Source organism: Coregonus clupeaformis, unplaced genomic scaffold, assembly GCF_020615455.1.
Source record: "Coregonus clupeaformis isolate EN_2021a unplaced genomic scaffold, ASM2061545v1 scaf1889, whole genome shotgun sequence".
NCBI classification, from domain to species: Eukaryota; Metazoa; Chordata; class Actinopteri; order Salmoniformes; family Salmonidae; genus Coregonus; species Coregonus clupeaformis.
Genome location: NW_025535343.1, coordinates 31523 through 103611, shown reverse-complemented (window position 1 = coordinate 103611; position 72089 = coordinate 31523). Strand labels below are relative to the sequence as shown.

General features: G+C 44.4%; 1 protein-coding gene and 2 long non-coding RNA genes across 3 annotated transcripts; 2 read left to right on the top strand and 1 right to left on the bottom strand.

Annotated features, from left to right (window-relative positions):
- Nucleotides 1-22221: 22221 nt before the first annotated feature.
- LOC123487917 lies at nucleotides 22222-27318 on the top strand. The gene is made up of 3 exons (XR_006659907.1): nucleotides 22222-22259; nucleotides 26740-26827; nucleotides 27246-27318. It is a non-coding gene; the product is annotated as an uncharacterized LOC123487917 (long non-coding RNA).
- Nucleotides 27319-27346: 28 nt separating this feature from the next.
- LOC123487916 lies at nucleotides 27347-44511 on the top strand. Its single transcript, XM_045218898.1, has 9 exons — nucleotides 27347-27388; nucleotides 34192-34274; nucleotides 36356-36443; nucleotides 37009-37133; nucleotides 39340-39511; nucleotides 40613-43010; nucleotides 43296-43504; nucleotides 43847-43934; nucleotides 44327-44511. The coding sequence occupies exons 1-9, from the start codon at nucleotides 27347-27349 to the stop codon at nucleotides 44509-44511; spliced, it is 3390 nt and encodes a 1129-aa protein (XP_045074833.1).
- Nucleotides 44512-47110: 2599 nt separating this feature from the next.
- On the bottom strand, nucleotides 47111-50920 carry LOC121563403. Its single transcript, XR_006659906.1, has 3 exons — nucleotides 50881-50920; nucleotides 47234-47391; nucleotides 47111-47126 (listed from the first exon to the last, which is right to left on the bottom strand). It is a non-coding gene; the product is annotated as an uncharacterized LOC121563403 (long non-coding RNA).
- Between the last annotated feature and the right edge of the window lie 21169 nt (nucleotides 50921-72089).

Below are 72089 nucleotides of genomic sequence, written 5' to 3'. Positions count from 1 at the left end.
CAGCAGTTTGCCCAAGAGATGCTAAGCAGGGCGACTTCAAGATGTATTCCCATGTCATAGAGCATATGCGCCAGAGTCTCCCCTTGAGTTAGAGGCCATCTTTGGTCCTCTGGCTGGACAGGTCATAGTCACCATCATAGATAGCATCATCAAGGCTAAAACCAACGGAGGAAATGAGGGGAGAGACGTCCAGCCCCTTGACCTATTTTCTAACTGCCATTTCGGCAGAAATACAAAGCCTAGTGGTTCACAGATCGGCTAGCAGACCATCCACCAGACTGTCCAACAACGACCCACTGCTGAACATTTCCAAGTCGAAGGTCTTAAGATCAGTTCTGCTCAAAATGGCAGAGCTCTTTGGCCAAGGTCCAAGTGAAACCTGTCTAGTTCCACTAGTCCAGAGTCAGTCCAACAACTCCATTTGCGACTGGACTGTAAATGCAGGCACCATTCATCCAAGTACATTTCTGTCCGACAACAGAATGACAGAAGTATCATCCGATGTTGTGGATCTTGTACTTGAGGTTTTTTGGATAACAGGATTTTTGGATAACAGGAACCCGTCAAGTCCACAGAGTGCCTGCTCCCACAACTCAGCTAGTGGAGCAATAGATATGAGAGCTCTTGCTGGGGACTTGGTCAGACAGGTGTCTGTCAAACTCAGCCCGTTTGTCTCTGAGAGTCAACTCTCCACCATGTCCATGACAGATCTGTCATCATCTTTTTCTGACTCCACCTTGAAACAGTTGTGTTCTCGCTCTGCTGTTGCTCTGGCAACTGCCTGTCAAGCAATCAAAACAGAGCTCTAGTACCAGAGACCTACCAACCTGGCAGCCAGAGACCTACTATCGTCTCTGGTAGAGACCATTGAGGACATGGATATCTCTGACATCCTCCAGGGCCCGTCGGGCATTTTGGAGGAGGCTGCTGTGATAAAGCACCCAGAGATGTCCACCTCGACAATATACAGATCTCTTGCTTCTCGACTCATCTCTCGCCTCCCTCTAAGATGGTCACTGAGAGCATTATCTTCAACAACCCATGTCCATCAGAGGAGAATGTGAGTATTCAGAAGGAGCTCCCTGCCTGATAAAGTTGACAAACTCCATGGTCAACCAGTGGAGGAGTATATTGTCAAAGCTGAGCAATGCATCATTCAGGTCATTCAGGATGCAGCTGTGACATATACTGCTGCGCTGGATAGAACCGACTCTTGTGGGAAACTGTCGGAAATCCTATCTGTCCATGTTTCCTCAGAGAATATTGAGGAGGCATCCTCTGATCTCTTTGGTGGAATTATTTCCGACCTGCATGAGGTATCTGAGGTCAATAAGGCCTCCATGCGTACGAAATCAGGTCGCAAAATGTTTTGGGTGGAAGTGAGTTCAGGTTCCCAGATGATTTATACCAAAACCCTGGACAAACTAAGGAAGCTGTTCACATCCCACCATCTCACTGAGGGAAAAAATACTCCTGTGCAAATGGAGCTCTCTGCAACTGGACTACTTGTAACTGAGGCCACTGTGGAGGAATCTCCTGTACAGAAGACAGACAGTAAGAGCCCCTCTAAGTTCTTAGCCTCAGCCCACCAGCTCACCCTCGACACCTGCACTAAAGGGGTAATCAAACAGGTGATCTCGGTGCTGAGGGTGGACACTTCAAAGGAAGACTGCTCCGCTTCCGTTGGGGAGAGCACGTCAAATTCATCCTTCGACTTCAACCAGAAGTTGGACTCAATAATTTCGAAATTGGAGGACCTCACCATTTCGACTGATGTGACGTCAGCCGAGATTGCCACACTCACGCGATCTCTTAGTGCAGCCAGCAGAACCTCTAACATTTCCATCCAGAGATTTCACAGATTTCACAGAGCTAAGGCCAAACACATTGTGAGTGAGACCATTCTCAGAGCTGCTAGCAAAGCCAGCCATTCTTTGCTACAGAGCATGCCTAGCACCACCTTCTCACACCATGCGGTTTCTACAGCCGAAGATATAGTAAATATTATCATGCAAGACCTTGAAAGTGTATCCCAGTACACTGTGGATGACACAGACTCCTTCCCACTAGAAGAGAAAAGGCTGGAGTCCCAGCCTAAACCCAGAGTTGTCTTTGACAACTTATTGGATGCTGCTCAAACCATGTACCACAGAGTAAAGGATAGACTGAACATCTTTTTCTCTTTTCCACCAGTGTCAGTCACCACAGCCAAATATGTGCTGGACTCCACCCCTGTAGAGACACTCAGACGCTCTAAGTCCGCTGACACTGCTCTTGTTGTGGACAGGAGCCGCCCTCCGTCTGTGAGAAGTGAGAAGCCTTTGTCAAAAGTATGTTTGGCTAAAAGGTCTAAAGCCCTTGTGTCTTCGAGTGGCTCTTCAACAGACCACCATGTAATTGACACATGCAGTGAGGATGTCACTCTGCCCACCAGGAGTATGTCAGTTGTGAGCAACAACATTTTGAAGAGAGCCTCTCCTCTCCACGGCAGTGGATTGAGTGAAAGTTGCAAACCTCTTGTGGCTCTAAAAGACGTAACAGTGGCAGTCAGCCAAGAAGGCTTTAGCAAAACTGCAAAGAAGACGCTTAGCTTGATCCTAAATGTGATCAAGTGTAGAGTGGCCAACTCTGAGAGTTCATCTGTTGGGCAGATTGCAAGTGAGGAGTGTCTGATAGCCACTAACATGTTAGACTCTGTACTGGAGAGCCTTGACCAGTTGCCTGACATGAGCGCTGCCGATGAGATCACAAGGACAGAATCCCATACCTCTATCGCAATGGATGAGACAGGTTCACGGTCAACGCTTGTGAGCCAACAAGAAATACACATATCTGACACCAATATCATAGTGAAAACTATAATGGACACAATGAAGACGGACGACCCAGAGATGACTTCAGCAGAAGAAAATCTGGATAGGCTCCTGTCAGTTGAAGCCCTTCAAGGTGCGTCTGGCAACCTGATTGCAAAGGTCCATGGTCTCATTCAGGAGATAACCATAAACCGCCAGCTTCAATCCATGGTTGGCCACAGAAGCCTCTCTCAACCAGCGCTGCCTAAACCAGCCCTGAGGAAGCTGTCAAAGGACGATGCCTCAGAGCTCATTTACAACTTTGCCCAGACTTCTGTTAGGAGACTCCTGGGGCAGTGTATGGGAAGGCCTATGCCACCATCGGCTGAAATGGTTTTGGATCAGGTCATCAAGTTGATGACAGACGTGGTGATGGACAGCCTGACTTATGTGTCCAAGTCTACAATGGAGGATGGTAAGTGAAAGTACCTATTTTCATCTGCATAGGACTTAATTGTAACATGATGCTCAATACATTGCGTTTTATGATGTGAAATTCACTGGGTGTGTCCAAAATGGCACCTTCTTCCATATTTAGTGCACTACTTTTGACCAGACCCTATGGGGCCTGGCAAACCTATAAAGTGAAGAATGCCTTGGGTGGTGACTGACTTCAATGGCTCTCCTCTTCTTTGTGTTCAGACACCAGTCCTCATGGTGTTTGACCTTAATGCTACTGAGGAATTCCCTGCCAGGAGCCTTAGCCCGGCTGATGTAAAGGCTGACGGCATGGCCCTTCTTCCCTCTGCCAGAGGGGAAGAGACTAAGAAGAACAGGAAGTGGCGTTTCTTACCGAAAATGCATAAGTTTCCAAAGAACATGATTAAGGTAGGGTGCTCTGTGTTTCGAGATTACATCTGTAAGGCAGGGCTGACATTTACCCTACAGATTCACTACACCCCTATTGTCTCTCAGCATTAGAACAAAACTGTTGTCATTGTCTTTAGGAGGTTGAGTGAGGACGCTGTAATGCAATCCTAATACACATGGGAGAGAGTCAATGGCTATTTCCCAAATGGCACCCTATTCCCTATATAGTGCACTACTTTTTACCAGAGCTCTCTGGGCCCTTGTCAAAAGTAGTGCCTTACGTAGCGAATAGGGTGCCTTTTGGGATGCACACTCTGTATTTTACACAGGCTCAGTTGTCATGATGTGTTTTGTCAACAGCTATTCAAGACAAAAGGGGAACCGAAGAGACACCCTGAACTGGATGCGCTGCCTACCAAACGTCTCAGAGAGACTCATATTTCACAGGGTAAGCGATAAGCATCGATAATGTCATATTGATGTATCACCCTATGACAAGCTTGTTAAAACAGTGACAACAGATACAGGCAGACCGACGGACAGACATGCAGACAGACAGGCAGACTGACAGGCAGACTGACAGACAGACTGACGGGCAGACTGACGGGCAGACAGACAGACAGACAGACAGACAGACAGACAGGCAGACGGACAGGCAGGCAGACAGACAGACAGACAGGCAGACAGACGGACAGACAGACAGACAGACAGACAGGCAGACGGACAGACAGGCAGACGGACAGGCAGACGGACAGGCAGACGGACAGGCAGACGGACAGACACAAACACACACATTCATTTTCTGATTATGAAATGTTCTTATTACAGATGCTGAGTGTGAGGTTCCAGAGGTTCCATCCACTCCCACTCCCAAGGAGGACCTGACAACCACACTAGCCCCTGCTCCCCAGGAGTCCCAGTCCCGTAAACGCCCACTCATAGTCAGGGTGTTACACGCTCTCTCCAGAGCCATCTCCAAACCATTCAGAGGAGCTTCTGGGAAGAAGAATTAGCCAAATGCCTGATTTTATTAATATGATATTTTAATCAGAACCTTTATTTAATAAAACATTACTGCATTGATTTCTGTCTATAGCAGTCTTCATGTATGTGCAAGATAACGATAAAGTAATTCAAACCACATAGTCAAAAGTATTCATAGTGAAGTACCGTTTATGATTATTGAATGTGGAAATACATATAATACAGAAAAGTTGTTGTCACATATAAAGACAGACATAAAGGAGAACTCCGTAGACCAGTCACATTCTCAAGCCATAACTAAATCCATGAATGGATCTCCTATAAGATGACAGGAGAACATTTGTAACACTTTCTATGAAGCCTATATCTATAATGCATACACTCAATTCATTTACATTTTACATTTTAGTCATTTAGCAGAAGCTCTTATCCAGAGCGACTTACAGTTAGTGAGTGCATACATTTTTTTTTCATACTGTCATACACTCATAATGACTTAATTGAGTTAAGTGTTAAGTAAAGTGCATTTATAAACACATAATGAGGGCTTATTATGTATTTCTTGCAATAAAAAAATAAAAATGCTACTAGTTTATTAAATATTCATGACTGCTATTGCACGGCTCATGTCCACACTTCTGTACAATAGGGGGCAGTAATGCACCATAACGTTGGATGCCAACTGCCTATAAACCCCACTGAAGAAGAAAAAGCTACTCATGTAATGCATGTTGGAAAGCAGACAAAAACTAATGATTTGCAAGAGATCTAAACACGATTTATAAACTACTGAACAACAAGTCCAAGAAATCATTGCTAACCACTTTTGCACTTTGAACAGATTTCTCGACAATAATAATGGAAGATGTGACTGGGGCTCAGCTCATTGCAGAGGCACTAAAAGCTCAGGTGAAGTGTGTGCAATATATATAAAACAGTGTTATACTGTGTAACCGTGTTGCTAATAATATATTAGTCGCTGATCATGTCCTTGGCAGTGAGAATGTAGCACTACGAGTTGTGAAAGTGTGCCATAGGTCATTGCACTGGTATAGCTAACTATTAATATTGTTGTAGAAAAACATTTAGATGTTTATGTGGAATAGTATATGTTAACACCCTTGTTGATGCATGCCAATGTGTGTGTCAATGCAAAGAAAATCTAAACTACATTGTAACAATTCATATACAATTCAGTATGAAAATGTATGCACTCACTAACTGTAAGTCGCTCTGGATAAGAGCGTCTGCTAAATGACTAAAAATGTAAAATAAAAATGATATCCAGTACATACAGTGGGGAGAACAAGTATTTGATACACTGCCGATTTTGCAGGTTTTCCTACTTACAAAGCATGTAGAGGTCTGTAATTTTTATCATACGTACACTTCAACTGTGAGAGACGGAATGTAAAACAAAAATCCAGAAAATCACATTGTATGATTTTTAAGTAATTAATTTGCATTTTATTGCATGACATAAGTATTTGATACATCAGAAAAGCAGAACTTATTATTTGGTACAGAAACCTTTCTTTGCAATTACAGAGATCATATGTTTCCTGTAGGTCTTGACCAGGTTTGCACACACTGCAGCAGGGATTTTGGCCCGCTCCTCCATACAGACCTTCTCCAGATTCTTCAGGTTTCGGGGCTGAGATCCCCAAAGCCTACAAGAATTCTGATAGTGAAACTCCACTCAGCTGGGATGGTGCTGTGCCTGATGTTGTTAACTTGGTTGAAGATGCTTTGTCAGTCTGGTCTGTGACAATCTACCAGGATTCTGATCAGTCGTCTGACACTACTAGTGTTGAGTCGGAAATTGAAAGTGTGCTGGCTCCGGATATGCTGATCTGTAGTACTCCCCAACCTGAGGTTAGACCTTTGAGCACGGATGGTGCTGTCCGTGACATTCCTGCTAGGTTTTTGGGTGAGGGTGTTCGGACTAGACTAAGTAGATTTATTAATCCAGTGAATAGGCTAATCCAAACTATGTCTACACAGGAAATGAAACAATTCTTGGTTTCTCAGTGATGGTAGGATATAGCCTACCTTTTCTTTGTTGTGTGTATGTGGTAATCTAAGTGGGTCTTAGAGTGATTTGTGGGTTTGTCTAATATTTTTGACAATTCATGTAACTTTGTGTGTAGTTCATCAGCATAAAATGTATTTGGCATTTTTTGTATAGGGTTGAATAAGGGATTAGCTACCTCTTATTTTTCCTAATCCTTCACGGGATAGCTTTCCAGCTGATCGGCCATTTGTGGGTCTAGAATTAAGGGACTACACTGGGTTACTCTGTCGCCCTGTGGGTGTGAAATGTTTTTTTTCTCTCTTTGCTTTGTTACCTTCGAGGTAATGTGTTTTGTTTTGTGTTTATAATCTAGTGTAAAACAGTAGGGGTGAATGTAGTAGTGTGATGTTGTTCCCCTAGATTATGCACCAAGTTGCACACAAGGACAGTTCAACTAGGCCAGGTCAAGAGGGGATGTTAATAAGTTAATAATAATAATAATAATAATAATTCAATGTGGTTTTTATTTAATTACAGCTGCATAGCTAATGTAATTTTTTGGTGTACAAACATTTTTATATATCTATATTGTAAATACACCTAATTGTAAAAGTTTTGTATATTTTGGTTTGGTCCATCGCGGGTTATCTGTATTTATGTACCCTCTTATTGTTCTCTTTTGCCTGTCCTTCAACTAGCAAGGTATGTTGTCCTTGGTGCCGTAATTTGTCAATATAAAACTGTGGTAAAATTACACAAAGTGCTGTTACGCAACTATAGGTTTTGTTACAATGTGGACAATATAAAGATTTATGTTAACAACTTTCACCAAGCTCGCTAATTTGGGTACCTATTGTAACTCGGGAGTATTTGGGTCAGTGTTTGAGTGAGTTTCTATGTGCTCACGCAGGTGCCCGAGAGCTGTGGCTGCACCAAGGGCTAACCTATTGTGTGTTGTCTCTTCGTGTACAGGTATGTCTTTTATTTTGTCAGAATTATGTTGTATATCATTTTACTTGTATTGTATAGTGTGTTGTTAGGCACTGAATGTGTGCATGCAGCACCTGTTCTCTTTTGCCTGACCTTCAACTAGCAAGGTGCCCGAGAGCTGTGGCTGCACCAAGGGCTAACATCATTTTTTTGTCTCTTCGTGTGCAGGTCGAATAAAAATTATCCAACCATCAGAATTCCAGTTGTGGCAGTGTCCTAATTAAAAGTACACAACGCAGAACGAACCACGCTACATATGCATAATGATGTAGTAAACAACATCGCTCTCGTGGGAACTTTTGTGGGGGGAAGTAGCCTTTACAAGTCTCCATGGTGGGTAAAGACCATCACTTCGTTGTCTTGTTGGGAATAGTAATAATTTGTGACAGTACGCATTGTATTAGTCTAACGATTGTTTTTAATTTAGTTTCTCACATTAAACAGACATTTGAGAAGGATTTGAGAAGTGAATTGCTTGCAGTTGTACCTATGACACACAGACACACTAAAGCTGTACAGTGTAGTTAGAAAAGTCAATTTACATTATTTGCAGATGTGTTCCCTTTTATTTACAAATCGAAAAATGTAACATTTGAAATGAATGTGGCAGAACAGTTAAGCATAGAGTTCCTGTGGAAGTCTTCTCCTTCAGTCTTTTTGCCTCCTATGCCTCGTTTCCTATTAGATGGGATTTTCCCAATGCCAAGTTCACCTGAGACAGCCGCTATCCAGTGTCATGTGTTGCTGAATTACAGATCTCGCTATCCCAATGTCGCTGCTGTCCATGGTGCTGAAATATCCAATCTCGGCTATTTGCATACATAGGACCATCCACACTTGACACCACACACACAAGTTAATGCTAATATCACACACACTTTTGAACATTGCACAACCTGCAACAAGACACTGAAACAGCAAGTTTGTTTGTTTCTGAATAAAGATGCGAAGAATGAAATCAATGTGTGGAAGGAGATTGGACAATGTATAGGCATTCCCTATAGCTGTATTTGACTGGAGCATGATCAGATTGCTTTGTTTCAGCCAGAATGGAAATTTGGTCTGAGAAACTATGCCCATTATAGCATGACTATTTCAGACAGAATTCACTTAATATTGTCTGTAAAAATATAAATAAGGCAATGTTTATATGACCCCTTTCAAACATTCACATATTTATCATTTTCTTGCAGATATACAGTGCATTCAGAAAGTATTCATACCCCTTAACTTATTCCACATGTTGTTTTCTTACAGCCTGAATTCAAAATGGATTCAATTATAATATTTTCTCTCACACAGCTACATACAATACCCCATAATGACAAAGTGAAAACACGTTTTTGAAATTTTGCAAATGTATTGGAAATGAAATACAGAAATATCTCATTTACATAAGTATTCACACCCTTGAGTCGATTAAAGCTGTGTCTTTCTGGGTAAGTCTCCAAGAGCTTTGCACAACTGGATTGTAAAATATATGCAATATACATTATATAGACAGCCATTTTTTTTTTTTGCCATAAGTTGTCAAGCCGAATTAAGTCAAATCTGTAACTAAGCCACTCAGGAACATTCAATGTCATCTTGGTAAGCAACTCCAGTGAATATTTGGCCTTGTGTTTTAGAGAGTGTGCGGAAAAAGTGTGACACCACTCCGGCCCCCAAGGACAGGAATTGTCCATCCCTGATCTATATGGTAGGAACAGTACCAGACCTGAATGAATCAATCAATCAATTTTATTTTATATAGCCCTTCGTACATCAGCTAATATCTCGAAGTGCTGTACAGAAACCCAGCCTAAAACCCCAAACAGCTAGTAATGCAGGTGTAGAAGCACGGTGGCTAGGAAAAACTCCCTAGAAAGGCCAAAACCTAGGAAGAAACCTAGAGAGGAACCAGGCTATGAGGGGTGGCCAGTCCTCTTCTGGCTGTGCCGGGTGGAGATTATAACAGAACCATGCCAAGATGTTCAAAAAATGTTCATAAGTGACAAGCATGGTCAAATAATAATCAGGAATAAATCTCAGTTGGCTTTTCATAGCCGATCATTAAGAGTTGAAAACAGCAGGTCTGAGACAGGTAGGGGTTCCATAACCGCAGGCAGAACAGTTGAAACTGGAATAGCAGCAAGGCCAGGCGGACTGGGGACAGCAAGGAGTCACCACGGCCGGTAGTCCCGACGTATGGTCCTAGGGCTCAGGTCTCTCAGTTGGCTTTTCATAGCCGATCATTAAGAGTTGAAAACAGCAGGTCTGGGACAGGTAGGGGTTTCGTGAATCGCAGGCAGAACAGTTGAAACTGGAATAGCAGCAAGGCCAGGCGGACTGGGGACAGCAAGGTGTCAGCATGCCCGGTAGTCCTGACGTATGGTCCTAGGGGCTCAGGTTCTCAGAGAGAAAGAGAGAACGAGAGAATTAGAGAGAGCATACTTAAATTCACACAGGACACTGGATAAGACAGGAGAAGTACTCCAGGTATAACCAACTAACCCCAGCCCCCGACACATAAACTACTGCAGCATAAATACTGGAGGCTGAGACAGGAGCGGTCCGGGAGACACTGTGGCCCCATCCGAAGAAACCCGGACAGGGCCAAACAGGAAGGATATAACCCCACCCACTCTGCCAAAGCACAGCCCCCGCACCACTAGAGGGATATCCTCAACCACCAACTTACAATCCTGAGACAAGGCCGAGTATAGCCCACAGAGGTCTCCACCACAGCACAAACCAAGGGGGGCGCCAACCCAGACAGGAAGATCACGTCAGTAACTCAACCCACTCAAGTGACGCACCCCTCCTAGGGACGGCATGAAAGAGCACCAGCAAGCCAGTGACTCAGCCCCTGTAACAGGGTTAGAGGCAGAGAACCCCAGTGGAGAGAGGGGAACCGGCCTGGCAGAGACAGCAAGGGCTGTTCGTTGCTCCAGAGCCTTTCCGTTCACCTTCACACTCCTGGGCCAGACTACACTCAATCATATGACCTACTGAAGAGATAAGTCTTCAGTAAAGACTTAAAGGTTGAGACCGAGTCTGCGTCTCTCACATGGGTAGGCAGACTGTTCCATAAAAATGGAGATCTATAGGAGAAAGCCCTGCCTCCCGCTGTTTGCTTAGAAATTCTAGGGACAATTAGGAGGCCCTGCGTCTTGTGACCGTAGCGACGCGTATTGGTATGTACGGCAGAGACCAACTCGGAAAGATAGGTAGGAGCAAGCCCATGTAACGCTTTATAGGTTAACAGTAAAACCTTGAAATCAGCCCTTGCCTTAACAGGAAGCCAGTGTAGGGAAGCTAGCACTGGAGTAATATGATCAAATTTCTTGGTTCTAGTCAGGATTCTAGCAGCCGTATTTAGCACTAACTGAAGTTTATTTAGTGCTTTATCCGGTAGCCGGAAAGTAGAGCATTGCAGTAGTCTAACCTAGAAGTAACAAATGCATGGATAAATTTTTTCTGCATCATTTTTGGACAGAAAATTTCTGATATTTGCAATGTTACGTAGATGGAAAAAAGCTGTCCTTGAAACAGTCTTGATATGTTCGTCAAAAGAGAGATCAGGGGTCAAGAGTAACGCCGAGGTCCTTCACAGTTTTATTTGAGACGACTTTACAACCATCAAGATGAATTGTCAGATTTAACAGAAGATCTCTTTGTTTCTTGGGACCTAGAACAAGCATCTCTGTTTTGTCCGAGTTTAAAAGTAGAAAGTTTTCAGCCATCCACTTCCTTATGTTTGAAACACAGGCTTCTAGCGAGGGCAATTTTGGGGCTTCACCATGTTTCATTGAAATGTACAGCTGTGTGTCATCTGCATAGCAGTGAAAGTTAACATTATGTTTTCGAATAACATCCCCAAGAGGTAAAATATATAGTGAAAACAATAGTGGTCCCTAAAACGGAACCTTGAGGAACACCCGAAATGTACAGTTGATTTGTCGGAGGACAGACCATTCACAGAGACAAACTGATATCTTTCCGACAGGTAAGATCTAAACCAGGCCAGAACTTGTCCGTGTAGACCAATTTGGGTTTCCAGTCTCTCCAAAAGAATGTGGTGATCGATGGTGTCAAAGGCAGCACTAAGGTCTAGTAGCACGAGGACAGATGCAGAGCCTCGGTCTGACGCCATTAAAAGGTCATTTACCACCTTCACAAGTGCAGTCTCAGTGCTATGATGGGGTCTCAAACCAGACTGAAGCATTTCGTATACATTGTTTGTCTTCAGAAAGGCAGTGAGTTGCTGCGCAACAGCTTTTTCTAAAAATTTTTGAGAGGAATGGAAGATTCGATATAGGCCGATAGTTTTTTATATTTTCCCGGGTCAAGGTTTGGCTTTTTCAAGAGAGGCTTTATCACTGCCACTTTTAGTGAGTTTGGTACACATCCGGTGGATAGAGAGCTGTTTATTATGTTCAACATAGGAGGGCCAAGCACAGGGAAGCAGCTCCTTCAGCAGTTTAGTAGGAATAGGATCCAGTATGCAGCTTGAAGGTTTAGAGGCCATGATTATTTTCATCATTGTGTCAAGAGATATAGTACTAAAAACACTTAAGTGTCTCTCTCGATCCCAGGCCCTCGCAGAGCTGTGCAGATCCAGGACAGCTAAGCCCTGGAGGAATACGCAGATTCAAAGAGGAGTCCGTAATTTGCTTTCTAATGGTCATGATCTTTTCCTCAAAGAAGTTCATGAATTTATTACTGCTGAAGTGAAAGCCATCCTCTCTTGGGAATGCTGCTTTTAGTTAGCTTTGCAACAGTATCAAAAAGAAATTTTGGATTGTTCTTATTTTCCTCGATTAAGTTGGAAAAGTAGGATGATCGAGCAGCAGTGAGGGCTCTTCTGGTACTGCACGGTACTGTCTTTCCAAGCTAGTCGGAAGACTTCCAGTTTGGTGTGGCGCCATTTCCGTTCCAATTTCCTGGAAGCTTGCTTCAAAGCTCGGGTATTTTCTGTATACCAGGGAGCTAGTTTCTTATGACAAATGTTTTTCGTTTTTAGGGTGCAACTGCATCTAGGGTATTGCGCAAGGTTAAATTGAGTTCCTCAGTTAAGTGGTTAACTGATTTTTGTCCTCTGACGTCCTTGGGTAGGCAGAAGGAGTCTGGAAGGGCATCAAGGAATTTTTGTGTTGTCTGAGAATTTATAGCACGACTTTTGATGCTCCTTGGTTGGGGTCTGAGCAGATTATTTGTTGCGATTGCAAACGTAATAAAATGGTGGTCCGATAGTCCAGGATTTTGTGGAAAACATTAAGATCTACAACATTTATTCCATGGGACAAAACTAGGTCCAGAGTATGACTGTGGCAGTGAGTAGGTCCAGAGACATGTTGGACAAAACCCACTGAGTCGATGATGGCTCCGAAAGACTTTTGGAGTGGGTCTGTGGACTTCTCCATGTGAATATTAAAATCACCAAAAATTAGAATATGATCTGCTATGACTACAAGGTCTGATAGGAATTCAGGAAACTCAGAGAGGAACGCTGTATATGGCCCAGGAGGCCTGTAAACAGTAGCTATAAAAAGTGATTGAGTAGGCTGCATAGATTTCATGACTAGAAGCTCAAAAGACGAAAAACGCCATATTTTTTTTTGTAAATTGAAATTTGCTATCGTAAATGTTAGCAACACCTCCGCCTTTGCGGGATGCACGGGAATATGGTCACTAGTGTAACCAGGAGGTGAGGCCTCATTTAACACAGCAAATTCATCAGGCTTAAGCCATGTTTCAGTCAGGCCAATCACATCAAGATTATGATCAGTGATTAGTTCATTGACTATGACTGCCTTTGAAGTGAGGGATCTAACATTAAGTAACCCTATTTTGAGATGTGAGGTATCACGATCTCTTTCAATAATGGCAGGAATGGAGGAGGTCTTTATCCTAATAAGATTGCTAAGGCGAACACCGCCATGTTTAGTTTTGCCCAACCTAGGTCGAGGCACAGACACATTCTCAATGGGTATGGCTGAGCTGACTACACTGACTGTGCTATTGGCAGACTCCACTAAGCTGGCAGGTTGGCTAACAGCCTGCTGCCTGGCCTCACCCTATTTCACTGTGGGGCTAGAGGAGTTAGAGCCCTATCTATGTTGGTAGATAAGATGAGAGCACCCCTCCAGCTAGGATGGAGTCCGTCACTCCTCAGCAGGTCAGGCTTGGTCCTGTTTGTGGGTGAGTCCCAGAAAGAGGGCCAATTATCTACAAATTCTATCTTTTGGGAGGGGCAGAAAACAGTTTCAACCAGCGATTGAGTGCTGAGACTCTGCTGTAGAGCTGTCACTCCCCCTAACTGGGAGGGGGCCAGAGACAATTACTCGATGCCGACACATCTTTCTAGCTGATTTACACGCTGAAGCTATGTTGCACTTGGTGACCTCTGACTGTTTCATCCTAACATCGTTGGTGCCGACGTGGATAACAATATCTCTATACTCTCTACACTCGCCAGTTTTAGCTTTAGCCAGCACCATCTTTAGATTAGCCTTAACGTCGGTAGCCCTGCCCCTGGTAAACAGTGTATGATCGCTGGGTGATTCGTTTTAAGTCTAATACTGCGGGTAATGGAGTCGCCAATGACTAGGGTTTTCAATTTGTCAGAGCTAATGGTGGGAGCCTTCGGCGTCTCAGACCCCGTAACGGGAGGAGTAGAGACAAGAGAAGACTCAGACTCAGACTCCGACTCGCCACATAATGGGGAAAACCAGTTGAAAGTTTCTGTCGGCTGAATGAGCGACACCGGTTGAGCATTCCAACAGTATTTCCCCTCCAGAAGCCATGAGAAAGTTGTCCGGCTGCGGGGACTGTGCGGGGGGATTTATACTAACGTTACTATCTGTACTTACTGGTGGCACAGACGCTGTTTCTTCCTTTCCTACACTGAAATTACCCTTGCCTAACGATTACGTCTGAAGCTGGGCTTGTAGCACAGCTATTCTCGCCGTAAGGCGATCGTTCTCCTGTATATTATGAGTACAGCGACTGCAATTAGAAGACATCATGTTAATGTTACTACTTAGCTTCGGCTGTTGAAGATGTTGACGAACCATGTCCAGATAAAGCGTCCGGAGTGAAAAAGTTGAATGAGGGAAAAAAGTTGCGATGGAAAAAAGGAAAATAAAGTAAAGTTGGCAGCAAAAACGCACAGGAAAATGACTCTTCTGTCTCGGGACATTCACTCCATTCACTCCATTCATGAATGTGTCTGTTTTGAATATTCACGGAGACAGAATGATGTGGTTGATAGCAGAGACGTCATGCCCAAAGGGGGCACAGGGTCACCTGCCCCCTCAGATTTGTGATGTTTAAATTTGTCTTGTTATTTTTTCTCTGTCATACTACTAACCATGAATTTGGCTTTAGCTAGCCCAGATAGGATCCCATTCTCCCAACCTAATAACTACACTGAACAAAAATATTAACGCAATATGTAAAGTGTTGGTCCCATGTTTCATGAGCTGAAATAAAAGCGTGAAATATTTCGTTCGCACAAAAAGCTTATTTTTCTCAAATTGTGTGCACAAATTTGTTTACATCCCTGTAAGCGAGCATTTCTCCTTTGCCAAGATAATCCATCCACCTGACAAATATGGCATATCAAGAAGCTGATTAAACAGCATGATAATTACACAGGTGCACCTTGTGCTGAGGACAATAAAATGCCACTCTAAAATGTGCAGTTTTGTCACACAACACAATGCACAGATGTTTCAAGTTTTGAGGCAGCGTGCAATTGGCTTACGGACTGCAGGAATGTCCACCAGAGCTGTTAACAGATACGTTTATGTTAGTTTCTCAACCATAAGCCAAGGCGGCTTTAGAGAATTTGGCAGTACTTCTAACTGGCCTCACGACTTCAGACCACTTGTAAAGCAGCGTATGGGCGAGCTGTTGGCTGATGTCAACGTTGTGAATGCTCCATGGTGGCAGTGGGGTTATGGTATGGGCAGGCATAAGCTACAGACAATGAACACAATTGCATTTATCGATGACAATTTGAATGCACAGATATACCGTGGGATAGTGTACGTGCACAAAATGTATATCATTCTTACTTGTTGTTCTTTATATTTACTACCATTGCCTATTGTAAGTTGCCTCTCTGTGTTTTACTGTGTTGTGTAATACTCCGCAGGTAGCATTATGCCATTAATACAGCCCTTCCTTTGTTAATAGCGTTGTTGCTCTACTTGTGCTATCAGTTATTGTGCATATTCATTAGCCCTGTTATCTGTCCATTACAGGACCACTATCATTCTACTACCTTTCCATGTCCATTTCATCCGTGTGTGTCAATAAAGTATCCTTGAATGTAACTCTGAGGTTGCCTTATTCCCCTCTTACCGGGGGAGGTGAAAGCGCAACCTGGTCTCAGAACATTTCGTATTATTCTGTATGTACAAAGCTGTGATCAAGCAAAGGGTGGCTACTTTGAAGAATCTCAAATCTGAAATATATTTTGATATGTGTAACACGTTTTTGGTTACTACATGATGCCATATGTGTTATTTAATAGTTTTGATGTCTTCACTATTATTCTACAATGTAGAAAATACACAAGACACAGAGGAGGAGAAACTATCCAACACCCTGGGAGAGAGAACGAGTGACCTCAGTCGAACTCACAGCCAGAAAGATGGGTTAGATACAGGAGAGGAGGAGGTTACCCCGGATGCCATCACCCCTGCTCCTGTGAACAAGGAATGAGAGGGGAAGCCTTCTAATCAGGCCAATGGGCAGGCGGAGCGAGAGGTCATAGTGATAGTGATTCACACCCAGAGAGAGACAGACAACCCATACAACCTCTTGGCTGAGATTAACCACACAGAGGTAGAGGCAGAGGGCCTTCAGGGCAAGCCAGTCAGCCTGCCTGCTCTGATCCTCAAGTCAATTGTATTTAAATTCATATTCATTAAAGGTTTTTAGTCAAGACTTGAAAAGTGCCATTTATTTGAAATGATAATTATTCAGTGTCTGCAACCCTCAAGAACCAGGGTGAGTCTGGGTCCCCCTTTAACTGGGCAAACACAACTTGCATATTGTCATAGACTAGGCCGAAACGTTAATCTTTTAACCTTGCTTAAATAAAACAATGCATTTTTAATAGTGAGCAAGAGTTTTCTATGATGATTAAAGTTTTTTTGTCGCGCCCTCCACTTTTTTGTCAAATAATACATCTAAAAAAAATGTAATAAGTTAATTATTAAAAGCATTAAAATTGGGATTGGGATGTTTCCCACCTGTCTATACAACATACTCCACAAAGTTTAGAGAAATGTTCTGAAATTAATTAAGAATTAAACAGAAGAAAATCAGAATTGAAGGCAACTATAATGCAAAGAATTTAATAGTATATGGTTCAATCCTGTTTCTGGTCTAATGAATAATTAATATTGTTCCTCCTCTTCCTTGTGGCAAGCGCAGCAGCACACTGCCCTCCAAAGCCTGCAAAAAAAACGCTGGACTGCCCCTTTCCTCGCCCTGCATGGAACCTCCAGGGTCACGTCCTTGGTGACGTGTGGGGTGACGTCCAGGGTGACCACAGCAACATCCTCTGGAAAGGGACAAAAGCGGGACAGAATGTAAATAAATGCAAACCGTAGGTTCTAAACACTGGCCAGTTGAATGGGATCTTTTATTTCAGCTCATGAAACATGGGACCAACACTTTACATGTTATCATGATGAACGGCACCTGTCAGAGTGCTTTCTATAAGTCTTACTCACCTGCTTGGATGTCAGATGGCAGAGTGGCGTAGACGGCCACCATGAGAGGCTTTTCTTCAGGTGTGACGTCCACAATCTCCAAGAGTGAAGAAGCAGGGTATGCATCTGTGTTAGGGGTGAGGTCCACAAGCTCCAGGTGGGAAGAAGCAGGATGTGCCTCTGTGTTTGGGGTGATGTCCACAACCTCTAGGTGGAAGAAGCCGTCTGCTCTTGTTACCACTCCAGGTGGGAAGAAGCAGGATCTGCCTCTGTGTTTGGGGTGATGTCCACAAGCTCCAGGTGGGAAGAAGCCGGGTCTGCCTCTGTTTTAGGGGTGATGTTCACAACCTCCAGGTAGGAAGATGCTGGGTCTGCCTCTGTGTTAGTGATGATGTCCACAACCTCCATGTGGGAAGAAGCTGGCTCTGCCTCTGTGTTAGGGTTGATGTCCACAACCTTCAGGTGGGAAGAAGCCGGGTCTGCCTCTTTGTTAGGGGTGATGTTCACAACCTCCAGGTGGGAAGAATCCAGGTGTGCCTCTTTGTTAGAATTGATGTCCGCAATCTCTAGGTGGGAAGAAGCCGGGTCTGCCTCTGTGTTTGGGGTGATGTCCACAAGCTCCAGGTGGGAAGAAGCCGGGTCTGTCTCTGTGTTAGGGTGGTTTCCACAACCTCCTGATAGGAAGAAGCCGGGTCTAACTCTGTGTTAGGGGTGATGACCACAAACTTCAGGTGGGTAGAAGCCGTCTCAGCCTCTGTGTTAGGGGTGATGTCCACAAGCTCCTTGTGGGAAGAAGCCAGGTGTGCCTCTTTGTTAGGGGTGATGTCCACAACCTCCAGGTGGGAAGAAGCAAGGTGTGCCTCTTTGTTAGGGGTGATGTCCACAACCTCCAGGTGAGAAGAAGCCGGGTCTGCCTCTGTGTTAGGGGTGATGTCCACAACCTCCAGGTGGGAAGATGCTGGGTCTGCCTCTGGTTTCCCCTCGTAAAAGCAGGTCTGACTCTGTTTATAGCCAACTCCAGGTGGGAAGATGCTGGGTCTGCCTCTGAGTTATGGGTGATGTCAACAACCATACGGTGGGAAGAAGCAGGGTCTGACTCTGTGTTAGGGGTGATGTAAACAAACTTAAGGTGGGTAGAAGCCGTCTCAGCCTCTGTGTTAGGGGTGACGTTCACAATCTCCAGGTGGGAAGAAGCCAGGTGTGCCTCTTTGTTAGGGTTGATGACCGCAATCTCTAGGTGGGAAGAAGCCGGGTCTGCCTCTGTGTTTGGGGTGATGTCCACAAGCTCCTGATGGGAAGAAGCCAGGTGTGCCTCTGTGTTAGGGGTGATGTCCTCAACTTCCAGGTGGGAAGATACCGGGTCTGCCTCTGTGCTACGGGTTTTGTCAGCAACCTCCAGGTGGAAAGAAGCCAGGTGTGCCTCTGTGTTAGGGGTGATGTCCAAAACCACTATGTGGGAAGAAGCCGGGTCTTCCTCTCTGCTACGGGTGATGTCAACAACATCTAGGTGGGGAGAAGCTGGGTCAAACTCTGTGTTAGGGGTGAATCCCTCAACCTCCAGGTGGGCAGAAGCCGGGTCTTTCTCTGTGTTAGGGGTGATGTCCACAACCTCCGGGTGGGAAGAAGCTGGGTCTGCCTCTGTGTTATGGGGGATTTCCACAACCTCCAGGTGGGAAGAAGCCTGGTCTGCATCTGTGTTAGGGGTGACAATTAAAATCCTGATTGGCTCTACTACTACAAGGCACCAGGATGTCATGACAAAAGGCATCTGTCAGAGTGCTTTCTATGAGTGCTACTCACCTGCTTGGATATCAGCTGGTAGTGTGGCGGAGAAGGCCACCACTAGGACAGGGGGAACTCGCAGGGTGTCTGCAGTAGGCTGGAAGTAGCTTTTCACCTCGGTCCGCCACAAAGGCACAGACAGAGCTCATAAAAAAGGGGGTCTTGAGGTCATCCAGGGAGAAGGACTGGCTGATTCTCCCGAGGATCGACCTCACAGAGTCAAAAGCAGCAGCCCGGGAGAAAGGGGTGTGAGGAGAAGAGGCCTTCAACGTGTTGGAGAGCTTCTCCCCTACGGCCACCACCATACTCACAGCCATCCCGCTTAGGAGGATGGGGTGATCTGAATGGCCTTCCTCTGGCTGAAGCCACAGGGCCAGGAGGATCCTGGGCACCAGCTCCACCACCACCTGGGATGGGCTGAGCAGGTTGCTACAGGGCTTATTGGACAGCTTGTCCAGAATGCTCCTCACAGCTCTCCCACGATGATGTGGACCTTGGGGTCGCTGAAATCAACAAAAAGCAGCAGAGAAAGCTAAACGATGTGCAATGTTCACACAGAGAACACTTCCCTAGTTATTTTCTGCATAGCTCCAGATGTGTAGATGAATGGAGCAAGCTGTATGCAGGGCAGTACATGGAACTCACATGTCAGCTCCAGCTGGAGAGGTGGTGTGCATAGAGCGGCGGAGCTTGCAGACAGCCTTGTGCTCCATGTCAATCATTTTTAGGCAGGTGTTTACTTCCCAGGTCTGCCGTAGGGAAACAGGAAGTCCCATTAGTGTAATTTCACAACAGATATATTCTGCTGTACTGACTAGTTGTTGAAAGGCTAGAAAGGAGCTCACTGACTGATAGTCTAAGTCTCTAACTCTCATTCTCTTACCAGCCGAGCGAAGTTCGTTCCCCTCCTCCAGGGTTTCCTTCCACACCCTTCAAATAAAACACAAAGCATTTCAACTTTCCTGGCTTCCTATTTATCTGTTGTTTATTTTACCCACACCTCCTGGAGTGCTGCTGGTGACAGAGAATGGCAGTGAAGGTGAGAGCTGACGTGGTACTCACCTCTCCCTAATGGATTTTTTGCCCTGAGACACCAGCCAGTCGCTCATGTGCTCCATGGTGACATGGGGCGAGACCTGGCCTCGACTCTGGAGCAGCAGATAGTGGACCATGAACTTCTTCTGCAAGATGAGGTAAGGTGTGAAACCGTGCCACTAAAGACCATATAATGTGCTTTCAGAAGGGCCTCTCGCAACATTTCACAACTGCTCATGTCTCACAATTTGCAAGTGATATTAAAAACGCTTATGACCATCTTCTCTAAACTGTCTTGAAATAAAACTCTTGTTTTGGGATTAAATCTATCTCTTTTTTTCTGTGGTTACTGTTTTTGTGGGATGAATCTTACCTGTTTATTGTAAAATACTTCCTCCCAGCAGGCCTGCAGAGTCTGAAAATAAAGGCTGCTTCTACAGAATTCCTTTGAAGATAATTAAAATAAGTATGCTTTATTAGGTACATTATGCACAGGCATTTACAGTATGCCAAAAGGAATATCTCCTATGATTACCTTAGTGGGACCATAAGTGAACTCAGGAATGCTCCCAACCCTATCCATGGTCAGAGGGGGACGAAATGCAGCGCTATAAATATACGGGATGCTCTAGAGATAACAGGAATGACTTAAAGTCGCGAATGATCAATGCCTGTGGAGTCGTCCAATATGCTGCGCTGAGAATTGAGTTGTAGGCGATATTTGGATATGTTTGGCGCAATTTACATGTTTACATTCTATTGCCATGGAGAAATTGAGTTTCTAGAACCTGTTTTCTTCTATGTCTTTATTTCGTGAAATATTAAGATCTTTATTTTGTCATAATGTGTATATGAGGACGTTGGAGCCCGTTCCGATTCATGACGCGGTTATCCAGGTGCATGTTGCATAGACCTACTAATCCAACCTTGGCTTACAAGTTAAATTAAATTAGTATATATGCCTATACAAATCTATTGACCACATCCATTTAAATCAATGATTGTCAATTGAAAATGTGGTAGTTGTGTTATCCTGTTGTGCGTGTCAGGGCTCCTCTTAAGCACGTTATTCCAATATTTCCTAGAATTGACGCAGGTTACACTTTTGCAAAACTACTAGGTTAAAAATAAGAGCATGAATGACAATAAAGGTATGATTTGAATTAAATGTGTAGTAGTGTGATGTTGTTCCCCTAGATTATGCACCAAATTGCACACAAGGACAGTTCAAGTAGGCCAGGTCAAGAGGGGATGTTAATAAGTTAATAATAATAATAATTCAATGTGGTTTCTTTATTTAATTACAGCTGCATAGCTAATGTTATTTTTTGGTGTACAAACATTTTTCTGTATCTATATTGCAAATACACCTAATTGTAAAAGTTGTGTATATTTTGGTTTGGTCCATCGCGGGTTATCTGTATTTATGTACCCTCTTATTGTTCTCTTTTGCCTGACCTTCAACTAGCAAGGTATGTTGTCCTTGGCGCCGTAATTTGTCAATATAAAACTGTGGTAAAGTTACACAAAGTGCTGTTACGCAACTACAGGTTTTGTTACAATGTGGACAATATAAAGATGTATGTTAACAACTTTCACCGAGCTCGCTAATTAGGGTACCTATTGTAACTCGGGAGTATTTGGGGCAGTGTTTGAGTGAGTTTCTATGTGCTCACGCAGGTGCCCGAGAGCTGTGGCTGCACCAAGGGCTAACCTATTGTGTGTTGTCTCTTCGTGTACAGGTATGTCATTTATTTTGTCAGAATTATGTTGTATATCATTTTACTTGTATTGTATAGTGTGTTGTTAGGCACTGAATGTGTGCATGCAGCACCTGTTCTCTTTGCCTGACCTTCAACTAGCAAGGTGCCCGAGAGCTGTGGCTGCACCAAGAGCTAACATATTGTGTGTTGTCTCTTCGTGTGCAGGTCGAATAAAAATTATCCAACCATCAGAATTCCAGTTGTGGCAGTGTCCTAATTACGTGACCTGCCGACTGGTCAGCTCAAGCCGACCGCCGGAGCTGTGCATGTGGATGAGGTGCACGACCTGCGCATGTGAATTTGTTGATGGCTTACTGTAAGTGAATATATACTGTAAACAGTGAAAGTGAATGTAGCATATTCATTAGATACAGGTATTCGTGCTTATTTGTATGTTTTGGATGAATTTGTTAATTGCATTTATTTGTTGGGTATTTGAATGCACTAAATTACATTGTATTTTAGTGCTCTGTTGAGCCATGGAAGATTCTCAAATCCATAAGACGTGTTATGCTGGGGATTTTAGTGTGGGTAGAGGGAGGGGTGTCCTTCCATTTACACCAATTGTACAGTCAGCTCCTGGGAGTAGAGCGTTTGCTAGTCCTGAGTTTGCAAGCACTGGGAGGGGTAGGCTGTTTGTTCCACCTGACCAGGGTATCCCACCTCTGTCTTTTGATGTACCATCATCCACAGTACTCGGTGATAATGGGACGCCTCCGAGTCAGCTTAGTGACCTTATTAAGCAGATTGGTTCAGAGATAGGAGAATCTATCAGAGCGAGTTTACTGCAGCCTGGGGTTTCAAGTCTTTCTCCTGCCCGTCCCCCTCACCAACCCCAGAAGTTTCCCCTGCCTGAGCAGTGTGGGTCAACCTTTATTGATGCGTCCAAGCTGAATCTGGTTGTGAAGTCAGATGTTAGTGCTCCACCTCTTTTTAGGGGTGATGGCTCAGATAAGTACTCTGTCCTGGAGTGGGAGGAGTTAATGGAAGTCTACCTAGAGAAGAGGGGTTACACTGGGTCTGGGAATGTTGGGGAGGTGATGTCTAGGCTCATGGGGAGGGCACGGGATGTGACCAAAGTCTGGAAGCGTAACAACCTTGTTGTCACAGATGTTAAGGCGGTGTTCAGTGTTTTCAAGCAACACTTTGGGGATACTGTCTGCTCAGGTATGCCATTAGCTGATTTCTATTCAATCAAACCATATGCTAATGAGGGTCCAATAGATTTCTGGATTAGGCTTAACAAAGCTGCAGAGGTAGCCGAACAGTACCTTGTGAGTGAGGGCAGGACCTTACCCAATCAGTGCTCAGAGTTGGCAGTCATGTTTGTACCCAACTGTCCTGATAAAGAGTTGGCCCAAGTGTTCAAGAGCAAACCCATTCGTGACTGGACAGCCAGTGAGGTACAGGATCGGTTGGATGAACTGTTAAGGGAACGTAAAGCATGTAGAACACAACTTTCACAGCAGGTTGCTGCTGTTTTTGACTGCCCTCAGGAGGGAGTGGGTCCTGTGAAAAGACCTAATGTGTCATCTTTTTCTCAATGTGGCCGTGAACCAGACCAGGCACCATCTGTATCTGAGGGTGGGACATTAAAGAAAGTTTTGACTTTGTTAGAGAAGGCTCTGGTCAGCAATACTCAGCAATACTCAGTCTGTGAGTGGCGCAGTGGTCTAAGGCACTACATCGCAGTGCTAGCTGTGCCACTAGAGATCCTGGTTTGAATCCAGGCTCTGTCGTAGCCGGCCGCGACCGGGAGACCCATGGGGCGGCGCACAATTGGACCAGCGTCGCCTAGGGTAGTGGAGGGAATGGCCGGCTCAGTTCGTAGAGCATTGTGTTTGCAACGCCAGGGTTGTGGGTTCGATTCCCACGGGGGGTATGAAAGTATGTAGCCTAGTTGCAGTACGTAGCCTAGTTGCAGTATGTAGCCTAGTTGCAGGATGTAGCCTAGTTGCAGGATGTAGCCCTAGTTGCAGTATGTAGCCAGTTGCAGTATGTAGCCTAGTTGCAGGAAGTAGCCTAGTTGCAGTATGTAGCCCTAGTTGCAGTATGTAGCCCTAGGTTGCAGTACGTAGCCTAGTTGCAGGACGTAGCCTAGTTGCTGTACGTAGCCTGGTTGCAGTACGTAGCCTAGTTGCAGTACGTAGCCTAGTTGCAGGACGTAGCCTGGTTGCAGTACGTAGCCCTAGTTGCAGGATGTAGCCTAGTTGCAGGATGTAGCCTAGTTGCAGGATGTAGCCTAGTTGCAGGATGTAGCCTAGTTGCAGTATGTAGCCTAGTTGCAGGATGTAGCCTAGTTGCAGTATGTAGCCTAGTTGCAGTACGTAGCCTAGTTGCAGTACGTAGCCTAGCTGCAGTACGTAGCCTAGTTGCAGTATGTAGCCTAGTTGCAGTATGTAGCCTAGTTGCAGTATGTAGCCTAGTTGCAGGATGTAGCCTAGTTGCTGGATGTAGCCTAGTTGCAGTATGTAGCCTAGTTGCAGGATGTAGCCTAGTTGCAGGATGTAGCCTAGTTGCAGTACGTAGCCTAGTTGCAGTATGTAGCCTAGTTGCAGGATGTAGCCTAGTTGCAGTATGTAGCCTAGTTGCAGGACGTAGCCTAGTTGCAGTATGTAGCCTAGTTGCAGGATGTAGCCTAGTTGCAGTATGTAGCCTAGTTGCAGTACGTAGCCTAGTTGCAGGATGTAGCCTAGTTGCAGGATGTAGCCTAGTTGCAGGATGTAGCCTAGTTGTTGGATGTAGCCCTAGTTGTAGTACGTAGCCTAGTTGCAGTACGTAGCCCTAGTTGCAGTATGTAGCCTAGTTGCAGTATGTAGCCTAGTTGCAGGATGTAGCCTAGTTGCAGGATGTAGCCTAGTTGCAGTATGTAGCCTAGTTGCAGTACGTAGCCTAGTTGCTGTACGTAGCCTAGTTGCTGGATGTAGCCTAGTTGCTGGACGTAGCCTAGTTGCAGTATGTAGCCTAGTTGCAGTATGTAGCCTAGTTGCAGTATGTAGCCTAGTTGCAGTATGTAGCCTAGTTGCAGGATGTAGCCTAGTTGCTGTATGTTAGCCTAGTTGCAGTACGTAGCCTAGTTGCAGTACGTTAGCCTAGTTGCAGGATGTAGCCTAGTTGCAGTATGTAGCCCTAGTTGCAGTATGTAGCCTAGTTGCAGTATGTAGCCTAGTTGCTGTATGTAGCCTAGTTGCTGTATGTAGCCTAGTTGCAGTATGTAGCCTAGTTGCAGTATGTAGCTTAGTCCTTGCAGTTGGCTGCATGTAACTGTGCCACTAGAGATCCTGGTTGCAGTTCGCAGCCCGCACTTACCACCGCCCATTGTCAGCAGTCGCCCAGGTAGAACCCAGGATGTAGCCTAGTTGGGCTTGCATTTCATTATGTATTACTCGTAAGTCGCTCTGAGCGTTCATGTAAATGTAATGCCTAGTTGCAGGATGTAGCCTAGTTGCAGGATGTAGCCTAGTTGCAGGATGTAGCCTAGTTGCAGTATGTAGCCTAGTTGCAGTATGTAGCCTAGTTGCAGTATGTAGCCTAGTTGCAGTATGTAGCCTAGTTGCAGGATGTAGCCTAGTTGCTGTATGTAGCCTAGTTGCAGTATGTAGCCTAGTTGCAGGATGTAGCCTAGTTGCAGTATGTAGCCTAGTTGCAGTACGTAGCCTAGTTGCAGTATGTAGCCTAGTTGCAGTACGTAGCCTAGTTGCAGGACGTAGCCTAGTTGCAGTACGTAGCCTAGTTGCAGTACGTAGCCTAGTTGCAGTACGTAGCCTAGTTGCTGTATGTAGCCTAGTTGCAGTATGTAGCCTAGTTGCAGTATAGGCTAGTTAGTCTCCCGAGTGGCGCAGTGGTCTAAGGCACTGCATCGCAGTGCTAGCTGTGCCACTAGAGATCCTGGTTCGAATCCAGGCTCTGTCGTAGCCGGCCGTGACCGGGAGACCCATGTGTCGGCGCGCAATTGGCCCAGCGTCGTCCAGGGTAGGGGAGGGAATGGCCGGCAGGGATGTAGCTCAGTTGATAGAGCATGGCGTTTGCAAGGCCAGGGTTGTGGGTTCGATTCCCACGGGGGGCCAGTATAAAAAAAATATGTATTCACTAACTGTAAGTCGCTCTGGATAAGAGCGTCTGCTAAATGACTAAAATGTAAATGTAGTGCAGAAATTGCTATTTTTGGAGTACCAAACAACAATCCTTCTCTGACCAATAGACAGCTAGATGCCATTGCCTTTGCCTCCCTGTTAGCCCGCAGAAGGATTTTATTGGATTGGAAATCTATCAATCCTCCCTTAGCCTCTCTTTGGCTCAAAGATCTGAAGCTGTTCCTAAAATGAGAAAAAATGAAGTTACCATTCGAGGGTCAACCAACTCATTTTATTCCTCCTGGGACCCGATGATATCCTATTTTGAACAGCTCCAAACACTTCCTCCAGATTAGTACTCTTGGCCCCACCTTGAGATTACTGCTATATAGGCCTATAAAATCACTTAATCACCTGAAATTGTTAGGCTATTACATTTTTGCTTGAAGTAACGTTGTTGTATACTTTTGTTTTGTTTTCTGACATGTAACTCAATTACTTTCCCTTTCTTTTTAAATGTGTTTGGAGGCATTCTGGGGGAGGGGGAGGTCAAAGGGGGGACTAAAAGGGGAGAAATGTACCATGTCTTTACATGTTATCTTTCATTCATTGTGAATACAAAATATATAATTTTAAAGGGAAGGCTTTGAAGCCAGATTTAGCGGATTTTGCTGTTTAGTTTTCCTCAACCTGTGTTTTGTTTCTCTCTCCTCTCCCTGTTAGATGGTGAGGCTGCTTCTCTCCAGAGGAGCCAACATTAATGCCTTTGACAAGAAGGATCGCCGAGCAATCCACTGGGCTGCTTACATGGGTGATGAGTTTACCACATCATTTACATTCTGACTAATGTCCTTTATACCAATGAATGAATGAATGAATGGACTGTGTGTTAGTCTCACAGCTCAGCTGTATGAGCCACGTCTAGTGTGTTATTATGTCAGAATCATGTACTAAGTAGGTTGATTAGATGTTTTCAGTTGTACTAACATGATGTAGGTGTTGCTTATGGTGCTGTGTACCACTGTAAACTAATCTATCTCTCCCTCTCTCTGCCTATCTCTCTGTGTTTGTGTCTCTGTTTCTCTCTTAACCCCCTTACTATCTCTCTCTCTCTCTCTCTCTCTCTCTCTCTCTCTCTCTCTCTCTCTCTCTCTCTCTCTCTCTCTCTCTCTCTCTCTCTCTCTCTCTCTCTCTCTCTCTCTCTCTCTCTCTCTCTCTCTCTACCATAGGGCACATTGAGGTGGTGAAACTGCTGGCCTCTCATGGATCAGAGTTGTCCTGTAAAGACAAGAAGGCCTACACCCCTCTCCACTCTGCAGCCTCCAGTGGAATGATCAGTGTGGTCAAGTACATCCTGGACCTTGGTGTGGATGTGAGTCAACACGCATTCAAATGTGTAGGGGGTTTTCATAATAGTAATGAAGAGAGAGAGGTTGGACCAGGGGTTTTTCAGAACCAAGTAATGAAGAGAGAGAGGTTGGACCAGGGGGTTTTCAGAACCAAGTAATGAAGAGAGAGAGGTTGGACCAGGGGGTTTTCATAACCAAGTAATGAAGAGAGAGAGAGGTTGGACCAGAGGGTTTTCATAACCAAGTAATGAAGAGAGAGAGGTTGGACCAGGGGGTTTTTCAGAACCAAGTAATGAAGAGAGAGAGGTTGGACCAGGGGGTTTTCATAACCAAGTAATGAAGAGAGAGAGGTTGGACCAGGGGGTTTTCATAACCAAGTAATAAAGAGAGAGAGGTTGGACCAGGGGGTTTTCATAACCAAGTAATGAAGAGAGAGAGGTTGGACCAGGGGGTTTTCATAACCAAGTAATGAAGAGAGAGAGGTTGGACCAGGGGGTTTTTCATAACCAAGTAATGAAGAGAGAGAGGTTGGACCAGGGGGTTTTTCAGAACCAAGTAATGAAGAGAGAGGTTGGACCAGGGGGTTTTTCATAACCAAGTAATGAAGAGAGAGAGGTTGGACCAGGGGGTTTTCATAACCAAGTAATGAAGAGAGAGAGGTTGGACCAGGGGGTTTTCATAACCAAGTAATGAAGAGAGAGAGGTTGGACCAGGGGGTTTTCATAACCAAGTAATGAAGAGAGAGAGGTTGGACCAGGGGGTTTTCATAACCAAGCAGGGGCGGCCTGTTCAATAGGGCGATATGGGCGACGCACTGCCAAACGGCTAATCAATTATATCACGGCAACAGTAGTTATCAGTGTTGTAATCTAGATGTCTGATCTGCCACAGTGCCACACTGCCACTAAATGTCGAATCAGGCTAAAGTCGTGCTTCCAAATGGCTCCCCCTTTTTGGGGCGATTTCAGTCAGGTTGAAAATCGCCCAGAAGTCTGTCATAGACTCCCATGTAAAATCTATTTTTTTTCAAATTTCAGAGCTTTCAATACAATCTCTATGGGTTTCTGAGGGCTTGCACTTATGCGCTTTCGTCATACGTAACGTAACCATGAACGTAACTAAGAAAAGAGCGGATTGTGTCTTTGAAAGAAGTTCCTTTTTGTCGGCGAACAAATGAAGATAAATTGGCAACGAAACAATTAGGACCTCCCAGACCAAATTTAATAATTCAACAGGTTTCTACTAAAGGCGGAAAGTCCTACACCCGAGGATTTTCCAAAAATTGGTACGAACGAAAAAAATTACATTGCCACTCAACTGGATGAGGGATACAGGCTAGCTGTCCGCCGCCACAACGATGAGGTTAGTGTTGATAATCACAAGTTTACTGGGAGAACTGAGACCAAGTAGAGACTTTGGACAGGGTGGATATGGTATAATAAAGGCAGTTTATTCAGAGGTAAAGATATCTGGAATCGCGTGCACGGACCCGTTCGTCAAACTCATGGGAGCTATACATTAAGCCCCATTACTTACCATATCAGATAAGAGAAATTGCTGCAGCTACATATATTTTACATCCTGGCCCTACATAGTTCACTATTTGCATCACTTACCAAAATATTACATGTGGTCATATATGCTTGGAAAGTGGAGATGCCATAGAACGTCAAAAAAGTAAACATTGCTGGAGACACATTGCCGTTTTGTAGAAGACATCGTGTTTGCTAGCGAAGAGATTTGTTGTGGCAAATGAACTTGGGCTGGGAATTGCCAGGGACCTCACGATAAGATATGCATTGAGACTGCGAGTCTCATGATTCTATACGTATTGCGATTCGATACTGTGATTTTATTGCGCACCATATGTCTGTTGCAGAGGGATCAGAAAGCCATGAGAACGAAGTTTTGATCAGTCATGGAAATAAAAGTGCTGAAAACAAATTGGCTCCCCAATGTGAAAAGATTGAGAACAAGCTATGAAGGAACAATAATGGTGTTTTGGTGCAGGTACAGCCAACTATGCGCTAAAATATTGCGATATTGTCAATACAGTATATCGTAAAGTATCACTATGTAACTCGATTTCTTTCACCCCAATCCCTCAAATTAACGGTAAATAACTGAATTGTTTGCCCCACATTTAGCTAAGATGATTAGCTAGCCAGCTAAAATGTTTTATTTAGTTAGCAGTCGCATCTACAATAGTTTACTGTCAATAACATGTCTCCAAAAATGACGTGGTGTCTCCAATTGTGTTGACATTTTACAATTGCGATGCGCATCCATGAGTATCCACTTTATGTAGCTCAGCTGGTAGAGCACGCGCGCTTGTAACGCCAAGGTAGTGGGTTCGATCCCCGGGACCACCCATACACAAAAATGTATGCACGCATGACTGTAAGTCGCTTTGGATAAAAGCGTCTGCTAAATGGCATATTATTATTATTATTATTATTATCTGAAGAGAGCCCCAAACATTGGGTTCAGGCATTTTATGCAATAAATGGAAGTAGGTTGAATCTAGAGTTCTTATCTTCTGATTGGTCCTGATGAGTTGGGCGAGGTCCCCTCCACTGTTGCATTGGCTCTGAGTCGGGTTCTCTGTCTTCAAATGTTCAGCCTAAGAGAGGGGATTTTTGTGTGTGTGTGTGTGTGTGTGTGTGTGTGTGTGTGTGTGTGTGTTTAACAGTGATGATGTGTGTGTGTGTGTGTGTGTGTGTGTGTTTAACAGTGATGATGTGTGTGTGTGTGTGTTTGTGTGTGTGTGTGTGTGTGTCCTCAGAGCAAGAACTCGTGAGTTGGAAGAACTGAGAGGCCTATGGCGTGGGTGTTGTCCTTGGCCACCTGCTGACAAGGCTGACAAGATAGGACCCTTTTGTCCATTGTTATTGGATAGGAACAGAACTTATAACCAGCTCCTGACCTAAATAGATCTTAGCACAACATTTTACTCAACATATCATATTCCATATTCACTATAACAAATATATTTACTACGTACATTAGCAAGAACCGCCACATCCTCAGCCGGCTAATCCAGTGTGTGAAGTTTTGCGGAGTGTTTGAGTTAGCTTTGCAAGGCAAAGATGAAACTGAGGGCTCCACCAACCCTGGTAAGCCAACACTTTTGAGATCAGTCAATAAATGCTTCTGGTATTGACTTATATGCTGCCCCTGTCTTCATGTTGTTGCTGGACATATCTTTTTTTAAATGTGTGTAGGTCACCTAAATCATCAGAAAAATTGCCCCCCCTGAGAATTTTTTCAGGAGCCGCCACTGCTCCTGACCCTCTGTGGGAACCAAAAAATCTTAGTATTTGCTCTCATGAGTAATTTCAAAGAATTTCCATCCCCAATGGCACCCTATTCCCTTTATAGTACACTACTTAAGACCAGGGCCCATAGGGATCTGGTCAAAAGTAGTGTACTCTATAAAGAATAGGGTGCCATTTAGGACGTAAAGTTTTGCATTTGTATGACAGGACTATTTACATTTGTGTTATTAAACCTACCTGTCCTTTGCCCTCTAGAAAATATTTTAGAAAGAATACATGAATGAATAATTTACTTTCTTGTGATATTTATGTCATCATTTTGTGCCTTCTTTAGTTACTGAGGGGAGGTTAGGAGAGTAGGGGCAGCTGTATGAGCGAAAACAATGATGCACACTAAGTACTACAACGTTTGTGAAAAGCACTGATACTTTTCCGAGGCAGAAAACATGCCTCCCTTGGAGAGGAGAAACACTGTAAACCAATCGTAGGACAGCAGCATTTAGATTTTCTTCTGTTGAAAAAAAAAAAATCTATATTATTTGTCTTGGTCTTATAAGCAATGTATTTTGACAGGTTTTGCTTGCTTTAACTTCTTCAAAAAAATGAAACCACTCAATCCTTTTATGTGATTGCTTGTTCAAACCCCCGTTTTTGTCTCTTTTTGAAAATCATTTTAACTGGAAATATGTACAATACATATGCTATGTTCGTCAAATCAGGAACAGGAGGTTCACAGTTTTTTTCGTGTCCTTTTTTTTTTATTTAAAAGGATGAAACTAGCATGTACATATGAAATAGTGACTGAATTCGAAACTCCCATGAATTCTTTCAGTATCTGAAGATTGCTGTATATTTTATGAGTAATAAAATAAAGAAATGAGTTATGTTATTTAATAATGAACTATGGGTTATCTGTTTTATGTGACAACCGCAGTATCAATTTCTAGGTGACAGTGGTGCTAATCCCAAAAGAAAGGCTACATACAACAAGGAACAAGAAGTCTATTGGCAAAATGATGACAATTGCTTGTACCTTGGCCTAACGGTGTGGGTTATGTATTTTATTTTTCATGGCGTCCTCAACATTACAGTTTTAAGGGCAACAATAGCCTACATTTGTTTACAACTCGCAGGATTTCCATACATGAGCTTTCAACAACACAGAGAGTTGCATCAGCACGAGATCGAAAGTGCGTCAAATCTGTACAGGTCATTGTTACGTCATCACTGATAAACGTTTAAACTGATCAAAAACCGCTGGAGCAGTTCAGTCTAATCCTCCCTAGTGCTGGAGGATTGCGTTTGTTTTCGCTCTGGATGCGGCGTTCATTTTGGCAAGGAAATGTGCTGATTTTGCAAGGAGATGGAGAATAAAGAGTTCAAGGTAGGCATGTTATTTATTTTTAAATCTTCAATTATATTAATTACTGTGGATTAAATATTGTTTAACAAATGAAATAGTGTGCTATTCATGCTGTAATATCAAACTAGAAAGTCTATGGCCGGGGAGTCATGAGAGTTGGCTAAAGGTACTGTAAGTAGAATCTGCTGTGGGTCAAATGGGGGTCAAAGGTTATGACAGCGCCTTCATAAATACGTCCTAAATGGCACCCTATTCCCTATGTAGGCTAGTGCACTACTTTTGACCAGGAGCTAGTGCACTACTTTTGACTAGGAGCCATAGAAGGGTTGGCTGATGTCACGAAAATGATGCTCGCGCATCGATGGCCAGAAGTCGTGTATCTTGTTATGATTCTGAACCTCAGCTAACAACAAGCTGCCATGTGGGGGAATCGTAGCTCTGTGGCATGTTTCAGCTCGTTGTATGGTGTTATTGATACCAAGTCTTGTTTTGAGGTGTTTTGACTGATATCATGTCTATGCAATGGCTAAAATTCGCTACCTAGCTAACCAACAACAACTGTAACAATGTATTTGATACGAGTTCATTGTTCAAATGTATTTATGTTTGCATTAAACATTTAGAGACTAAATATAGTTTACATGTTGTCTAAGTCAAACCCTGTCTATTTTGCCCCATAGTTGCATGCCAGTTTTGTTGCTAAACAACCAACCCCTCTATAGAGTGTTACAGTGGAGGTGTGATAATACCCATAAAACCTAGCGGTCAAACAGGGAAATGGTTCCAATCGTTTTCCACCATTCATTTTTCCCATAGGCGATTTTAGAAACACATAAAATAAGGGCTGTATTTCGTGTAGGCTTACCCTGCTTTCGTAAATCTCTCTCGGACAAGTTGACTTTTATCAGGATATTCGGCTCTATTTACTCTCAGATTCGAAAATGCTAATTAGCATCAAAGTAGACATCATGCAAAACTACAAATCCCTGCAAGCTCCTGCATGTCATCTCTAGCTGACACCTTTGCTAACGGGTATTGTGTCAATTTAAGACTTGCACTAGACAGTTCACAGAATTGTCCATTTAAAGAAATGCAGCCAATTTATTCATTACTACATTTAGCTAACATTAGATAGTTAATCCAGAGATTCTTACCTTTGCCTCGATCAGCATGATCATCATGGCATTTGTAGTTCTTTATGATAGCAACATTAGCAGCTAATAAGCATTACATTTTTGGGAGGTAAATACAGGCGAATATATTGATAAGTCACCTTGTCCTAGAGAGATTTACACGGTTATCAAAATGTCACACCAGGGTAAGCCTACACGAAACACAGACCTTATTTTAAGTGTTTCTAAAATCCCCAATGGGAAAAATGAATGGTGGAAAAACGATTGGAACCATTTCCCTGTTTGACCACTAGGTTTTATGGGTATTATGACTCATACTGTGGGACTCTATAGGGCTCCAGCCAAAAGAAGTGCACTATATTGGAACTAGGGTGCTATTTCGGACACAAGCATAGATATGATGCATTATTATGTGACCATAGAAATAGAATCACTAGAAAGGATAGAGCCTCTGACCTTGGCAATTTGACTGGTAAACTGAACTGTACACCTGATATGATGTTCTGGTGATTCTATTTCTCTGAATATGATGCATTATGATGTGACAATGAGAGTTGGGTTAATGGTGCTCTCAAGGCAACTGGGAACTCGAAAAAAATAACTAGGTCAAATCATGTCCGTGATCTTCAGGTCGGAAAGTCGGAGCTCTAGAAAGATGCCAGAGTTTCCGACTTGGATTTCCTTTTTACATTTTGTGGTGGTAATTTTACCCCCTTTTTCTCCCCAATTTTTCGTGATATCCAATTGGTAGTTACGATCTTGTTACGATCTTGTCTCATCGCTGCAACTCCCCAGCAGGCTCGGGAGAGGTGAAGGTCGAGTCAGGCGTCCTCCAAAACATGACCCGCCAAGCCGCGCTGCTTCCGACTTGGAATTCCGAGTTGGATGACTGTTCAAAACGATTTTTCCCAGTCGGAGCTTGTTTTTTTCCCCTATTTCCCAGTTGTCTTGAACGAACTGAAGTCGGAAGTCAGAGATTTCCCAGTTGTTTTGAACACGCAAAAGGCGACACAGTAGGTGACATCTAAACATGACTTTGTGCTGTCTTTCAGAGGTCAGAGGTCAGTGGGAATGACCTCACCCTCATAGACCTGGATGACCCCATCAATGAAGCTGATGTTATGAAGGAAGTCAGGTAAGTGATTTACACTAATGACACATTTGTGACTGGTTACAGGATCACATAGGCCTACAGATTCAGTAGTAGGTCAAAGGTCACCGCCTATGGAGAGGTAGGCCCAGAGCCATGTATTTAGAGAGTTGGGACATTGAGATATAAACTCAGCAAAAAAAGAAACGTCCTCTCACTGTCAACTGCGTTTATTTTCAGCAAACTTAACGTGTAAATATTTGTATGAACATAACAAGATTCAACAACTGAGACATAAACTGAACAAGTTCCACAGACGTGTGACCAACAGAACAAAGGGGGGGGGTCAAAATCAAAAGTAACAGTATCTGGTGTGGCCACCAGCTGCATTAAGTACTGCAGTGCATCTCCTCCTCATGGACTGCACCAGATTTGCCAGTTCTTGCTGTGAGATGTTACCCCACTCTTCCACCAAGGCACCTGCAAGTTCCCAGACATTTCTGGGGGGAATGGCTAAATCCTAGCCCTCACCCTCCGATCCAACAGATCCAGGCTCTTCATGGCAGAACACTGACATTCCTGTCTTGCAGGAAATCACGCACAGAACGAGCAGTATGGCTGGTGGCATTGTCATGCTGGAGGGTCATGTCAGGATGAGCCTGCAGGAAGGGTACCACATGAGGGAGGAGGATGTCTTCCCTGTAACGCACAGCGTTGAGATTTCCTGCAATGACAACAAGCTCAGTCCGATGATGCTGTGACACACCGCCCAAGACCATGCATCCACCTCCAAATCGATCCCGCTCCAGAGTACAGGCCTCGGTGTATCACTCATTCCTTCGACGATAAACACGAATCCGACCATCACCCCTGGTGAGACAAAACCGCGACTCGTCAGTGAAGAGCACTTTTTAGCCAGTCCTGTCTGGTCCAGCGACGGTGTGTTTGTGCCCATGGCGACGTTGTTGCCGGTGATGTCTGGTGAGGACTTGCCTTACAACAGGCCTACAAGCCCTCAGTCCAGCCTCTCTCAGCCTATTACGGACAGTCTGAGCACTGATGGAGGGATTGTGCGTTCCTGGTGTAACTCGGGCAGTTGTTGTTGCCATCCTGTACCTGTCCCGCAGGTGTGATGTTCGGATGTTCCGATCCTGTGCAGGTGTTGTTACACGTGGTCTGCCACTGCGAGGACGATCAGCTGTCCGTCCTGTCTCCCTATAGCGCTGTCTTAGGCGTCTCACAGTACGGACATTGCAATTTATTGCCCTGGCCACATCTGCAGTCCTCATGCCTCCTTGCAGCATGCCTAAGGCACGTTCACGCAGATGAGCAGGGACCCTGGGCATTTTTCTTTTGGTGTTTTTCAGAGTCAGTAGAAAGGCCTCTTTAGGGTCCTAAGTTTTCATAACTACCGTCTGTAAGCTGTTAGTGTCTTAATGACCGTTCCACAGGTGCATGTTCATTAATTGTTTATGGTTCAATGCATTGAACAACATTTTACATTTTAGTCATTTAGCAGACACTCTTATCCAGAGCGATTTACAGTTAGTGAGTGCATACATTTTCATACAGGCACCTCGTGGGAAACAAACCCACAACCCTGGCGTTGCAAGCGCCATGCTCTACCAACTGAGCTACAGGGGACTATCATGGGAAACAGTGTTTAAACCCTTTACAATGAAGATCTGTGAAGTTATTTGAATTTTTACAAATTATCTTTGAAAGATCCTGAAAAAGGGACGTTTTCTTTTTTTGCTGAGTTAATGTATACATTACATGACACAGTAGATATCCATATATCATCTGGCTCCCCATGGGCAATGTTGACATTTTAAACAATGCTATGTAACTGAACATCTATAATTAGAATGTACTTATAATGAAAGGATAAATGAAAGGCTCTAAGGCGCTAACATTGAGTCCTTTTAAAAGTTGGCAGAATTCTCTAAATATTTGGCTCTGGATAGGCCGAGTCATCTCAAGAGTATTGGAGCCATAGAATTTGAGTGATTCTATTCTAATTCTAGAATGATTCTAATTCTATGATACTAATTCTATAATTGGAACACATCCTCACACTCACATTATAGCAGTGACCTAAGAGAGATTCCCTTTTCTCTATCTAGATCCCATAAAGATCACAGAGAGGCTGAGAGACTAACCAAGTTGGACGAGGCTGTTCTAGAGACAGATACCCCAACTCAGTCACAGGAGGTTGAAGGAGAGAGTGAGTTGGACGAAGCTGTTGCCATCCCATCTCAGTCGCAGGAGGTTGAAGGAGAGAGTGAGTTGGACGAGGCTGTTGCCATCCCATCTCAGTCGCAGGAGGTTGAAGGAGAGAGTGAGTTGGACGAGGCTGTTGCCATCCCATCTCAGTCGCAGGAGGTTGAAGGAGATAGTGAGTTGGACGAGGCTGTTGCCATCCCATCTCAGTCGCAGGAGGTTGAAGGAGAGAGTGAGTTGGACGAGGCTGTTGCCATCCCATCTCAGTCACAGGAGGTTGAAGGAGAGAGTGAGTTGGACGAGGCTGTTGCCATCCCATCTCAGTCACAGGAGGTTGAAGGAGAGAGTGAGTTGGACGAGGCTGTGGCCATCCCATCTCAGTCGCAGGAGGTTGAAGGAATGAGTGAGTTGGACGAGGCTGTTGCCATCCCATCTCAGTCGCAGGAGGTATGATGTATTTTTCTATTACATGTATGACATTTCATTGAGATATTTTGTGTTTTAATTACGCAAAATTGAATTCCAGCCTAACTCTGCTTTCTGTTGTCGCCATCAGGATGCAGTGGTGACATTCACTACCGTGACCCACAAGGATGAAACTTCCCAGACCAGCCTCACCCTCAGCAGGGGAAAGAGAAGCTACCCAGACCTACACACCTTTGTGCAGGACATGAAGGACGAGTAAGTTGCTCTTTGGCTTCCCCATGCATCCCCTAGATATGTTCCCTATCTCAATTGCATACTCCTCGTGTCCTCTCTTCTCAAAACCCATTGGATGAGAAAGCCAGAGGTCCCGCCCTTCTGAACTTCTCATCCAATGGGTTTTGAGAAGGAGGCGAGGAGATTGAGAGTCTCCCATAGTCTCGGGCCAATACAAAGGACTCAACGGACCAAATAACCAATCAGGGATGTCTGGGTGTGGCCTAGTTCCATAGAGGTCCATCCATAACGTAGTCTAAGATAATAGAGGTAATGTCCATCCATAACGTAATCTAAGATAATAGAGGTAATGTCCATCCATAACGTAATCTAAAATAATAGAGGTAATGTCCATCCATAACGTAATCTAAAATAATAATAATATATAATAATAATAAATAATAGAGGTTAATCTAAAATAATAGAGGTAATGTCCATCCATAACGTAGTCTAAGATAATAGAGGTAATGTCATGTGGTTCATTGTGTACTTGCATTTATTTACTTTTCAGCCATTGGAATCTGCTGAGTGAGAATATGCGTGCCGGGGTGAGTTATAGTCACCTCTAAAGTAGTTAATGTTGGTAAAATGGACCAAACATTCATTTGTGGAAATCCTGCAGGACCTTTAATCCTGAACCACTGCTTTAATTGACTAGCTTGAGTAAATGGTTCTAAGTTTTATATCAGTGCAGCCCCTTTAACAAACTAACTCTTTATGGTCTTTTAACATTGCAGATGAGCAGACATGAGTTTAGTGCCAAGTGCATGGATATTGTAGCATGGGTGATGGAGTCTACATCCACTGTGGTTGTTCCCGCCCTTGACCTCACCATGCAGATAGAGCTCTCTGATTCGCCAAGCTCTTCTGGATCAGGAAGTAATGAGGCAGGAGAGATGACCTCTCTTGGCCGCAGCGCCAGATTCAGCTGTAGTGGAGGAGCCAGCAGGTGCACCAGCGCCAGAACTGCCTACAGCACACGCATTCCCACGCCTTTCCCCTCCTCTCACAGGTACCTAGCCCTATCCCCTCCTCTCACAGGTACCTAGCCCTATCCATGCCTCTAACAGGTACCTACCCCTATCCCCTCCTCTCACAGGTACCTAGCCCTATCCTCTACTCTCACAGGTACCTAGCCCTATCCCCTCCTCTCAAAGGTACCTAGCCCTATCCTCTCCTCTCACAGATACCTACCCTATCCCCTCCTCTCACAGGTACCTACCCCTATCTACGCCTCTCACAGGTACCTAGCCCTATCCCCTCCTCTCACAGGTACCTACCCCTATCCACACCTCTCAAAGGTACCTAGCCCTATCCACGCCCCTCACAGGTACCTAGCCCTATCCCCGCCTCTCACAGGTACCTAGCCCTATCCATGCCTCTAACAGGTACCTAGCCCTATCACCTCCTCTCACAGGTACCTAGCCCTATCCATGCCTCTAACAGGTACCTAGCCCTATCCATGCCTCTCACAGGTACCTAGCCCTATCCCCCTCCTCTCAAAGGTACCTAGCCCTATCCTCTCCTCTCACAGGTACCTAGCCCTATCCCCTCCTCTCAAAGGTACCTAGCCCTATCCTCTCCTCTCACAGGTACCTACCCCTATCCCCTCCTCTCACAGGTACCTACCCCTATCCACGCCTCTCAAAGGTACCTAGCCCTATCCCCTCCTCTCACAGGTACCTACCCCTATCCACGCCTCTCAAAAGGTACCTAGCCCTATCCCCTCCTTTCACAGGTACCTAGCCCTATCCCCCCTCACAGGTACCTACCCCTATCCACGCCTCTCACAGGTACCTAGCCCTATCCCCTCCTCTCACAGGTACCTATCCCTATCCCCCTCCTCTCACAGGTACCTAGCCCTATCACCTCCTCTCACAGGTACCTAGCCCTATCCACGCCTCTCACAGATACCTAGCTCTATCCCCTCCTCTTTTTGCAGGCCTTTCCTGTTATAGGTACAAATATCCATTCCAGATCCACTTAGTGAGAAATACTACTTAGATACTACACAACCACTCTAAAACGTTTACTCTGAATGTTAATGTTTGGTCTGAGTGTGGTTTGAGATGGTTCACAATGCTTCCTTTGAATAACAATAACAAGGTTGAGTTTGTGTCCCAAATTCTTGGATCATATTTTTTATTTTGTTACCATATACTATTCATTTCTGTTGTGCATTCTGCAGGTCCATGACCTCTTTGCTAAGTGAGAACGAAGAGCGATATGTCTCCTCACCTGAGGGTGGCGATAGAGAGATGAGACACAGACCACACTCAGCACCACTGAGATCTGTGTTTGGCATCTCTGAGGACTCTGTCTTTGACATGGTCCAGAGCGGCCAGTCGCAGGGTGACATCGTACCGCCGCCCAAACGGAGTAGACAGGAGAAATACAGACCTAGCAAAATGTCAACGGATGGCAAGTTTATGATGGGTATTGTCGAGTTGGTTATAAACCTTCTCAACTCCAGATTGGCTGAGCTAATGCGAAGTGTCAGTCAGGGAACTCTAGTTCTGCTGACTGGAAGTATCTCAGCAAGTCAACAGTTTGCCCAAGAGATGCTAAGCATGGCGACTTCTAAGATGTATTCCCATGCCATAGAGCATATTGCGCTCAGCCACAAGTCTCCCCTTGAGTTAGAGAGGGAGCTTGAGGCCATCTTGGGTCCTCTGGCTGGACAGGTCATAGTCATCATCATAGATAGCATCATCAAGGCTAAAGCCAACGGAGGAAATGAGGGGAGAGCGTCCAGCCCCTTGACCTATTTTCTAACTGCCATTTCGGCAGAAATACAAAGCCTAGTGGTTCACAGATCGGCTAGCAGACCATCCACCAGACTGTCCAACAACGACCCACTGCTGAACATTTCCAAGTCAAAGGTCTTAAGATCAGTTCTGCTCAAAATGGCAGAGCTCTTTGGCCAAGGTCCAAGTGAAACCTGTCTAGTTCCACTAGTCCAGAGTCAGTCCAACAACTCCATTTGCGACTGGACTGTGAATGCAGGCACCATTCATCCAAGTACATTTCTGTCCGACAACAGAGTGACAGAAGTGTCATCCGATGTTGTGGATCTTGTACTTGAGGTTTTTTGGATAACAGGATTTTTGGATAACAGGAACCTGTCAAGGCCACAGAGTGCCTGCTCCCACAACTCAGCTAGTGGAGCAATAGATATGAGAGCTCTTGCTGGGGACTTGGTCAGACAGGTGTCTGTCAAACTCAGCCCATTTGTCTCTGAGATTCAACTCTCCACCATGTCCATGACAGATCTGTCATCATCTTTTTCTGACTCCACCTTGAAGCAGTTGTGTTCTCGCTCTGTTGTTGCTCTGGCAACTGCCTGTCAAGCAATCAAAACAGAGCTCGAGAACCAGAGACCTACCAACCTGGCAGCCAGAGACCTACTATCGTCTCTGGTAGAGACCATTGAGGACATGGATATCTCTGACATCCTCTAGGGCCCGTCGGCCATTTTGGAGGAGGCTGCTGTGATAAAGCACCCAGAGATGTCCACCTCGACAATACACAGATCTCTGCTTCTCGACTCATCTCTCGCCTCCTCTAAGATGGTCACTGAGAGCATTATCTTCAACAACCCATGCCCATCAGAGGAGAATGTGAGTATTCAGAAGGAGCTCCCTGCTGATAAAGTTGACAAACTCCATGGTCAACCAGTGGAGGAGTATATTGTCAAAGCTGAGCAATGCATCATTCAGGTCATTCAGGATGCAGCTGTGACATATACTGCTGCGCTGGATAAAACCGACACTTGTGGGAAACTGTCGGAAATCCTATCTGTCCATGTTTCCTCAGAGAATATTGAGGAGGCATCCTCTGATCTCTTTGGTGGAATTATTTCCGACCTGCATGAGGTATCTGAGGTCAATAAGGCCTCCATGCGTACGAAATCAGGTCACAAAATGTTCTGGGTGGAAGTGAGTTCAGGTTCCCAGAAGATTTATACCAAAACCCTGGACAAACTAAGGAAGCTGTTCACCTCCCACCATCGCACTGAGGGAAAAAATACTCCTGTGCAAATCGAGCTTTCTGCAACTGGACTACTTGTAACTGAGGCCACTGTGCAGGAATCTCCTGTAACTGAGGCCACTTTGGCAGTGTCTCCTGTACAGAAGACAGACAGTAAGACCCCTTCTAAGTCCTCAGCCTCAGCCTACCAGCTCACCCTCGACACCTGCACTAAAGGGGTAATCAAACAGGTGATCTCGGTGCTGAGGATGGACACTTCAAAGGAAGACTGCTCCGCTTCCGTTGGGGAGAGCACGTCAAAATCATCCTTCGACTTCAACCAGAAGTTGGACTCGATAATTTCGAAATTGGAGGACCTCACCATTTCGAGTGATGTGACGTCAGCCGAGATTGCCACACTCACACGATCTCTTAGTGCAGCCAGCAGAACCTCTAACATTTCCATCCAGAGCTTTCACAGTGCTGAGTTCCGAGCTAAGGCCAAACACATTGTGAGTGAGACCATTCTCAGAGCTGCTAGCAAAGCCAGCCATTCTTTGCTACAGAGCATGCCTAGCACCACCTTCTCACACCATGCGGTTTCTACAGCCGAAGATATAGTAAATATTATCATGCAAGACCTTGAAAGTGTATCCCAGTACACTGTGGACGACGCAGACTCCTTCCCACTAGGAGAGAAAAAGCTGGAGTTCCAGCTCAAACCCAGAGTTGTCTTTGACAACTTATTGGATGCTGCTCAAACCATGTACCACAGAGTAAATGATAGACTGAACATCTTTTTCTCTTTTCCACCAGTGTCAGTCACCACAGCCAAATATGTGCTGGACTCCACCCCTGTGGAGACACTCAGACGTTCTAAGTCCGCTGACACTGCTCTTGTTGAGGACAGGAGCCGCCCTCCGTCTGTGAGAAGTGAGAAGCCTTTGTCAAAAGTCTGTTTGGCTAAAAGGTCTAAAACCCTTCTGTCTTCGAGTGGCTCTTCAACAGACCACCATGTAATTGACACATGCAGTGAGGATGTCACTCTGCCCACCAGGAGTATGTCAGTTGTGAGCAACAACAGTTTGAAGAGAGCCTCTCCTCTCCACGGCAGTGGATTGAGTGAAAGTTGCAAACCTCTTGTGGCTCTAAAAGACGTAACAGTGGCAGTCAGCCAAGAAGGCTTTAGCAAAACTGCAAAGAAGACGCTCAGCTTGATCCTAAATGTGATCAAGTGTAGAGTGGCCAACTCTGAGAGTTCATCTGTTGGGCAGATTGCAAGTGAGGAGTGTCTGATAGCCACTAACATGTTAGACTCTGTACTGGAGAGCCTTGACCAGTTGCCTGACATGAGCGCTGCCGATGAGATCACAAGGACAGAATCCCATACCTCTATCGCAATGGACGAGACAGGTTCACGGTCAACGCTTGTGAGCCAACAAGAAATAAACATATCTGACACCAATATCATAGTGAAAACTATAATGGACACATTGAAGACGGACGACCCAGAGATGACTTCAGCAGAAGAACATCTGGATAGGCTCCTGTCAGTTGAAGCCCTTCAAGGTGCGTCTGGCAACCTGATCGCAAAGGTCCATGGTCTCATTCAGGAGATAACCATAAACCGCCAGCTTCAATCCATGGTTGGCCACAGAAGCCTCTCTCAACCAGCGCTGCCTAAACCAGCCCTGAGGAAGCTGTCAAAGGACGATGCCTCAGAGCTCATTTACAACTTTGCCCAGACTTCTGTTAGGAGACTCCTGGGGCAGTGTATGGGAAGGCCTATGCCACCATCGGCTGAAATGGTTTTGGATCAGGTCATCAAGTTGATGACAGACGTGGTGATGGACAGCCTGACTTATGTGTCCAAGTCTACAATGGAGGATGGTAAGTGAAAGTACCTCTTTTCATCTGCATAGGACTTAATTGTAACATGATGCTCAATACATTGCGTTTTATGATGTGAAATTTACTGGTTGTGTCCAAAATGGCACCTTCTTCCATATTTAGTGCACTACTTTTGACCAGACCCTATGGGCCCTGGTCAAAAGTAGTGCACTATAAAGTGAAGAGAATGCCATTTGGGATGATCTGACTGACTTCAATGGCTGCGTCCTCTTCTCCCAGTTATTGTACACAGGTCGGTCACACTAGCGTGCTCTTCTCACTCAGACACCAGCAATGCCACAAGTGACATCACTCATGGTGTTGTAGCTGACCTTAATGCTACTGAGGAATTCCCTGCCAGGAGCCTTAGCCCGGCTGATGTAAAGGCTGACGGTATGGCCCGCCTTCCCTCTGCCAGAGGGGAAGAGACTAAGAAGAACAGGAAGTGGCGTTTCCTACCGAAAATGCATAAGTTTCCAAAGATCATGATTAAGGTAGGGTGCTCTGTGTTTTGAGATTACATCTGTAAGGCAGGGCTGAAATTTACCCTACAGATTCACTACACCCCTATTGTCTCTCAGCATTAGAACAATACTGTTGTCATTGTCTTTAGGAGGTTGAGTGAGGACGCTGTAATGCAATCCTAATACACATGGGAGAGAGTCAATGGCTATGTCCCAAATGGCACCCTATTCCCTATATAGTGCACTACTTTTTACCAGAGCTCTCTGGGCCCTTGTCAAAAGTAGTGCCTTACGTAGCGAATAGGGTGCCTTTTGGGATGCACACTCTGTATTTTACACAGGCTCAGTTGTCCTGATGTGTTTTGTCAACAGCTGTTCAAGACAAAAGGGGAACCGAAGAGACACCCTGAACAGGATGCGCTGCCTACCAAACGTCTCAGAGAGACTCATATTTCACAGGGTAAATGATAAGCATCGATAATGTCATATTGATGTATCACCCTATGACAAGCTTGTTAAAACAGTGACAACAGATACAGGCAGACCGACGGACAGACAGGCAGACGGGCAGGCAGGCAGGCAGGCAGGCAGGCAGACAGACAGGCAGACAGACAGACAGACAGACAGACAGGCAGACGGACAGGCAGGCAGACGGACAGACAGGCAGACGGACAGACAGGCAGACGGACGGGCAGACAGGCAGACAGACGGACAGGCAGACGGACGGGCAGGCAGACGGACGGGCAGGCAGACAGACAGACAGACAGGCAGGCAGGCAGACGGACAGACAGGCAGACGGACAGGCACAAACACACACATTCATTTTCTGATTATGAAATGTTCTTATGACAGATGCTGAGTGTGAGGTTCCAGAGGTTCCATCCCCTCCCCCTCCCAAGGAGGACCTGACAACCACACCGGCCCCTGCTCCCCAGGAGTCCCAGTCCCGTAAACGCCCACTCATAGTCAGGGTGTTACACGCCTCTCTCAGAGCCATCTCCAAACCATTCAGAGGAGCTTCTGGGAAGAAGAATTAGCCAAATGCCTGATTTTATTAATATTATATTTTAATCAGAGCCTTTATTTAATAAAACATTACTGCATTGATTTCTGTCTATAGTAGTCTTCATGTATGTGCAAGATAACGGTAAAGTACTTCAAACCACATAGTCAAAAGTATTCATAGTGAAGTACCGTTTATGATTATTGATTGTGGAAATACACATAATACAGAAAAGTTGTTGTCACATATAAAGACAGACATAAAGGAGAACTCCGTAGACCAGTCACATTCTCAAGCCATAACTAAATCCATGAATGGATCTCCTATAAGATGACAGGAGAACATTTGTAACACTTTCTATGAAGCCTATATCTATAATGCATACACTCAAGTCATTTACATTTTACATTTTAGTCATTTAGCAGAAGCTCTTATCCAGAGCGACTTACAGTTAGTGAGTGCATACATTTTTGATTTTTTTCATACTGTCATACACTCATAATGACTTAATTGAGTTAAGTGTTAAGTAAAGTGCAGTTATAAACACATAATGAGGGCTTATTATGTATTTCTTGCAATAAAAAAATAAAAATGCTACTAGTTTATTAAATATTCATGACTGCAATTGCACGGCTCATGTCCACACTTCTGTACAATAGGGGGCAGTAATGCACCATAACGTTGGATGCCAACTGCCTATAAACCTCACTGAAGAAGAAAAAGCTACTCATGTAATGCATGCTGGAAAGCAGACAAAAACTAATGATTTGCAAGAGATCTAAACACGATTTATAAGCTACTGAACAACAAGTCCAAGAAATCATTGCTAACCGCGTTTGCACTTTGAACAGATTTCTCGACAATAATAATGGAAGATGTGACTGGGGCTCATCTCATTGCAGAGGAACTAAAAGCTCAGGTGAAGTGTGTGCAATATATATAAAACAGTGTTATACTGTGTAACCGTGTTGCTAATAATATATTTGTCGCTGATCATGTCCTTGGCAGTGAGAATGTAGCACTACGAGTTGTGAAAGTGTGCCAAAGGTCATTGCACTGGTATAGCTAACTATTAATATTGTTGTAGAAAAACATTTAGATGTTTATGTGGAATAGCATATGTTAACATAGTGAGTTTTTGTCCTGGGTCCGCCTGGGTCCTGCAGTCGGTGAAAAGCAATTGCACTGCCTGCATCTCAGAACTGCGGCCGCCTTGATCTCATGAGGTTATCGTTGCCCGCGTGTGCATGACGTCAGAGAAAGTCGGGATCAAGTCGGACACAAATCTAACCAGCATGCATTGGGCGGTGATCGCCGGTGATCGATTCTGCGCAGACCTGGCTCATCTCAAATGGGCCTCTTGTCTATGATCTGTCGGCATGGTTATACTGGCCTGTGGCCTTCTTGGAGGCCTTGATGAAATCGGAGGGGGGCTCCCATTTGAAGCAGGGCTCCAGATTGGCCATCTTTATGGTCATTATTGAGGACAGGGTGCCATCCAATGCTAGGCTGTTTCTTCTCTTGGTTTTGTTCAGTCCCACAACTGAAAACACCCTCTCAGCATCTGCGTTTGCATGGGGGCAACACCAGGACAAGCTTGGCGACGGCAGCAAGCCTCTCGAATTCTTTGGCTCATGTCACCTATGGAAAATGCACCAAAACACAATGGAAAAACATACCTTGATTTTTGATTGATTAATACTGTGAGTATACTGTAGGTTGATCCATTAACAAAGTTCAGATAAAAACATGCATAATTTGAAACATGCATGACACATATATGCATGCAACAATTTTAAGCAACAGATGTAGCCAAGCCACACCTGCCAAAAGGAAAGACAAAAAAGGAAAAAAAAATTACCTTATGCTTCCGGGTTGCCATTTCAGCCCAGAAGCTTTCCATTTCAGTTTAGTCCAGCAGGGATATCATTGGCATGGTCTGATAATTTAGAAACTCCTCACCCAGAAGGTCATGCTCCTCTGGCCAATGGTATGGGAGGAGATGGGGAAACCTATTTATGAAAGTAGAGTTACAAGTTGTTACGTTTTAGGTATATAGTCATCAACCAGCAGCAGTTCATACACATCTTTGAGGAGAAGCCACATAAGAATATATCATGTGCAGTTTAGGAGTGAACACACCTCATCATAAAACACAGGGTATTTTAGCTAAGATGATAGACAATAATTAGAGAAAAAAAACTAACCTTTCAACAAAGTACAGGACATCTTCGATGTCACTTTCAGCCCTCTGCCGTATCTACAAATTGTGCGTGCTTGATCAGTGGCTCTTCCAGTGGCAGCTTCTTAAGTGCATAGTCCACAGCACTTGTCAGGAAACACAACACAGCTTCATGGAATTAATCCACCTGCTGTGGTGTGATGTCACCCTCGTCGAGTAATCTGTTAAGTTTAGCCCTGGTTGTGAACCCAATGTTCAACTTTCTTCCTGTCACAGATACAGCATATCGGTATAAGGTACAAGGCTAAATATCACATATCACAGTGTTTGATCATAATAATAGTCAAATACTAACCTGGTAAATGGTTTGCCTTTTCTTCAAAGGCAATTTCACAAGGCTCCTCATGGCACTGCAGAGCTGCTGGAACCATAATCTTGGAACATAGCTTGTGTACGAATTTCACCATCTATAACAGACATTTACAAAAATAGTAGGTGAAACCTGTTTTAGAGGACCCCTGCAGATATCAGCAAGAAACACAGAATGGAAAAAAACAGCAAAATCCAATCCCACCTCATCATGTAACAAAAATATTGATGACTGCTCTCTCTGAAGCAGCAAGTTGAAAGAAGTGAAAGTTGGTACGGTGGCTTGGAAGAACAGCAGGTACACTTCTGTCATGGGGTCAGTGAATGTCTGCACAAGTCTCTTGAACCTGGCCTGATTTTCATCTTGAATCAATCAATAAATAACACAAAACAAGAGGTTGTCATTAATACAAGTATGTGACTAACAATCCATGTAGTTGCTGCATAATGAAATTGAAAATTGATGACCATACTAGCAGATTTGTAGTAGCTGTGTTCCTGCTTTACGCACAAAGCCTACGGTGTGCGTCGCCAGCCCAGCCCGGCCTGTTCCTGCTCCACGTAAGAAGCCTACGGTGTGCGTCGCCAGCCCAGCCCGGCCTGTTCCTGCTCCACGTACTAAGCCTAAGGTGTGCGTAGCCAGCCCAGCCCGGCCTGTTCCTGCCACTCGCACCAAACCAGGGGTGCGAGTCGCCAGCCTGGTCCAGCCCGTTCCTGCTACTCGCACCAAGACAAGGGTGCGAGTCGTCAGCCTGGTTCAGCCCGTTCCTGCTACTCGCACCAAGCCAGGGGTACGAAGTCGCCGGCCTGGTCCAGCCCGTTCTGCTACTCGCACCAAGCCAAGGGTGCGAGTCGTCAGCCTGGTTCAGCCCGTTCCTGCTACTCGCACCGAGCCAAGGGTGCGAGTCATCAGCCTGGTTCAGCTCGTCCTGCTACTCGCACCCCAAGCCAAGGGTGCGAGCCGGTCAGCCTGATCCAGTCCATTCCTGCTACTCGCACCAAGCCAGGGATGCGAGTCGTCAGCCTGGTGAGGCCCGTTCCGAATCCACGCATCAAGTCTAGGGTGCGTATCGTCGGCCAGGTCCGGTCCGTTCCTGCCTCACGCGCCAAGCCAGGTGTGTGCGTCGTCAGTCCAGAGCCTACCAGCTGGGTCAGATCGGATCGGGGCCATTACGGGGATATTGAAGTAGGGTGGTCAAGCCCGGAGCCGGAGCCGCCTCCGAGGAGCAACACCCACCCAGCCCTCCCCTATTTGGGGTTTTGAGGCGCGGTCGCAGTCCGCGCCTTTAGGGGGGGGTACTGTCACGCTCTGGCTCCGGGACTTTCTATTTTGAGCCAGGGTGTGTTCGTTTTGGTTGTGTTTTGTTTGGTTGGTCTTCATTGGTTGTGTTTAGTCAAATGACTCCCAATCGGAGGTAACGAGTGTCAGCTGTCGGCTCGTTATCTCTGATTGGGAGCCATATTTATACTGTCTGTGTTCACCTTGTATTGGTGGGTTTTTGTTTCCTGTACAGTCATTGTCACTGTGGACGTTACAATTCGTGTTTTGTTTTGTATTCGTGTGTGCACTTTATTTTATTAAAGTCATGCTCGTATCGCACGCTGCGCCTTGGTCCACTCATTTTCAAGACGATCGTGACAAGCTGGCCAGAGGTTCATACAGCCTCAGGATCCTGGTCACACAACGTTCAAGGCTTAGCCAACGGACCGAGATACGCAGGAGGACCTCCATGTACTCCGCTTCATGGAGCTCACAAAACTCTGTTTTAGACATTAAATCCATATCATATATTTTCTACAGCTCAGCATTTCAGTATTACACTTAATAGTATCAAACATGCATACCTGACAGGTATCCTTTCCGATTTGTGCTACCCTTGAACCAGTAACCGATGTCCACTACCATATCCTCCAAATCAAAACCGGACACCTGCAATGCATAAATCAATCATAACACATTCAGTCAATGCACGTAATTAGGATACAAATAAAAAGGTACATGTAAAGATAAATCAGGCCTTAACTCACTTTAAAAAATCTTTTAAAAATCCCACTCCTGCAGCTTTGGCGGTGTTATGTGCCACATGACAAGGACAACCATGAATATAGGTGTTGGGATGCTTCTGGAGCACCCTAGAGGCAATGGAATTACGTGGTCCAATGTTCACAGCTGCATTGTAAACTGAGAGACCAATGCAGTTCTCCCAAGGGATGCCATGCTCCTCTATGGTGGAGTTAATTTTGGTGAAGATCTCACTTGCTGGCCCACAGCTCGTCCCACTTGTTGTGCACATATTTAAGAACTGGTGGACAACTTTGCTGCCCATGAAGACCCGGACAGTAAGCGGGTTCATCTTTCCACTCCTATAATGACAAGTTAGAATCATACAGATGTTCATGTTATTAGATGTTTAAAAATACACAAAGAACATGTTTTGCAGAGGAGAAAAATCTCAAATAGTTTGTGAAATACCAGTGTCATTCGACCCATCCGTAACAAGGGTATACGGGGCTTTTTTCATCTCCTTCACAAGCTCCTGTGTAAAATATGGTGCAAGTGCTTCATTGGTAATGCAGGATGACTTAGTCTTGGCACACCTGTACTCCTGCGCTGTCTTCGAATCTCCGAAACATTCTTTTAGGAGAGGCCCCAGGTGGTCCGCAAAGGCTAGGGGGACGTTGTGAACTACCAACCCAGCTGTCATTTTGACCTCAGCCCTTCTTGTCTGTAAGAAATTAAAAATTATTAATCCTCCCAAAAGACCATAGTTTATTTAAAATAGACGCCTGCGATAATAGGGCACAGGTAAAAAACACAGTCAGCAACTAAGATCTCAAATTAAGAAAACTGGACTGTACTACACTGAAATACAAACCACAAATTAGTCAAAACTATCAACCATGACTTTACCGTGATCAACTAGAACACAAAACTCTTGACTGAACCTTGACAGAATCATTACACATATCATACCTTAACCTCTTGTGCAGACATACCCCCTACAGATGGAACGGCCATTGCATATTGGGATATTGTGGCTGTGGACTGGAGAGCTCGTTGCTTATCTTGGTGGCCTTTGCTTTTTATATGGCGCACTACATCTGTCACACCCTGGTGGCAACATGAGTTTTCAATACGGCAGACTGCACACCAGTAGTGCCTGTTGAGGCTCCCTCTGGTAATACATGGCCATGAAGAGGTCCACTCATTTTGGAAAATGGATCTATATGTTGCTGCTCCAGCCAGAGCACGACTCTTCTGGCCCTGCTGTTGGATTGGGGGGGTCTCTTCTGTCTGTCCCTCTGTGTCTCCTTCCATCTGCCCTGTTGGTTGTTCTATTTGTCCTGTCTGTTGCTCCTCTGCATGGGCGTCAATCTGTCCTGTCTGTTGCTCCTCTGCTTGTTTGTCAGTCTGTCCTGTCTCCTGCTCTCTCTGTCCTTTGTGTTGCTCCTCTGTCTGTTGTCCTGTCGTTTCTATCAATCGTTCTGGCTGTTCTGTCAGTGTGTTTGTCTGTCTTTTCTCACTTGGCTGGTTCTTTAACTAAAATAAAAGGTTTTCGCTTTTGTCCTGGCAAAGGTCTCTTTCGGGACATCTTTGAAACCTTAAACAATTCAAATGGTCATGTTGGTTTAATAACTCTACTCTCAGTTACAAAAACATACCTACTTCTATTGCACACATTTCCTGTATTTATGTTCAATTCTTTGGAATACATCTTACCTGTTCGAAATCAGCTGAGTTTACATTCACCACACTAAATCATGTTCACACGCACAAACAAATAATTTCTTTCAAGATTTAAAGTTTAAGAGAGTGAGTACTCAATTGGACGACATTTCATTGTTACATACCTAGTCTCAGCTCAGCTTCTTATCAGACTTCTTGAGGTAGTGACCGTTTCTTCTCCTGTTGTCTTTCGCGGCAGTGGTATCTCTTCTTCTGTCGCTAACTTCGGGGTGCAGCGCATATGGTTCAGTGGCGCTCATCAGCGCCATCTACCGTCGGGGAGTTTGAAAAAAGGAACAAACGAGTCTCGGGCAATTTGTTTTGCGTGAGAAATTGGATGTGTGGCGTGAGTGCGTGTGAAAACAGGCAAAAACGTGTGTCACACGGCGAAAGCGTTAGAGTTGGCAGCTCTGTGTTATGACATGTTATTTCGATATTAGAAAGTTTAAACGCGCTATTACATACCTGTAGTAATATAACAAAAGTTATCGTGTCGACTGCACAATTATGGCGCTTTCTTTATTCTGAAGACCGATGCGCACCTGCCAGGAACTTCCTGTTCCACACCGCCACAGTTCCTAAATCCATAGACGCAACAACGCAAGACTTCTTCTTCTTCGTCTTCTTCTTCTTCTTCTTTGATATCATGGCGGTCTGCAAACAACCGTTTAAGTGCATGCCGCCACCTACTGTGCTGGAATGTACGTTGAATCATGATCTGGCCAATTCTGTCCTACCATGAAAATACAATTCTAAACCAAATAAATCCCTAACTTCAACCACACCCTCCCCAACCCCATTAAACTTTATCTATATCATGCGGAAACACTCCACCCTTAGGATTGTTCAGCATGTCAACAACCATTTCAACAGTAACATCTGTTAGCCCCAATATCTCTTTTGCCGTCTCCACAGTAACCTTCAACCTTGCATTTCTGCTTTCCATAACCCGAGTCGTGTTGACAACCTTACCAATGAAAGCTATGGAGTCAACTTTATTCACATTCATGAGCACAAGATTTCTGAACAGGCCTTGAAACCATGCTAGGACCATCAGAAGCACCAGCCCCGACAGTAGGTCCACTTACTACAGGTACATCCATGTAAGCTCCATCAGTCCACACTGTAGTTCTACCAATCTGTTTTATGGCCTCTGCATACGATACAGCATGACTGATCCTATATCTCTGAGCCTCTCTCTGTACCTGGAAACACCAAACGCTGCACTTTGTTCTCGGCCACAATTACAGCACTTAACCTTCACATTGCTTCCACATTCACCATAACCTTGTGCTCCTCCACACTTGGCACAACTTTTATTTCCTTTACACTAAAGCAGCTACACGTCCCATTCTTTGGCATTTAAAACACTGCAGTGCATATATGGACAAATTCTCTAACATTGAAAGTAAGGAATCCTATCTGTACTTTTCCCGGCAAGACTTTCTCAAACCTCAGCATCACTGATAAGCTTTCACTTCTTTGACCCTCTTTCCTACTGATCAACCTTTTGGCCTCAATCACTCTGCCTCCCTTCACATTGTCTTTAGTATCATCTGTAACCTGCATCAGCACCAGGGACATGGCTTTTAATCTTCATCCCATTAAGTTTTTCCATTTTCTAAATCTTCCCTTGCTGACCCTTGCTACCACACAATATTAATCATCTACCATTTCCAATGAACCAAGCTAATTTCACTTCACCTACCTCTTTCTCTACGGCATTAGTTAGTCGGAGAGGGTGTAAGTGAGGCCCTGTGGTCTCATCAAACACTATCACCACTTTCCACTCCAACACATCACTACTCTTGCTCCCTACCTTGGCCCTATGCTTTCTTTACTAGACAATCCACTGCTTTCTGTATCATGATCTCTCTTCTTATAATAAATACCAAAAAGATTCCGTCGGCACACACTTGATACATGGCCATTATCTTATCGAGTTTGTCAGTGCAGCGGCTTATTCACAACAGCTCTTACTGCATATATTATGTATCAAAGTTTCACATGAGTAGACAGATACTGTTCTTCAAACATCAGTAAAACGGATTGACATTCCTCCTTCTTTCCATCTACTATATGGGTTAGTTTAGTTTCCAAACACTCCAGGAATCTTCCGCTTAAGATGATGGACCTCAATGTCTGAGGAAACTCCAGATTTAACACCTTTTATACCACCTTGGTATAAATGACTTTGGTGTTTTTATTTAACCTTTATTTAACCAGGTAAGCCAGTTGAGAACAAGTTCTCATTTCCAACTGCGACCTGGCCAAGATAAAGCAAAGCAGGTGTTGATGACTTTCGCTCTTTGCTCCATTTTCCGTTGTCACTGTGTTCCATTCATTCTTACCAACTTCACTCCACCGCGCGCCATCAGAATCGAACAGCACTTCCGCCATATTTTCCTACCCACAACGCCACACCTGCTACGGACTAACTCCTGCATGTAGAATACTGCATGGAGAATAAAACAGTGAGTTTAATTAGCTAGACAAAATCAACCTTGTTTAAAAAAAAAAGGTATCTAAGTGTTTCAATTTGGTGTGTGTAGAGGTGTAGTGACATGTTTTGAGTAATATATTATTATAATTGAGAAATTTTGAATGCCATAAATTAATGGCAGATGAACTAAATAGGCTTGAGTGCAAATATCCCAACATTCAATATCAATGACTACAATAACAATTATTGTTTTAAAATAACATTTAATAAACACATGTAGTTGTTTCAAAGTCTGTTTATCATTAAACAAAGTTGTAACATAGCAAAAATAATATACCCAAACTAATGGTGAAAACTGATCATCACACCATCTCTATCTGATACAAGTTGTGTCTACTAGCTCATTACCACAGAAAACTGCAGATGGAAGCAGTACCACCCAGTCAACCACTACACAGGGTATTCAACACTAAGGACAAATCCAAGGTATATTTTGAACACCATGAATTAAACAAAAGCATATTTACTGTATAGATACCCCAAAAAACAAAGTTTGTCCAGCACAAATTCATGTGGAACATTTCTTTTTAATTAGCAGATCAATTAAGTTGTCACGATCGTCGGTAAGAGATGAGGACCAAGGCGCAGCGTTGCAGATGAACATACTCTTTATTAGCAATCTACGACCAAAACAAACAAAACGATAACGTGACAGTTCACGGTCTAACACAAACCCACTAGAAACAAGACCCCACAAACACGAATGGAAAACAGACTGTTTAAATATGTCTCCCAATCAGAGACAACCAGCAACAACTGACACTCGTTGCTTCTGATTGGGAGCCACTCTGGCCAACATAGAAATAGCACCCATAGAATTTACACCATAGAAACAAAACACATAGATCTACACACCCTGGCTCAACATAACAGTGTCCCCAGAGCCAGGGCGTGACAGTACCCCCCCCTAAAGGCGCGGACTCCGACCGCGTCAACCAAATACCACAGGGGAGGGACCGGGTGGGCACTCCGCCTAGGCGGCGGATCCGGCTCCGGGCCTGAACCCCGCTCCCTCTCCAACCCCCCAAAGTACCCCTGGTCCGGTCTGGCCCTGCTGGCCGGAGCTGGACTGCACACTGATGGGGCGGATTGCTCTAGCTCCGGAGTGGAGCAGCTGACCAGTGCTGGAAAAGGCGCCAGTGGAACAGGCACGGGCCGTGCCGGACTGACGACGCCCACCACTGGCTTGGTGTGGAGAACAGGCACGGGCCGTGCTGGACTGACGACGCCCACCACTGGCTTGGTGTGAGGAGCAGGAGCGGGCCGGACCGGGCAGGCGATGCGCACCATAGGCTTGGTGCGGGAAGCAGGAGCGGGCCGGACCGGCTGACGACGCGCACCCTGGCTCGGTGCGTGGAGCAGAACGGACCGACCGGGCTGACGATGCGTACCCCTGGCTTAGTGCGTGGAGCAGCAACGGGCCGGACCGGGCTGACGATACGCACCACTGGCTTGGTGTGAGGAGCAGGAGCGGGCCGGACCGGGATGGCGTTGCGCACCATAGGCTTGGTGCGGGAAGCAGGAGCGGGCCGGACCGGGCTGACGATGCGCACCCTGGCTTGGGCGTGGAGCAGGAACGGACCGGACCGGGCTGACGATGCGCACCCCTGGCTTAGTGCGTGGAGCAGCAACAGGCCGGACCGGGCTGACGATACGCACCCCTGGCTTGGTGCGTGGAGCAGGAACGGGCTGGACCGGGCTGACGACTCGCACCCAAGGCTTGGTGCGAGTGGCAGGAACAGGCCGGACCGGGCTGGCGACGCGCACCATAGGCTTGGTGCGGGGAGCAGGAACAGGCCGGGCCGGGCTGGCGAAGCGCACCATAGGCTTGGTGCGGGGAGCAGGAACAGGCCGGGCCGAGCTGGCGACGCGCACCGTAGGCTTGGTGCGAGGGGCAGGAACAGGCCGGGCTGGGCGGCGCACCTGGTGCGAGGGGCAGGAGCAGGCCGGGACGGCTGACGACGCGCACCGTAGGCTTGGTGCGAGGGGCAGGAACAGGCCGGGCTGGGCTGGCGACGCACACCCTACACTTGGTGCGGGGAGCAGGAACAGACCGACCGTACTGGGGACACACACCACTGGCCCTACACCGGGATCTGGAACGGGCCGGACCGGACTGGTAACACACCCCAGTACCTCTCGCCGTGCCTCTACACCTTCCTTCCCTTCTTGACCAGTGGCCCCCGTAACCTGGCGGCCTCCTCTGCCAACCAGCTGGACCGCTCTATCGCGGCCTCCTGCTGCCCCGACGTCGTGAGCCCCCCCCTAAAAATGTCTGGGGGTCTCTCTTCCCCGTGGGCAAGGCCTCTATAGATCTCTCGCCCAACTCTCGCTCTTCTGCTTCCAACTCCAGCCATTCTGCTCCTCATTTGGCTTGACCCAGTCGAGACTCTTCCTCCACTGTTCCCAAGTCCACCCTCTCTGCTCCTCACTAGGCTTGACCCAGTCGTGGTTGCCACGGAGATCTGCTAGCGATTCCCCTGGCGATGGCTCCTGGACACGCTGCTTGGTCCAGTTTTGGTGGGATCTTCTGTCACGATCGTCGGTAAGAGATGAGGACCAAGGCGCAGCGTTGCAGACGAACATACTCTTTATTAGCAATCTACGACCAAAACAAACAAAACGATAACGTGACAGTTCACGGTCTAACACAAACCCACTAGAAACAAGACCCCACAAACACGAATGGAAAACAGACTGTTTAAATATGTCTCCCAATCAGAGACAACCAGCAACAACTGACACTCGTTGCTTCTGATTGGGAGCCACTCTGGCCAACATAGAAATAGCACCCATAGAATTTACACCATAAAAACAAAACACATAGATCTACACACCCTGGCTCAACATAACAGTGTCCCCAGAGCCAGGGCGTGACATAAGTGCATTGCAGTTATCCAAATACATTAATCATCAATGCCGAAAATAAACACAACATGTAAAGTGTTGGTCCCATGTTTCATGAGCTGAAATAAAAGATCCCTGAAATTCTACAAGTTCAAATGAGCCTCACAACGCTGCATTATCATGCAGAAACATGAGGTGATGCATCTGATGAATGGCACGACAATTGTGTTCGTTGACTGTAGCTTATGCCTGCCCATCCCATAACCCAACTGACACCATGGGTCACTCTGTTCACAACAACGACATCAGAAAACCACTCGCCCACACAACACCATACACGTGGTCTGCCTGCGGTTGTGAGGCTGGTTGGATGTTCTGCCAAATTCTCTAAAACAATGTTGGAGGCGGCTTATGGTAAAGAAATTAACAAATTCTCTGGCAACAGCTCTGGTGGACATTCCTGCATTCAGCATGCCAATTGCACTCTCCCTCAAAACTTGAGACATCTGTGGCATTGTGTTGTGTGACAAAACAAGGTGCACCTGTGTAATGATCATGCTGTTTAATCAGCTTCTTGATATGCCACACCTGTCAGGTGGATGGATTATCTTGGCAAAGGAAAAATGCTCACTAACAGATATGTAAACAAATTTGTGCACAAAATTTGAGAGAAATAAGCTTTTTGTTCGCATGAAGAATTTCTGGGATCTTTTGCTTCAGCTCATGAAACATGGGAACAACACTTTACATGTCAAGTTTATATTTTTGTTCAGTGTACATATATAGCATATTGTATGACCACCATTCATTTTTTAGCCTAATGTAACATAAGGTAAGGTTATTATGATACTAAATGGAGTGGCACGGATGCACGTATAGAATAATAGGTTTAGTGCAGATGGAAGCAGCACCACCCAGTCAACCATCACGCAGGGTATTCAACCTAAGGACAAATACAACGTCATCTCAATATCTTTACAGTAGAAGCTATCTAAACACACCAAAACTGACAAGGTGAACACTGATCAGTAAAGTAAAGAGAGGTTAACATTCTATAACGCTCCCTTTCCTCTGCACAGTTCTCTCACAGTGAGAAACAATAGGATTACAATGGAGTGTTCTACGCTTTCTTCATCTGATCCAATTCAACATTGCCAATTATTTTATGAGATGAGAATTATGTGGAGTGACTAATCTTAGCTGGTCTGAGAGAACTGATGAGGATTTCACCTTTATACATTGGTGTCGTTTTAAATGGCCCAATCTGTAGAATCTCGTCTCACAGTCAGTGCAGTGATGAGGCTTCTCTCCAGTGTGTATAAGTTCATGTTGTTTTAACTTGCCCAGTTGAGAGAAACTCTCCCCACAGTCAGAGCAGAAGTAAGGCTTCTCTCCTGTGGGTTTAAGTTCATGTGTTTTTAAGTGGTCCAGTCGAGAGAAACTCTTTTCACAGTCAGGGCAGGAGTAAGGATTCTCTCCTGTATGTATACGTTCATGTCTTTTTAAGTGGCCCAGTCGAGAGAAACTTTTTCCACAGTCTGAGCAGGAGTAAGGCTTCTCTCCTGTGTGTGTTCTCTGATGAATTCTTAGCTCAGTTGATGTTGAGAAGCATTTTACGCAATTAGAGCAGGAGAAAGGCTTCTCTCCTGTATGTATATGTTCATGTGTTTTTAAGTGGCCCAGTCGAGAGAAACTCTTCCCACAGTCAGAGCAGGAGTAAGACTTCTCTCCTGTGTGCACTCTCTGATGAATTGTCAGAGCCTTTGATGTTGTGAAATTCTTCCCACAGTCAGTAAAGGAAAAAAGATTCTCTCCTGTGTGTATTTTTAGGTGTATTTTTAACTTTGATAGAATTGAGAAACTCTCCTCACAATGTGGGCAGTGGTGAGACCTCTTAGCTCTGTGATCTTCCTGCTGTTGCTCTCTGGATGTAGAGAACGTCTCAACATGGTCTCCTGTGTGAACAACAACAGAAGAACCAGTCAGTTGGTATGATATACTCAAATGTATTTTATAATCAAATGTATTTTATGAAGCCCTTTTTACATAAGTTGTCACAAAGTGCTTTACAGAAACCCACCCTAAAACCCCAAAGAGGAAGCAATGCAGATGTAGAAGCCATATCATCCTCCACTCACTATCACAAGGGTTAGTGTCATCCTCCACTCACTATCACAAGGGTTAGTAACTACACAGACTCATTTAATAGAACTTTAAAATATTGGCAGTTTGTCTACTTGACTTATTTAGTCTACTCTCTGATCACTCCAGATAGCCCAGTGAATAAAACACATGCTGGCAATACTGGTGTCAAACCATGTAAGGGTCAGTAGCATGAAATAATATCTACCTTTTCATTGAAACAGTTCATCATGAAACAGTTCTACTGCAACTTTTCAGGCACAGTGGGAAGTTGGAATGAACCTGCTCTTACCATGAGAAACAGATTTCCCAATCTTCTCCTCCTCTTCTTCATCTTTAATGATGACATTCAACTCCAGTGTTTGACTGCAGTCTTCCAGCTTCACTGATGCCATCTCTGGATCCTGCTTAGAAAACTGGGCTCCACTGTCACAATCAGGAACCAGTGACTGTAGGTTTGGACTCAGTGTGGAAAGAGAGAGGCAGGTTGGGTTTGTCCTCACTATTGATGTTACCGGCCTCAGATTTAATTTTAGTCGTCCTGTAGTAACAATGAGAAACAGACACAAAAAGTTATTGTCTTGACAGTTCTGGCACTTTCTTTATTCTCTAAAAATATATTATATTTATTCTTGTTAAATTATCTACTTCAGTGCTTGACTTGGACTGAAATAGGTGCCGGTACTTAACCTATAGTAGATATTCCCAAATTCACATACAGTACCAGTCAAAAGTTTTAGAACACCTACTCATTCCAGGGGTTCTTTATTTTTACTATTTTCTACATTGTATAATAATAGTGAAAACATCACAACTATGAAATTACATATGGAATCATGTAGTAACCAACAAAGTGTTAAAAAAATCAAAATAACAAGTTCAAGTAACAGACATCTCAACATCAACTGTTAAGAGGAGACTGCGTGAATCAGGCCTTCATGGTGGAATTGCTGCAAGGAAACCACTACTAAAGGACACCAACAAGTAGAAGAGACTTGCTTGGGCCAAAAAACATGAGCAATGGACATTAGACCTTTGGGAATCTGTCCTTTGGTCTGATGTGTCCAAATTTGAGATTTTTGGTTCCAACCGCAGTGTCTTTGTGAGACACAGAGTAGGTGAACAGATGATCTCTACATGTGCGGTTCCCACCGTGAAGCATGGAGGAGGAGGTGTGATGGTGCTTTGCTGGTGATTTATTTAGAATTCAAGGCACACTTAACCAGCATGGCTACCACAGCATTCTGCAGCGATACACCATCCCATCTGGTTTGCGCTTAGTGGGATTATTTGTTTTTCAACAGGACAATGACCCAACACACCTCCAGAATGTGTAAGGATTATTTGACCAAGAAGGAGAGTGATGGAGTGCTGCATCAGATGACCTGGCCTCCACAATCAACCGACCTCAACCCAAATGAGATGGTTTGGGATGAGTTGGACCGCAGAGTGAAGGAAAAGCAGCCAACAAGTGCTCAGCATGTGTGTGAAATTCTTCAAGACTGTTGGAAAAGCATTACAGGTGAAGCTGGTTGAGAGAATGCCAAGAGTGTGCAAATCTGTCAAAGGCAAAGGGTGGCTACTTTGAAGAATCTAAAATCTAAAATATATTTTGATTTGTTTAACACTTTTTTGGTTAGTACTGATTCCATATGTGTTATTTTATAGTTTAGATGTCTTCACTATTACTCTACAATGTAGAAAAACCCTTGAATGAGTAGGTGTGTCCAAACTTTTGACTGGTGCTGTATATTTGCCACTGCTTGACAAAAAAAAAGATTACTTATAGTTAGATAGAACCTGCTCTTACCATGAGAAACAGATTCCCCAATCTTCTCCTCCTCTTCTTCATCATCTTTAATGTTGACATTCAGCTCCAGTGTTTGACTGCAGTCTTCCAGCTTCACTGATGCCATCTCTGGATCCTGCTTAGAAAACTGGGCTCCACTGTCACAATCAGGAACCAGTGACTGTAGGTTTGGACTCAGTGTGGAAAGAGAGAGGCAGGTTGGGTTTGTCCTCACTATTGATGTTACCGGCCTCAGATTTAATTTTAGTCGTCCTGTAGTAACAATGAGAAACAGACACAAAAAGTTATTGTCTTGACAGTTCTGGCACTTTCTTTATTCTCTAAAAATATATTATATTTATTCTTGTTAAATTATCTACTTCAGTGCTTGACTTGGACTGAAATAGGTGCCGGTACTTAACCTATAGTAGATATTCCCAAATTCACATACAGTACCAGTCAAAAGTTTTAGAACACCTACTCATTCCAGGGGTTCTTTATTTTTACTATTTTCTACATTGTATAATAATAGTGAAAACATCACAACTATGAAATTACATATGGAATCATGTAGTAACCAACAAAGTGTTAAACAAATCAAAATAACAAGTTCAAGTAACAGACATCTCAACATCAACTGTTAAGAGGAGACTGCGTGAATCAGGCCTTCATGGTGGAATTGCTGCAAGGAAACCACTACTAAAGGACACCAACAAGTAGAAGAGACTTGCTTGGGCCAAAAAACATGAGCAATGGACATTAGACCTTTGGGAATCTGTCCTTTGGTCTGATGTGTCCAAATTTGAGATTTTTGGTTCCAACCGCAGTGTCTTTGTGAGACACAGAGTAGGTGAACAGATGATCTCTACATGTGCGGTTCCCACCGTGAAGCATGGAGGAGGAGGTGTGATGGTGCTTTGCTGGTGATTTATTTAGAATTCAAGGCACACTTAACCAGCATGGCTACCACAGCATTCTGCAGCGATACACCATCCCATCTGGTTTGCGCTTAGTGGGATTATTTGTTTTTCAACAGGACAATGACCCAACACACCTCCAGACTGTGTAAGGATTATTTGACCAAGAAGGAGAGTGATGGAGTGCTGCATCAGATGACCTGGCCTCCACAATCAACCGACCTCAACCCAAATGAGATGGTTTGTGATGAGTTGGACCGCAGAGTGAAGGAAAAGCAGCCAACAAGTGCTCAGCATGTGTGTGAAATTCTTCAAGACTGTTGGAAAAGCATTACAGGTGAAGCTGGTTGAGAGAATGCCAAGAGTGTGCAAATCTGTCAAAGGCAAAGGGTGGCTACTTTGAAGAATCTAAAATCTAAAATATATTTTGATTTGTTTAACACTTTTTTGGTTAGTACTGATTCCATATGTGTTATTTTATAGTTTAAATGTCTTCACTATTACTCTACAATGTAGAAAAACCCTTGAATGAGTAGGTGTGTCCAAACTTTTGACTGGTGCTGTATATTTGCCACTGCTTGACAAAAAAAAAGATTACTTATAGTTAGATAGAACCTGCTCTTACCATGAGAAACAGATTCCCCAATCTTCTCCTCCTCTTCTTCATCATCTTTAATGTTGACATTCAGCTCCAGTGTTTGACTGCAGTCTTCCAGCTTCACTGATGCCATCTCTGGATCCTGCAGTGCAAACTGGGCACCACTGTCACAATCAGGATCCAGTGACTGTAGGTTTAGACTCAATGTGGAAGGAGAGAGGCAGGCTGGGTTTGTCCTCACTTTTTATGTTACTGGCCTCAGAGTTACAGTGGGGGGAAAAAGTATTTAGTCAGCCACCAATTGTGAAAGTTCTCCCACTTAATAATATGAGAGAGGCCTGTAATTTTCATCATAGGTACACGTCAACTATGACAGACAAATTGAGAAAAAGAAAATCCAGAAAATCACATTGTAGGATTTTTTTATGAATTTATTTGCAAATTATGGTGGAAAATAAGTATTTGGTCAATAACAAAAGTTTCTCAATACTTTGTTATATACCCTTTGTTGGCAATGACACAGGTCAAACGATTTCTGTTAGTCTTCACGAGGTTTTCACACACTGTTGCTGGTATTTTGGCCCATTCCTCCATGCAGATCTACTCTACAGCAGTGATGTTTTGGGGCTGTCGCTGGGCAACACTGACTTTCAACTCCCTCCAAAGATTTTCTATGGGGTTGAGATCTGGAGACTGGCAAGGCCACTCCAGGACCTTGAAATGCTTCTTACGAAGCCACTCCTTCGTTGCCTGGGCGGTGTGTTTGGGATCATTGTCATGCTGAAAGACCCAGCCACATTTCATCTTCAATGCCCTTGCTGATGGAAGGAGGTTTTCACTCAAAATCTACGATACATGGCCCCATGCTGAGGGGGAACATATTCATCTGCTCTTACTAGGCTGTCCTTTATGTTTCTAGCATGTTTAAAAGAGAATCGAGAGATATTCTGAAAAGGCCGGCCCACAGAGGTATCCCAGTCCTAAATAGAAGTCAGAGATCAAACTCCTGGTTCTCCCCTGTTCCTTCCACACGCCCTCCCATTGTACTGTATGTATGAACACATTTTGAACAATGGCTGCCTAAAATGCTGTGGTGCTTACAAACACAATAGGAAAGGTTGTGGTAGACGTGGGCCATCACAGGTGAGTTCACAGCTCTTTTATTCTGAGCATTTATATCAATGACTCACCCTCAGATGGACCATCAATGCCAGAGTTCTACAAGACTGTTTACATAATCAACTGGGCATTTCAACAGTCCGTCCCTCAATATAGTCCTGGGCATATATTGTTTATCTTACTATTGTTTAAAATGCTAACTTTTTAGCATTTGTGGCACAAATCCATTGCAAGTCAATGGTACGTATACAGTCACAGTGAAAGTCTACACACCCCTTTACATTTTGCTAGTGTAGTGCCTAAAAGACACACCTTTGCTGGTCCATGCTTGTGATGATAAGGAATCCGCCGACACTGTACTCTGTTTATAAAGGTTTATTATAACAAAGTATATTCAGCATCGGAATTTGACAGATACTGCAGATATCTGGAGACAGCAACAGCCAAATCAATAATTCGCTATTCTCTCCTTCTATTGTTCAAGACATGATTTTATATAATTTATGACGTAATATGGTGTGATTCTAAAAAAACAATCCCTGGCCTTTTCCACGTCTCTCCCCATATCATCTTTCCATGAACCACAGTAATGTTTTCCAGATGTTTCCAGCACAGTAGAGTTGAGTTCCTCTATTACACCATTTTGCCACATCAGCAAAATCTTAGGGCCAAGTTCCCTCTATCACACTTTCTGCAACAGTCACTCTAAGACACTACACTAGCTTAAATCTTAATAGTGATTAAATATTGTTTATATCTTGCCAACATACAAAAACTATTTCACATTTTCAAAGTGTAAGAAAATTGTAGAACAATTTTCCTTCTACAGATAGTTTTGATTACATATATTTTCACACCCCATGAAACAGTTCTACAGCATCTGTACATGTGTGTTGTGGCTTGTAAGTTGCTAGCTAGCAGTTTAAGACATGGTTTGAATCCTAATCAACCCATCCAATGTGAGTACATGTTGAAGTACAGTAGATTAATAAAGCTACAGTACTGCAGCTGGTGACAAAGCTGCGTATATTGAAAAAGCTTGTTAGTGCATAGGTCAAATGTATCTTTGTGATGCTCATTTCAGGTATTTCTTCCAGCTTCAGACAAACACTAAATATTTCACTTAAAACATTGTTTTGTTGTATTTAATGATAGAGAAGAGAAGAGTTTGACCAACACAGATTCATGTCCAATCATTGAGGACGTGTCAACATTGTTAGAGTGGTCACATGCCAATCTGTTCCATATAATAGACAGTCTTTGGAACAGTGGAAAGCTGCATGGCCCCTTGGTTGTTGCTAAGCATGCATTCTTCTTCTATGGTGTTTATTGGTGGTGTTCAGACCAACGTTAAAGGTGCATCACTGCCACCTTCTGGGCTGGAGTGTGATAGAGACATGTGGTTCTGTCCTTGTGAGATCACAGGGTCAAAGAAAACTTGGTATGACTGTAGTCACTCCAGGCACTCAGCCCATGAGAACCATTCATACTGTCAGATCTAATATGGAAGAACTGAATACAACCATAAGAACCATTCATACTGTCATATCTAATATAGAAGAACTGAATACAACCATAAGAACCATTCTTACTGTCAGATCTAATATGGAAGAACTGAATACAAAAGAGAAGGAGAGGTTGACCAGTACAAATTCATGTACTAATGTTATTTTTCATTGGCAGATCAATGCAGTTTTCCAAACATATTCATCATCAGTTGTTTTGTAAGATTTTAACTAACTGAACAAAAATATAAACACAACATTCAACAATTTTACAAGGGTACAGTTCATATAAGGAAATATGTCAATTGAAATACATTCATTAGGCCCTAATCTATGGATTTCACATGACAGGGGCCAACCCATCAGCCAATAAGAATACATTTTCCCCACTAAAGGGCTTTATTACAGATATAAATACTCCTCAGTTTCATAATAATAATAATAATAATAATCAGCTGTCCGGGTGGCTGGTCTCAGATGATCCTGCAGGTGAAGAAGCCAGATGTGGAGGTCCTGGGCTTGCACGGTTACACGTGGTCTGTGGCTGTAAAGCCAGTTGGACGTTATGCCAAATTCTCGGTAGAGAAATTTACATTCAACTCTCTGGCAACACCTCTGGTCAGCATGCCAATTGCGCACTCCCTCAAAATGTAGACATCTGTGGCATTGCATTGTGACAAAACTGCACATTTCAGAGTGGCCTTTTATTGTACCCAGCACAAGGTGCACCTGTGTAAGGATCATGCTGTTTAATCAGCTTCTTGATATGCCCGACCTGCCAGGTGGGATTGATTATCTTGGCAAAGGAGAAATGCTCACTAACAGAGATGTGAACAAATTTGTGCACCAAATTTGAGAGAAATAAGCTTTTTGTGCGTATGGAAACTTTCTGGGATCTTTTATTTCAGCTCATGAAACATGGGACCAACACTTTACATGTCAAGTTTACGTATTTTTTCAGTATAGTTTTAGAAGACAATTCACTAAACACGTAGTCATTTCATTTTGTCACATGTTTGGTAAACAACAGGTGTAGACTAACAGTGAAATGTTGACCAACAATGGAGAACACAATACAACAATTACAATAATAGGAAGAAAAATTGTAGCACAAGGAATTAATACACGATGAGCAATGATAGCTTGGCTATATACATGGGGTGCCAATACCTAGTCAATGGTAGCTTGGCTATATACATGGGGTGCCAATACCTAGTCAATGGTAGCTTGGCTATATACATGGGGTGCCAATACCTAGTCAATGATAGCTTGGCTATATACATGGGGTGCCAATACCTAGTCAATGATGGTTATATACAGTGCATTCGGAAAGTATTCAGACCCCTTGACTTTTTCCACATATTATTATGTTACATCCATATTCTAAAATGGATTAAATAGTTTTTCCCCCCTCATCAATCTACACACAATACCACATAATGTCAAAGAAAAAGACAAGCTTTTAGAAGTTTTTCCAAATTTATTGATAAAAAACTGAAATATCTAAGTATTCAGACCATTTACTCAGTACTTTATTGAAGCACCTTTGGCAGCGATTACAGCATCAAGTCTTCTTGGGTAAGACGCTATAAGCTTGGAACACCTGTATTTGGGGAGTTTCATCCATTCATCTCTGCAGATCCTCGCAAGCTCTGTCAGGTTGGATGGGGAGCGTTGCTGCACAGCTATTTTCTGGTCTCTCTAGAGATGTTGAATCAGGTTCAAGTCTGGGCTCTGGCTGGGCCAGGTGAACCTTCGCCCCAGTCTGAAGTCCTGAGCATTCTGGAGCAGGTTTTCATCAAGGATCTCTCTGTACTTTGCTCCATTCATTATTCCCTCGATCCTGACTAGTCTCCCAGTCCCTGCCTCTGAAAAACATCCGCACAGCATGATACTGCCACAACCATGCTTCACCGTAGGCTTGGTGCCAGGTTTACTCCAGATGTGACGCTTGGCATTCAGGCCAAAGAGTCCAATTTTGGTAACATCAGACCAGAGAGTCTTGTTTCTCATGGTCAGAGTCCTTTAGGTGCCTCTTGGCAAACTCCAAGCGGGCTGAACTCTGGAGCTCTGTCAAAGTGATCATCGGGTTCTTGGTCACCTCCCTGACCAAGGCCCTTCTCCTCCGATTGCGCAGTTGGCCGGGCGGACAGCTCTAGGAAGAATCTTGGTGATTCCAAACTCCTTCCATTTAAGAATGGAGGAGGCCACTGTGATCTTGGGGACCTTCAATGCTGCAGACATTTTTTGGTATCCTTCCCCAGATCTGTGCCTCGACACAATCCTGTCTCGGAGCTCTACGGACAATTCCTTCGACCTCATGGCTTGGTTTTTGCTCTGACATGCAATGTCAACTGTGGGATGTTAGATAGACAAGTGTGTGCCTTTTCAAACCATGTCCAATCAATTGAATTTATTTCAGGTGGACTCCAATCAAGTTGTATAAACATCTCAAGGAAGATCAATGGAAACAGGATGCACCTGATCTAAATTTCGAGATTCATAGCAAAGGATCTGGAATACTTATGTAAATAAGGTATCTGTTTTTTATTTGTAATACATTTGCAAAAATATCTAAACCTGTTTTCACATTGTCATTATGGGGTATTGTGTGTAGATTGATGAGGGATTTTTAAATTAAAAAAAAATCTATTTTACAATAAGGCTGTAACGTATTTTCTTGTTGAAAAAGTCAAGGGGTCTGAATACTTTCAGAATGCACTGTATAGACACTAACTATTTCACTTTAAACACTTTGTTATATTTATACACAAGAGAAGAAGAGGTTGCCCAGCACAAATTAATGTACAATGTCTGAGCTGTGTGCACATGATTTTTCATTACATATTTGTAATTTAGCAGATGCTCTTATCCAGAGCGACTTATAGGACCAATTGGGGTTAATTGCCTTGCTCAAGGCCACAACGACAGATTTTTGACCTAGTTGGCTCAGGATTCAAACCAGTGACCTTTCAGTTACTGGCCCAACACTCTTAACCACTAGGCTATGTGTTAAATACATAACACAATACGTGACATAAGTAGAATACAGAACACTTGAAACATTACAGGACATTTTTCATGATGGAAATTGAAATATTAAAATGTGATAAAAAAAAAAGTTTTTGGGAAAACCATTGAAGAGCTGGAGTTATTATGCAGTCTGATAGCAGTGGGTAGAGTGGCGTTTCGCAGGCGGTTTGTACGCGCAGTTAGACAGGACAGTTTGTGGCTGTTTCTCAGGAGCCTGGTGGTGCAGTTACCTCTTTTTGGAGGGAGCAGGTCATTCAGTGGATGGTCAAGAGTGTGCATGTCCTTCACCAGGTGCACTGCAGCCTGTTCTCGCCTGCTCTGCAGTGACGGGAGCTGTGGTTGGACTGCTCCACTTCTGGAGATGATCCTCAAGGCCCTCCTCTGCACCCTGTCTAGTTGGGCCTGCTGCTTTTTTAACTGCATCCAACTAACAGCACTCCACCGTATTCCAGACAAGGCCTGGCCAGTGTAGTATAGACTGTGACCAGATCTTCAGTAGGACATAACTGGCAAGAAATGTCAAAAAGGCGTTTTGAGGCCTTTCTCACTGGCTGCTCCAGGTGTCACCACTGAGGTTAGAGTGATGAAAACCAAGACACTTGGTTGTTGTTACCACTGGTACTTCCTGTCCTCCTAGGATTAGTGGTGCAGGTTGTGGATGGTCCTCTGACCAACGGCTAAATGTACCAGTTGCCATCACCCTCTGCCCTCTTTCGGTGGTGTAGCTGTGGAGTCAGGCTAGTAACCTTGGACACAGTTCAATGTCAGACAGATGTTGCAGGAACTTTGCGTGATCTACTCGATCAAAGGCTTTGGACACATTAGCAAGTAAATCACTCACTATTGTTGGTTTTATGGAGTCTGTAGCTGTCAGCCAGGAGTGTGTGGCTTTCACAAGGGCGGTAGTAGTGCTGGACTTTGGGAGGTAGTCATACTGATTTGTGCACTCAGATAAAACTGTCCCCTGCCAGTAGGAGGTGTTAACAATGTGTTTGATGACAGGGGCTAGATCTTCTGCATGCTCTTTTAGTAGCCAGGCTGGAATGCCATCAGGCCCACATGCTTTACGTGCTCTGAGTCTGTTCAGAGCTTGCTTTAACTGGCCAATGCTAAACAGCTCAACCTGCCTTGTAGACATGGGCAGGGGGGAGATGGCAAGAGGTGTGGTGCTTGTCCATGCCTCAGCAAAGAAGCCATTCAAAACATCAGCCACGTTGTCGTCTTCAATTCTTTTGACCTGTATTCTCCCTCCTGTTGTTTTCGTTGGTCCCAGTCCATTGTTAATGAAGTCCCACCATTCCTTAGGGTTTTTCTTCTTTAGGTCCTGGATTTCAGTTTTGTAGTAGCTTGTCTTTGCTTCCTTGATAATCATTTGCACTTTGTTTCTGTATTTTCTCCATGTCATTGTTTCTCCCCATCTGTTGAAAATATTCTGTATTTTCCTGATGGCAGCCTTTATTCTTTCAGTCATCCAGGGCTGGTCCAGTGTTGTTGTTTTCTTATTTCTTATTGGCATGCATACATCAAGTGCAGTTTGAATGCAGGAGTTGGACGTCTCCACCTTTGCATCAATACTCTCCACCTCATATATGGCAGACCAGTCAGTACTGGCCATACATCGTGCAAAGGTCTCCTTTCTGTTCTGTGTTACCAGATGTCCTTTTTTCCGCTGCACCTCGTTTCTCCCTCTTGATGTTGTGTTTGGAGAGAACAGCAGACATTTGTGATCACTGGATCTGAGAGGAGCAAGTACAGTGGGTTGTGTTGATCAGATCTAGGATGGAGTCCCCTCTGTGGTCTTGTCTTTGACCACTACCGCTTCTTATGTATACGTTGGTGTCTTTTAAATTGCCCAATCTGTAGAATCTTGTCTCACAGTCAGTGCAGTAATAAGTATTCTCTCCAGTGTGTAACCGTTGGTGTGTTTTTACGTTGCCAATCGGGAGAAACTCTTGCCATGTTAAGAGCAGAAGTAAGGATTCTCTCCTGTGTGTGTTCTCTGATGACGTTGCAGCTCATCTGTTGTTTTTACATCAGTGGTAAGTCTTCTCTCCTGTATGTATACGTTCATGTTGTTTTAAGTGGCCAAGTTGAGAGAAACTTGACCCACAGTCAGAGCAGGAGTAAGGCTTCTCTCCTGTATGGATACGTTCATGTTGTTTTAAGTTGCCCAGTCGAGAGAAACTCTTCCCACAGCCAGAGCAGGAGTAAGGCTTCTCTCCTGTATGTATACGTTCATGATTTTGTAAGCTGCACAGATGAGAGAAACTTGCCCCACAGTCAGAGCAGGAGTAAGGCTTCTCTCCTGTATGTATACGTTCATGTGTTTTTAAGATGCCCAGTAGAGAGAAACTTGCCCCACAGTCAGAGCAGGAGTAAGGCTTTTCTCCTGTGTGTGTTCTCTGATGACGTTTTAGCTCAGTTGATGTTATGAAGCATTTTACACAGTCTGAGCAGGAATAAGGCTTCTCTCCTGTATGTATACGTTCATGTAGTTTTAACAAGCCAGGTTGAGAGAAATTCTTCCCACATCCAGAGCAGGAGTAAGGCTTCTCTCCTGTATGTATACGTTCATGTTGTTTTAAGTTGCCCAGTCGAGAGAAACTCTTCCCACAGTCTGAGCAGGAGTAAGGCTTCTCTCCTGTATGTATACGTTCATGCATTTTAAAGTGGCCCAGTCGAAAGAAACTCTTCCCACAGTCAGAGCAGGTGTAAGGCTTCTCTCCTGTGTGTGTTATCTGATGAAGTTTTAGCTCAGTTGATGTTATGAAGCATTTCACACAGTCTGAGCAGGAATAAGGCTTCTCTCCTGTATGTATATGTTCATGTGTTTTTAAGTTGCCCAGTGTAGAGAAACTCTTCCCACAGTCAGAGCAGGAGTAAGGCTTTTCTCCTGTATGTATACGTTCATGTGTTTTTAAGTTGCTCAGATGAGAGAAACTTGCCCCACAGTCAGAGCAGAAGTAAGGCTTCTCTCCTGTATGTATACGTTCATGTATTTTTAAGTGGCCCTGCTGAGAGAAACTCTTCCCACAGTCAGAGCAGGAGTAAGGCTTCTCTCCTGTATGTATATGTTCATGTTTTTTTAAGTTGCTCAGTTGAGAGAAACTTGCACCACAGTCAGAGCAGGAGTAAGGCTTCTTTTCTATGTGCACTCTCTGATGAACCTTTAGTTCAGATGATGTTTTGAAGCATTTTACACAGTCAGAGCAGGAGTAAGGCTTCTCTCCTGTATGTATACGTTCATGTTCTTTTAAGTGGCCCTGTTGAGAGAAACTTGCCCCACAGTCAGAGCAGGAGTAAGGCTTTTCTCCTGTGTGTGTTCTCTGATGACGTTTTAGCTTAGTTGATGTTATGAAGCATTTTACACAGTCTGAGCAGGAATAAGGCTTCTCTCCTGTATGTATACGTTCATGTAGTTTTAACAAGCCAGGTTGAGAGAAATTCTTCCCACATCCAGAGCAGGAGTAAGGCTTCTCTCCTGTATGTATACGTTCATGTTGTTTTAAGTTGCCCAGTCGAGAGAAACTCTTCCCACAGTCTGAGCAGGAGTAAGGCTTCTCTCCTGTATGTATACGTTCATGCATTTTAAAGTGGCCCAGTCGAAAGAAACTCTTCCCACAGTCAGAGCAGGAATAAGGCTTCTCTCCTGTGTGCACTCTCTGATGAACTGTCAGAGCCTTTGATGTTGTGAAATTCTTCCCACAGTCAGTACAGGAATACAGATTCTCTCCTGTGTGTATTTGTAGGTGTATTTTTAACTTTGATAGAATTGCGAAACTCGCCTCACAATGTGGGCAGTGGTGAGACCTCTTAGCTCTGTGATCTTCCTGCTGTTGCTCTCTGGATGTAGAGAATGTCTCAACATGGTCTCCTGTGTGAACAACATCAAAATAACCAATCAGTTGGTATGATATACAGTGGGGAGAACAAGTATTTGATACACTGCCGATTTTGCAGGTTTTCCTACTTACAAAGCATGTAGAGGTCTGTAATTTTTATCATAGGTACACTTCAACTGTGAGAGACGGAATCTAAAACAAAAATCCAGAAAATCACATTGTATGATTTTAAAGTAATTAATTTGCATTTTATTGCATGACATTAGTATTTGATCACCTACCAACCAGCAAGAATTCCGGCTCTCACAGACCTGTTAGTTTTTCTTTAAGAAGCCCTCCTGTTCTCTACTCATTACCTGTATTAACTGCACCTGTTTGAACTCATTACCTGTATAAAAGACACCTGTCCACACACTCAATCAAACAGACTCCAACTTCTCCACAATGGCCAAGACCAGAGAGCTGTGTAAGGACAGCAGGGATAAAATTGTAGATTTTGCAAGATCTCACCTCGTAGGGCATCAATGATCATGAGGAAGGTGAGGGATCAGCCCAGAACTACACGGCAGGACCTGGTCACTGACCTAAAGAGAGCTGGGACCACAGTCTCAAAGAAAACCATTAGTAACACACTACGCCGCCATGGATTAAGATCCTGCAGCGCACGCAATGTCCCCCCTGCTCAAGCCAGCGCATGTCCAGGCCCGTCTGAAGTTTGCCAATGACCATCTGGATGATCCATAGGAGGAATGGGAGAAGGTCATGTGGTCTGATGAGACAAAAAATTTTGGATAGCTTTTCTGCAAAGGGGAACGGGCCGACTGCACTGTATTGAGGGGAGGATGGATGGGGCCATGTATCGCGAGATCTTGGCCAACAACCTCCTTCCCTCAGTAAGAGCATTGAAGATGGGTCGCGGCTGGGTCTTCCAGCATGACAACGACCCGAAACACACAGCCAGGACAACTAAGGAGTGGCTTTGTAAGAAGCATCTCCAGGTCCTGGAGTGGCCTAGCCAGTCTCCAGACCTGAACCCAAT

Bases quoted from the DNA above. Each gene is read 5' to 3' on its own strand.
- LOC123487916 (XM_045218898.1), top strand. From the start codon at position 27,347: ATGATCAGTGTGGTCAAGTACATCCTGGACCTTGGTGTGGAT. The intron at 36,444-37,008 runs GTTGAAGGAGAG...TGTCGCCATCAG, and splicing joins CCCCAACTCAGTCACAGGAG to GATGCAGTGGTGACATTCAC. The intron at 39,512-40,612 runs GTACCGCCGCCC...GACATCCTCTAG, and splicing joins GCCAGTCGCAGGGTGACATC to GGCCCGTCGGCCATTTTGGA.